Source organism: Hemibagrus wyckioides, linkage group LG09, assembly GCF_019097595.1.
Source record: "Hemibagrus wyckioides isolate EC202008001 linkage group LG09, SWU_Hwy_1.0, whole genome shotgun sequence".
In the NCBI taxonomy this organism is placed as follows: Eukaryota; Metazoa; Chordata; class Actinopteri; order Siluriformes; family Bagridae; genus Hemibagrus; species Hemibagrus wyckioides.
The window spans coordinates 25,590,700-25,645,629 of NC_080718.1; the positions used below are offsets into that span (position 1 = coordinate 25,590,700).

The 54,930-nt window shown below is 42.8% G+C and overlaps 2 protein-coding genes across 2 annotated transcripts; one reads left to right on the plus strand and one right to left on the minus strand.

Annotated features, from left to right (window-relative positions):
* Positions 1-2,748: 2,748 nt before the first annotated feature.
* Positions 2,749-27,104, minus strand: pygb (phosphorylase, glycogen; brain). Its single transcript, XM_058399486.1, has 20 exons — positions 26,713-27,104; positions 20,796-20,897; positions 20,058-20,136; positions 19,620-19,723; positions 19,296-19,427; positions 17,323-17,434; positions 12,932-13,014; positions 11,790-11,933; positions 11,312-11,404; positions 11,013-11,159; positions 9,470-9,633; positions 9,254-9,368; positions 6,953-7,054; positions 6,712-6,859; positions 6,136-6,194; positions 5,797-5,938; positions 4,521-4,728; positions 3,856-3,990; positions 3,589-3,655; positions 2,749-3,190 (listed from the first exon to the last, which is right to left on the minus strand). Exons 1-20 carry the CDS (start codon positions 26,953-26,955, stop codon positions 3,038-3,040), a joined length of 2,532 nt encoding a protein of 843 aa, XP_058255469.1. The 5' UTR covers positions 26,956-27,104; the 3' UTR covers positions 2,749-3,037.
* Positions 27,105-29,058: 1,954 nt separating this feature from the next.
* LOC131359683 (barrier-to-autointegration factor-like protein) lies at positions 29,059-31,952 on the plus strand. Its single transcript, XM_058399720.1, has 3 exons — positions 29,059-29,170; positions 30,823-31,051; positions 31,724-31,952. The coding sequence occupies exons 2-3, from the start codon at positions 30,926-30,928 to the stop codon at positions 31,868-31,870; spliced, it is 273 nt and encodes a 90-aa protein (XP_058255703.1). The 5' UTR covers positions 29,059-29,170; positions 30,823-30,925; the 3' UTR covers positions 31,871-31,952.
* Positions 31,953-54,930: the final 22,978 nt, after the last annotated feature.

Below are 54,930 nucleotides of genomic sequence, written 5' to 3' on the forward strand. Positions count from 1 at the left end.
CAGTTATTACTCCATCCCTCATCTGATTCTGACATAATGGCATGGGTTTGGGTTATGAATCAAAGCTTTAAATATCACAGACACACACAATCCAGTCAGCTTTACTAATACTAATAATAAATAATAAATATTTCATGCTTAAATGATTTAAAAACATACAGATTCTTTAAGATTATGTATCTGGTTTATTACTTAAAATCATCAAAATAATTTCAATCAGTCAAATATTTTTTACAGTGTTTAACTAGATTACAAAATAAACAGATTGTCTATGTGTAGAAATACCCTGTGTATAAAAAGGATAAATCATTTTAAAAAATCATAAATTACAAAAATCAATAAAAAAGAAAACATTCAGGTCATATAGTATTTAAAGCTGATTGTGGAATTATGAAGCTCATCGATTTTGAAGAAAATATGGCCTTTGTAGGACTGTTACATGATGCAGTTCATTTTAGAGAACTCTAAAGAAACTTTAGACAGTCAAGTCATTCCCCAAAAAAGTCAAGACATTCCCAAAAAAGTAGTCATTCCATTGAAGGGTTATCTCAGGCCATACACATTGCCCTGATTGTAAACAAGACAATTTTTCATTCTAAACAAAATGAACTCGAACAGAACGTTCTGGATTAATTAAATAATATTAATTATTATGAACATGTTGTGCCTTGTGATGGACTGGCGACCTGTCCAGGGTGACCCCTGCCTTTCGCCCAATGTGTGCTGGGATAGACTCCAGTACACCTCCGTGACCCTAATTAGGAATAAAGCATGTAAAGACAATGGATGGATGAATGGATGAAAATGTTGCCTCTCCTCTTTCAGGCTGAAAGAGGAGAGGCAATATAAAACTGGACAAAAATGATGGTACCCCTAGAAAAGAGTGAAAATAATTTGCCCATAGGGGCATGTTAAACAAAAGTGTGTTCTGTAATTAGCATCAAAGGTGTCTTCAAACTTGTAATCCGTCAGTTTTGCTTATTTAAAAAGGGTGAAAAGTCGTCACTGTTTGGTTATCATGGTGTGCACCACACTAAGCATGGAGCACAGAAAGCTAAGGAGAGAGCTGTCTCAGGAAATTAGACGGAAAATTATAGACAGGTTAAAGGTAAGGGCTTCCTGTGACTAAAGTTGCTCAGAAGTTTATGGTCCATGAGACTGTAGCCAACCCCCATGGACATGGCCGCAAGAGGAAAATTGATAACAAATTGAAGAGACAGAAATATGAAAGGTAACCAACAAACTCTAAGGTCAAGCTACATCAGTGTCAGATCGCACCATCCGTCACTGTTTGAGCCAAAGTGGACTTGATGGAAGACGATTGAGGAAGACTCCAACGTTGAAAAGCAAATGATAAAAAAACAGACTGAAATTTACCAGAATGCATATTGACAAGCCACAAAGCTTCTGGGGGAATGTCCTTTGGACAGATGAGACAAAACTGAAGATTTATCTTCAAAAATGGCTAAGAACAAAACATTAGACTACTCTGAAGTGGCCTTCTATGAGCGCTGATCTAGATCCTACTGAACGTCTGTGGAAAGAGCGGAAACCTGCAGTGTGGAGAAGACACCCTTCAAACCTGAGACATGGAGTGGGCCAAAATACCTGCGGACAGGAGCAGAAGTCTCATCGAGAGACTCTAGTTTGCAGTGATTGCCTCAAAAGGTTGTGCAACAAAATATTAAGTTGAGGGTACCATAAATTTTTGTCCAGACCAGTTTCATTAGTTTCGTTTTTTTGCTTTTGCTACAATTTAAAAGCAATGTCTGATTTTTATTAGGTCAGTTTTAAAGTACTGGTTAATTTATTATTACTTTTGTCAGTTTCAAGTTATTTCAGTGACCACTGTGGGTGCCAACACATTCACGTGTGTATGAAACAGATTTCTTAACCTTCCTGTTATCACGGACACACCCCTTCCTTCATCATCCTGTGTGCTTATCTAAATCTAAAATCCAAAAAAGCAGCCATGTCAATCTACAGTATTTAATTTTGAATTTAATAATAATAATAAATAACAATAAAAAAAAAGTTATATAATTTGAGGATTTGTGTAGAAAGTTTGTGTAACATTAAAAAGAGGAACCGTGTTGAGAGAAGCCAGGATGAATCATGTGACATTAAATCATTTGCAGAAGGTTTATAGATGGTTTATGTATATTTCGTATAACAGCTTTATATGCTCTACACATAAAAGAGCATGAAAGGGTTCATATTAATATAAAGCTAGAATTATAATCTTTAAAATGTCTGGTCTGTCTTCATGAACCGGCAAAGAATTCACGACATACCTTTGTCCTTTAAACAGCTTTATTCTTTTAACACAAGTGTCGCACTTCATACAGAACTCATGGAAAGAAAAGACGCGTACACACATTATAGAACAGATATGATGATTACAACAGGCTTGTGTACACAGACATTTTAGCTAGCGTCTCCGTTTGCTAAGTGCAGTGCTAATTAAACAGCGCTCTATATTTAACAAAGAAAATCCAACAAGGAGAGATGCTGTATATGATGACAGCGTCCATGCTAATCACAAGATTTAAGCTAGCATCTCCTAAATGCTAACTGCGCTGAATGATCTCCAAAATGTAAGCGCCAAGATATGCTAACCACTACAACAAGGGTTATTGCTAAATTGCTAACTGTACCGAGTTGGATAATTGCTAGCAGAGCTAAATATGATCTAGTTGCAGTTGCTGGGTCAGAATTTAATGCATTTGTTCCATTGTTGTTTTGTAAAATTGCATAATTAGGCACCAGAAAGGACAGTTTTCTGTCAGAGAAATTTCTAGTCTTAACTTTTGTCTTAATTTTGCGTTTAATGTCCTTTCTAGCTTCCAGGCACAAAAGGTTTTGAAATGTTACACACAGACAGTATTAAAGAGGAGGAAGGCGGACATCAGTGTAGCCACAGATACACACTGGATAATCTATCAGCTATGGGAAACAAGGAGATCCTCAAATCTGTTAATCTTAACCATCAAACAGAACCAATCACATTGCAGCATTAAAGAATGAAGCCCCCATTTCAGTCTCGAGGCTCATTGGGCGGTGGGATCTTCAGATCTGTAGGCTCCACCCCCCAGATCTCACGGGCATACTCTGAGATGGTGCGATCGCTGGAGAATTTTCCAGAGCAGGCGATGTTTCTGATCACCTTCTTGGTCCACTCTTTAGGATTCTGAATAGGGAAAGATGAGAAGGAGGTGATTATTTGTAACTGTTCAAAAATGCAGGATGTAGTGTAGGTTCTTAAGGGTTCCTTAAGAGGTTCTACTTGGAACCCAGCATATAGAGGCACTCTATTGTTAGGTTCTATGTAGAGACTGTAAGGGTTCTTGCTGATGCTTCCAAGCTTATCTAATTTTTATATTTGAGTTTGAGTAGAAGGTAGTTTGCATTTTTCAACACGATTAAGACCCGCCTCCTTTCACAGGAAATGACCAATCACAGACCATTTTTCAGGTCAGTACCCAATCAAAACCTAGATTAAAGCAGACTTAAAACACTTCTGTGGAGAGAGAGAGAGAGAGAGAGAGAGAGAGAGTGTGTGTGTGGGTGTGGCTCTTCTTCACTCACCCTGTAGAGATCGTTGACTTTCTCCTGACAGCTAATATAAGCCTCATAATCTGCAAACACCTTGAACCTGAGACAAAAAAAAAAAAAGCATTAAACCAATGTATTTTTCTTATTTTTTCTCATTTTTATACAACACAAGGCTCCTCAGGATATCTACAGAAGCTTTCTGAGCAGTTCTACTTTAACCTTTGATGTAGGAGCTTCAGCAATAAGAAACACACACACACACACACACACACACACACACACACACACAGAGAGATGTACCTGTCATGATTCATCAACATGTTGACCACGTCCTTGAACAGCTCTGGCTCTTTGGGGCTGAAGAAGCCTGTGCTGATCTGATCTATCACCTGTCTGAGCTCCGGCAAGCGGTTATAGTACTCATGAGCGCTATAGCTATATACACAGACAGACCGGCACACATACACACACAGACAGAAATACACACACACATTCACAGGGAAAGATAGACACAGAAAGGGAGAGAGACAGGGATACAGGGAGATGCATACACAGACATGCAGAAAGACAGAAAAAGGGAGGGAGACAGACAGACAAGACAGACACACAAAGAGAGACAGAGAAAATCAAAAGCCAAGTATTAATACACACCTGAAATTAACTAAAATTCTAAGTTAAAATATTTTTGTATCAAATCATTGTTCAGAATATTTATTATTATTTTTATATAGTTTAAATTTTACACTTAAATTCAGACATTATTATTTACTTAAGCTTATTCTACACACAGAAACATTTTCTGGACACCCAAAGTCAGCCTCAGGTACAGGGTGAGGGTCATGCTGAAGTTTTTGTTCAACATTAGATGACCGATCTGAACGTTGCACCCTTTGCAGGTATACATGCTTATAAACTCTCACACTCCTTCCTGATTAAAACTAGATCCTTTATCTCTCCCCTCTTACCCTTTGCGGTCCAGGGCCTCCACGTCTGCCACCCTCATGCCGAAGATGAAGAGGTTCTCCTCTCCTGCCTCCTCGGCCATCTCCACGTTAGCGCCATCCATGGTGCCGATGGTGAGGGCTCCGTTCAGCATGAACTTCATGTTGCCTGTTCCGGAAGCTTCCGTGCCGGCGGTGGAGATCTGCTCAGACAGGTCTGCTGCTGGGATCACTGAACCACAAACATAATCATGCTCTCAGTGATGAATGTTAATGTAGAAATGAGGTTAATGCAATATTCAGGGTCATATTGAGAGGATAGCACCAAACAAAATGGTGGTTTAGACATCCAATTACATTTAGTTTTGATTGATCCTGTAACTAATAGAAACTGGAATTGGGTTTAAAAAAAAAAAAAAAATATATATATATATATATATATATATATATATATATATATATATATATATATATATAGATATATATATATATATATATATATATATATATATATATATATACACACACACACACACACACACACATATACATACCAACACACACTATTTTATTTATCATCGTCATTTATTATTTAGAGAGAAATATGTATGATATCTGTGGATATATCCACAGACATCAGACATATTTTTGTATGTATTCCTGCCATGAGCTTAAAAACTCAAAACACAGATCCTCCACTCCAAAACATCTACAGCTGTTTAATTGATCTGTTAATTAATCTGTTAAATCAGCTTTTTGTTGGTTGTTTTAAAGAAGAGAGGAGCAGTTACACAGCAGAAGGACACGGTTGAGGTTCACACACACACACCTCTTGCCCTTGTCACAGTCACTCAGAAGCTTTGCCCATTTTTCCTGCTACCAACATATCAACTTCATGACTGTTCTACGTTTATACTGAACAGTATAGTATAGAATTATAAATAAAAAGGAGAAGTAGTTTTTGCATGAAAGCTGTAATTTTGTTGACATGTTTTTTGCTTATTGTCTTAAAAGTTGATGACAAAGACTCTTTCCAGCTCTTTCCATCACATAAATGATACATAACTATATATGTAATGTATATTCCATTGCATTAAACATGACTAGGAAGAAGTTTAAAGATAGATAGATAGATAGATAGATAGATAGATAGATAGATAGATAGATAGATAGATAGATAGATAGATAATTAAATATTGATGCATTATTAAATAAATAAAACTCATTAAATAAATAAAACACTTAATTCAGGATGTGATGTTACAGTATAATAAGCATCTTCTACAGGACTACAGCTCACCTTTCTCAGCCAGAGAGACTCTGTAGTTCTCCAGGAAGATCACCTTCAGCCGGTCTCCCACCACCGGGTCGTTATTGACCACATCAGCCACCGAGGTGATCAGCTTAATGATCATTTTAGCCATGTGGTACCCAGGCGCTGCCTGCAGGGGGCAGAGCAGAGGGGAAGAGAGAGTTTAAAAACCACAACAGCTCTGATTTAATCACCTTGTGATTTCCGATACTGAATGTCACACACTTTTCGACTTCCCCTCGATGCTTTAAGGAAATATGAGCAGTCCTGTTTAAGGTTTAGCTCATTATATAAGCTGAATTTCTTTCAAAAGCTCTGAGGACTCACCTTGCCTCCGATCATGATGGTTCTGGGTACAAACCTCTTGCTTGGGTCTTTTCTGATACCTGTAAAAGATGGAATATTATATATTATATATATATATATATATATATATATATATATATATATATATATATATATATATATATATATATATATATATATATATATATATATATATATATACACACACACACACATTTATTATTGAAGAATTTTTATGACATGTTTGGAGAAATTTCTACTTTCAGCAGCTAATGTTACTGTATAAAACATGAGGAATATAACATTTTAAATGCCTTTTAAAGCAGACAGAGAAGTTGAAGAAATCTGTAGAAGCTGGCATTTTAAATTTCAGAAAGTAAAAAAACTTAAAAAAAAAATATTTATTTAAAATATTTATAAAAAAAATAAAAATTTAATATTTTATGTTACTGAATGTCTACTTATTATTCTTCAAACATTGAACACAATTTTTTAATGCACTCACTGTTGAAGCTTGTTAAACACTTCCACCTACTGGATATACACAGAGTTACATGGTGTGTGTGTGTGTGTGTGTGTGTGTGTGTGTGTGTTTACGGTTATAGTAGGTGATGATGTGCAGGCAGTTGAGCAGTTGCCGCTTGTACTCGTGGATCCTCTTCACCTGAATGTCAAAGATGGACTCTGAATTGATCTGAACCTTGTACGTCTTCTCCAGATACGCCGCTAACTTCTGCTTGTTCTCCTACACACACACACACACACACACACACAGGATCAAGATGCATCCCCCATTCCTCACCCGTTAGTTAAACACACTGTATATAGATCCACTGACCTGTTTGACTTTAGCCACGTCTCGGATGAACACGTCATTATCAATGAAGTCCAGCAGCTTCTTCAGCTGGTACAGGTCCTTCAGGAAATCCTCGCCGATTTTCTGCACACAGACACACGAGAACGGTTTTATCTTACACTGTTTCACATCATAAAAACACAAGTCACAAAGGGAGAAAGCAACAATCCGGAAGATACAAAAGGATATTTTTTTTGGCTGGCGACTTTAGCAGAATTGTAGATTATTTAAAAGTTCAAAAGTCCGATGGAGAAATAAAAATATATAAAAATGAATAAATATAAAATAATAAAGTTATTTAATTAATAAAAAATAAAGAATAAAAATAAATAATAAAAATATACTTTTTAAAAAAAATACAACAGAGCTAGCTTTGAGACATTCGGGGAAAAGAAAATTTAGAAAGTACAAAGTGGAAAAAGTAGTAAAAAGTAACTAAAGAAGGATTTCTGTCAGTTTAGTCTAAAACAGAGCACAGTTTGGTTTTACACGATCAACTGGTGATGTGAAAGTGGTCATGTGGTCCAGGAAGCACAGTGTGGTACCTGTTAAACCAGAAGCTACCTGTCGGAGGTGGTGTCAGTTCGTTTGCAGTGAAACTGCGATTCCAGTGAACGTGAATGCCACTCGAACTCGGGTCCGCACTTATTCAGGAAATAAAGTAACCCGTGTGTGTGTGTGTGCCTTACTGTGTATAACAGCAAAGTGTTGCAGTGTGTTCTATATGCATGGTGTAAGATGAATACTCATGGACCAGGGTTCGATACCAAGAAGTGATTCTGAAACCTGACCAAAGATGCAGGAAGCTCAGAGAACACACACACACTCTGATTCGGACCTCAGCAAACGTTCCCGGTGTGAAAAGCACCTAAAATGTCTCCCCCAAAGCTCTAAGGTGAAAACTCAACATCTTTAAAATCTTGAAAGCTAAGAACATTTAGGATACTATAAACAGTGGCGGGCCGTGCATTTCACACCTAGGCCTTCACTGGTGTCCTTCCTGAATTAACCCACCTCTATACCATCATTATGATGCGTCGCTAGGCCATTTTCTACTCAGCCCTCCTAAAATTCTGCGATTCTCCATAAACTGTACACAAATTCCTGATCTCCTCAGTCCCCTTTAAATTTCATATGAAAACGGCGGCAGATTTCGGCTCCTCCCCGTGTTTCAGCACGTTCTTCAATCCGCAGACTGCGGCGTTGCAGAGCGAGGATCAGAGGACAAGTGTGTGTGTGTGTGTGTGTGTGTGTGTGAGATCAGGAAGACTTGTATCTGGCTTGTTGTACTCAAATGTTATACACATCTATGCAATACAGTGGAATGCTGCAATAAGTTTACCATCCTACCCTGTTAGTCAAACCTTTATTTTATTTTATTTTATTTATTTATTACTATTATACCCTCATTGGGGGCTGAGCCCCCCTTAAATGAAAATTCTAGGACCGCCCCTGGATGCCACGGCAATAGATACTAATCAACCGTTAAATTACAAAGTAAAAAAGAAATTAGTCTACAGTATTTCACACCTCACAAGGAACAGTCTATTTTATTACAGTTACTTTTCTCAAAAAGAGATTCTTGATGCCGTATGCAGCAAACTGCAATCTCCGGAGGACGCAGCATCCGAAAAGAGACGCAGTGAATATAGAAACACTGTAGGGCGAGGGCGGGTCGCTGCCTCTGACTACTCCAATTATCCAATCAAAGGATGGGAAATTGCTGACGTAATCGTATGCCTGCTAGATGGGCCCAGTGACGCCAACTTGAAATCTGATTGGTTAAGGTAACAATTTCATTGCCACTTATTTTAAGCTATGGGCGCCTGCACTTTTAATTCTGAAGGCCTTGAGGCAGGTTTTCACTCTGGGAACACATGATGTCAGCCACTAGCTGAAATATGATTGGATAAATACTCTTATCATAAATATACACTACTGGAAGCAGCGCAACCGAGAGAAAAGCTATGAAATGTAGAGAATAGACTATTAGAATGCAAGTCAGTAATTCAGATCACTGCTGTTTAGGCCAGCAGAGAAGGCCTTGCTGGCCCTGACGGTCCGCCACTGACTATAAATATTACCAATTTTAATATAATTACCTCTGGTCAGCTTTACACTGGTTAAAGTTCTGACATTAAGTGCGATCACATGATGACATAAATCTAAAAAGCAGGTAAAAGGAGTCAATTCAAGCTTTAGAAGAGAATTGTTAATATAATTAATTCCTAAATGCAAATAAAAGTCTTCAGCTCAGTTCACGTAGCCCTGTGTGAGCTTTACCTCAGCGATGACCTCAGCCAGCCCGGGGTTACAGAGCAGGAGCCAGCGGCGAGGGGTGATGCCGTTCGTCTTGTTCTGAAACTTCTCCGGCTCGATGTCGCAGAAGTCTTTAAAACTGCAGAGAAAAAGGAAAATGTGCAATTTTTCACCTCAGCCATGTTCCTACTTCAGCACCGGAGTAAAGATGAAGGAACATGGCTGACCATGCACACTCACACTGTGGTTTTGACGATGTCTGAGTGGATGCGAGCGACTCCGTTGACGGCGTGTGAGCCGACCACACACAGGTGAGCCATGTTTATCCTCTTGGGATCACCTTCTTCGATTAGAGACATCCTGCGAAGACGATCCGAGTCCCCTGGATAGAGTGATGCTACTCTCTGTCAAAGACATTTTAAACACAGTGACTTCACTGAATTCATTCCACAACATGGGCAGACAGGTGGGCAGACAGGTAGGCAGAGAGATTCACAAAGCATTAGAAGGGAAAATAGCAACATACAGAGACAGACAGACAAACAGACAGAAGAATGGACAGGAGGACAGGAAGACAGACAGACAAAAGAATGGACAGAGACAGGCAGACGGTCAGATTTAAGGTAGGGGCACACTAAGGAAGAAACAGACAGACAGACAGACAAACAGATCGAAGAATGGACACACAGACAGAGACAAACAGACAGAGGGAAGGGGCAGACTAAAGTAGTAACAGTCAGACAGACTGGGAGAAGGTTGGACAGACAAGGAAGAGAGACAGACAAATAGACAGACCGAAAGACAGATAAGGTGATGGACAGACATACAGAAAGAGGTAGAAGTGGACTGACATACAGAATAATAGGGAAACAAGTAGGTGGCTTGACTGGCAGACAGACATGGAGACAGATCTATCTATCTGTCCATCTTTTAATTCATCTATTTGTCCATCTATTTTTCCATCTATTAATATGTCTATTTGTCCATCTGTCCGTCTATTTGTCCATCTATTAATTCATCTATTTTTCTGTCTATGGCCAGATATGCTGAAAGATAAGGACAAACAAATAGACAAAAACAAATGGATGGACAAAACAGGTGGACAGATAGCATGATGGATGGACAGAGGTAGAGGTACACAGACACACAAGCTGTGATGGGGACAGACAGGTAGATGGACAGACAGATGGGAAGAGAGGTTGGCAGACATACAGGCAGTCAGACAGAGAGATGGTTGGACAGACAGCAGGATGGGAAGATGAACGGATGGACAGAAAGAGACACAGGAAAAGAGGGATTGATGGATAGACAGTCAGCTGAGATACAGACTGATGAATTGACAGACAGATGAACAGAAAGACAGACAGACAAGGAGACATATGGATGGGTAGAGAGACAGGCAGACAGGGTGGTTTGACTGGCAGATAGACAGGCAAAGAGGCAGATAAACAGACAAATAGATTAAAAAAAAAAAAGACAGATGTATAAATGGACAGACAGATGGACAGCGAGTTCAGTAGGCAGTCAGACAGAAAATTCAAACCAAGAGATGGACGGAAAGAGAGACTGGGCAAGAAAGACAGACTGATGAAAAGAGACAGACCAATAGATGGAGGTATGGAGAGAGGATGAAACAATAATGTCACAACGCAGTCTGTTGAGAAACAGTTTATTTCACATTTTTCTCCAGGAACTGAAGAAACTTCCTCTTTCTTAACACTACATTACATTTCTAACCTAATGAGTGTCACTGCAGTGTGTGTGTGTGTGTGTGTGTCCTCACATTCAGGTGACGCTGGTTGATCTCATAGATGATCTGCAGGTGTCTTGGAAGAAGTTTCTCAAACATGTAGACAGGCCAGCGCTCCAGAGCTTCCGGGAGCACCGTATGGTTCGTGTATGCACATGTCTTGGTGGCGATAGCCCATGCCTACACACACACACACACACACACACACACACACACACACACACACACACACACACACACACACACACACACGTCAGAGCAGCTATTCATACCAGCGTACGATTCGCTCAATCGTCAAATAAATTTCCCAAGCACTCTGCTCTCTACTTCACCTTATCCCAGGATAGTTTCTCTACATCCAGGAGGATCCTCATGAGCTCAGGAATGGCCAGTGCAGGGTGCGTGTCATTCAGCTGGATCGCTACCTTAAAGAGAAAGAGAGACATAGATAAAAAATAAAAATAAAAAGTTTAATTTGATTGTAAAAAAAACCCCGAAATCCTATGATGAAAGGCATGGCTTTGAGCTCAAATATGCAAATGTAAGCATGACATTAAGCCCAAGAAGCAGCTCTGAGTGGGCGTGGCCACAGGATGTGGGTGTGGCTCTAAGTCAATATGTCGAGGGGAGAGCTGTGAGGTTGTTCTGGTTGGAGACGGACCTTACAGAAGCATTAAGTAAAGAAAATACCAGGATCTTTCACATAGCCATGGTGCAAGTTAAGACTTCTCGAAGATGTATATGAAATGGTTAAATTATTCCAAGTCTTTATAGACATTAAAAAAATACAGCTTGGAAAGATTGCTTTACCTTTTCCGGAAAATTCTCCATGGAAGTGCGCACTTGGTCTCTGCTGCCGAACTTGGAGGATTTAAAGCGTCGGATGATGTCCTGTAGAGTGGCTGCCACCACAAAATACTCCTGCTTAAGACGGAGCTCCTTACCCTCAAAAAACTAACACACACACACACTTTAAAAAAATGTACTATAATATGCTAGTGCTTTCTGAAACATCTTACTTTTAAAAAGGATTTATCCACAAGCCCATGAACCTAAACACTCAAAAAAAGAAAAAAGAAAAAAAAAACCAGACAAGCAGTCAGACAGACAGACAGGTGCACACACAGACAGACAGGTGCACACACAGGCAGGCACGTACACACAGACAGACAGACACACAGACAGGCAGACAGGACAGACAGGTGCGCACACAGACAGACAGAAGGGTGCACAGACAGGTAGGTCCACAGACAGACAGGTGCACACACAGGCAGGCACGTACACAGACAGACAGACGCACAGACAGGTGCGCACACAGACAGGACAGACAGACAGACACAGGTGCACAGACAAAAAATACAACACAAAATTAAATATTTAAAACAGATATAAAGAAAAAAAGAAAAAATATTAACTCTTATAACAAACAGTGCATAAACACAAACACTAAACAGAAAAAACCCAAGAAAAAACAAAACTAAAACAAGAAAAGTGCATGAATGTGAACAGAGTAATGCTGAGTGGAAGATAAACAGAAGTCTCTACTGTGGTTAAAAGCGAGTTACCACACTGTAACCTCATGTCCTTATTAGGACATTTCTACACAACCTGCTAGTGAGGACATGCAAACTTTCTACACTCATGCTCACACACACACACACACACACGCGCTCGAACACTCTTGCACACGTGCATGCTCACGCACACCCCCTCCTGCTCACGCACACCCCCCCCTGCTCACGCACACCCCCCCCTGCTCACGCACACCCCCTCCTGCTCACGCACACCCCCTCCTGCTCACGCACACCCCCTCCTGCTCACGCACACCCCCTCCTGCTCACGCACACCCCCTCCTGCTCACGCACGTTTTCCTTGGTTCTTAGTTGTTTTTGACTTTGATATTGGACTCGCTCACTCTCCCCCACAGTGCGTATTCTCTCCGGAGAACTTACATTGTCATTGGGATAAAGAACTCGGGAGATGTTCTCCGCCAGGTTCCGGTCCAACACAGCCTGGATGTAGTCTCCAACGTTAACTACAGCAAATTAAGTGATAAAAAAAAAAAAACCACACATTACACGAGATTTAGACGATTCTTATAAGCAGCAACAGGGAAGTGTGTTCTGTGATTAGTTATCAGCTGCAGCAATAATAACCAGCTCTATAAACCATGACCTTTAATCACTAGTTAGCATGCAGCTTCTTATTTTCTGATCCGGTCTTTCTGCACTAGTTTGCAGTTTGAAGTCACCGGATTTCAATACATTTTCACTTTCACTTTCACTTCATTTACACTTTTATGCATCATGGTGTTTAGTTTGACTGAGATTATGCTAGCAAAGTGCCAACAGAAGAGCTGCACCATTTAAAAAATGCAATATTTATCTTATTATTATAATTCACATCATTCATTCATTCATTCATCTTCAGCAGGTGCTCTATCCTGAGGATGGACACAGAGCTGATCCTGGGAACACTGGGTGAATGACCAGAGAACTCAGATGAGACTTTATATACTGTATACACTCACCCACACTCACCGTGACCCACACTCGCCCATCTCGTAGCCACGCTCACCGTGACCCACACTCGCCCATCTCGTAGCCACGCTCACCGTGACCCACACTCGCCCATCTCATACCGACGCTCACCGTGACCCACACTCGCCCATCTCATACCGACGCTCACCGTGACCCACACTCGCCCATCTCATACCGACGCTCACCGTGACCCACACTCGCCCATCTCATACCGACGCTCACCGTGACCCACACTCGCCCATCTCATACCGACACTCACCGTGACCCACACTCGCCCATCTCATACCCACACTCACCGTGACCCACACTCGCCCATCTCATACCGACACTCACCGTGACCCACACTCACCCATCTCATACCGACACTCACCGTGACCCACACTCACCCATCTCATACCCACACTCACCGTGACCCACACTCACCCATCTCATACCGACACTCACCGTGACCCACACTCACCCATCTCATACCCACACTCACCGTGACCCACACTCACCCATCTCATACCGACACTCACCGTGACCCACACTCACCCATCTCATACCGACACTCACAGTGACCCACACTCACCCATCTCATACCGACACTCACAGTGACCCACACTCACCCATCTCATACCGACACTCACAGTGACCCACACTCACCCATCTCATACCCACACTCACACAATAACCCCCCCCCCTCACCCACACTCACCCACTCATACCCACAATCACAGTGACCCACACTCACCCATCTCATACCCACACTCACACAATAACCCCCCCCTCACCCACACTCACCCACTCATACCCACAATCACAGTGACCCACACTCACCCATCTCATACCCACACTCACACAATAACCCCCCCCTCACCCACACTCACCCACTCATACCCACAATCACAGTGACCCACACTCACCCATCTCATACCCACACTGACTCACCCACAGTGACCCATATCCACACTCACCCACACCCTCACTTACACCCACAGTGACCCATACTCACTCACAGTGACGCACCCATACCAAAACAGACCCACACCCATATTCACTCAGTGTCCCACACTCAGTGACACCCACATTCACCCACAATGACCCATATCCACCCACTCTCACTCACTCACCCCCACCCATTCTCATTCACTCACCCCCACCCACTTTCACTCACTCACCCCCACCTATTCTCACTCACCCACACCCTCTCACTCACCCATCCCCACACACACTCTCTCACCCCCACCCACTCATTAATCCCCACCCACTCTCACCCCCTCCTAATCCCGCTCACACACCTCCACCCACACCCTCTAACAGAGATCCAATCTTTCTACCTGCAGGTTTTGGGCGATGAGAGGAAACTAGAGAACCCAGAGGAAACCCCAACCCTCACACACACACTGGCAACTCTCAGCTCCCAGGTTAGATCTAGAGCATGGGTGCATCTAATTACACAACCACCCAATTTTAACATATACTGATAGATTTTATTGTATCTTTCACCAGTCCACTCAGGGTTTTGTGGAGTTTTTTTTTTTTTTTTTTTTTTATTATTATGATTGTTGCATCCAAATAGCGCTTGATTTTGCCAAAACCTTTAAAATTTGTGATGCAACAGGTGGAGTTTTGGGTTTTCTTTTGTGTGCAAAACTGCATACATTGGCAAAATTGCGAGCACAGGATTCATCTTTTAAACTCCAATGAGAGCTGCACACAGTCTTGACTGAAAGAGACCATTGGCTGAATGTGCGTTTGAGGTCACAGGATGCGCCTCAACCCAAATCTTCATACACAGAGATTTAAGCACTGGGGATACAGAGAAACATCAAAATTCTTATCAAGAATCATTACCCGTAACTACAGATAAGAACATCTGCACAGCCCACAGACTTCCTTTAATACGAAGTGCTGGTTCGAGAGGAACGGAACAGTTGATTTAAGACGAAAAAATATAAATCTTTCACAATAATTTAGGTTAACTTTAACAAATAAAAAGAACTCTTCACATTAAACAGAAAGCTCTCTTGTTAAGTCTGGAGTTAATCCTCAGCTTTATAGTCTATAATATGAACTCATGATTACAGGGAAAAATTACAGGCCTGTATTTGTAGCAGCGATTTTTATTTCGTTACCTTGTTTGGTGTTGAAATCCTCCGCAACATTCTTTGCGCAAACAAACATTAGAAATTTGGGGGATTGTTCACTACTTCGGCTCACTCTGGTCGATCCTGATGTTTACTATGTATGGCTGGTTCTCTTTTGTCTCTGCTTAATCAAATAGGCAAACAGCACTGTTCATGACAGCATTCATACTTTAAGTCAGCTTTTTCAACGCGTTATATTACATTTACATGTTACGACTTACATTTAAACAATTGAGAAGTTGAGGTCTTTGTTCAAGGGTCCAGTAGTGGCAGCTTTTAGATATGCTGGAGTTTAAACTCACGATCTTCCAATCACTGACCTACCATCATGCACTGGTTAAACTAATGGGTTACACTAATCAGTCTCTCCCAGATTTCCGGGAGACGGCTCACGGATTTTCCACAGATTTGAGCCGAGACATGTCAGGTCACGTCATCAAAACACACGTTCAGCCAAACCCCCCTTCAACTCATGCGTGTTGAACATGAGTACAGCTCTCATAAAAGTCATTATATACGGGTCATCACTTGGAGGAGACTAAAAGAAGAATCCCGTGCTTGTGATTTCTCCAATTTAACCACTTTTCCACAAAAATAAACCAAGCATTTCACAAAAACACAATCCTGGATGGATGGTTCAATGAGTTACACCAATGGCCGGTTGCCAGATCCTCCTATGACTTTAGAGTAGCAGTTAGTATTCTACAGAGATCTCAGTCTCTCAGTGTAAACTGAGAAACATCACCTTTCTTCCGGTCTAAACTGCGACCACATTAACACATTTCATCTGCTGCATCTTCAAAACGGTTTTGGCGCTAAACTTTAACCTAGAATGTTTATTATGGATGTCCAGTCCGAGCTCGGATCCTAGCAGCAGGAGAGGAAAAAGCTGAATACGATAAATAACCATAACAAGAAGCAGCAGGAACGTGTTCACGTGTTAATGAAAAAAGGGGTGAATGACATATTTTATTTATCTGTAATAAATGATGATGAAAGAGCAGGACAGAACATGTGGAAAATAAAATAAAATAAATACATCAGAACAGCTCTGACTTTTTGTTAATCTGGACAAATTTTGCCTTTTTTTTTTTTTTTTTACTGACCATCATTTCACATTTTATTTCTTCAAAAAAAAATTCAAGTTAGTTAAATAAGTTTTTTAACTTAATTTTATTTGTATCAACTTATTTAATTATTCAATGTCATGTATTTCCTCTTCTTTTAATGTCTTCAAAATAAATAAAAATGATTTTAAATGTTTATGCTTTTCATATTACAGGACATAAACATGACTTCTATGTGATAACTTTAGGTTTTATTTAAGCATAAAACAATTATGAAAATTATTTTAATTCATACTGAAATCATGTCTAGGAATCTCTTGTTTATGAACAAACAAAAAAAACTTTATTCTGTCAAATCAACAAAATAAGACTGATTCATAGTTATATTAATCCAGTGTTTTTTAAAATGCTAAGTATAATAATGCCACCTATATATTTAACCAAATGTTCGTTTTAATTGATTTAGACATTCAGCCATTTCCAGACTAAAGTCTATTAAAAATGATAAAAATTAAGCTTAGCAATTATTAGCAGTTTAATTAAAAATAAATGTGCTTGTATGACTGACTATGTGAATGAATGTGTGTGTGTGTGTGTGTTACCGTACATTCTTGCAGGTTGAAGTCATTAGGTGCTTTAGCAGACCAAAGTCTCATGGTGTTAACAGTGTTGTTCTTGTAGCCGGGGACGGGCGTGTCGTACGGCATCGCAAGGATCACCTGCAACACGAGCCGGGGATTAAAGCCACAAACAAGATACAAGAACTTTCATCAAGATGGACCAACAAGATACAATTTTATTTGTATAGCACTTTTAAAAATGGACATTGTCTCAAAGCAGCTTTACAGAACATAAGAAACAAAAGTCCAAGATTAATGTTAGACAAAATCGTCCCTAATGAACAAGCCTCAGGTCACTGTGGCAAGGAAAAACTCTTAGGTGGTAAGAGGAAGAAACCTCACAACGAACCAGACTCAAAAGAGAACCTCATCCTCATCTGGGTAAGAGTGTGATTATAAATGATTATAAACACCAGTGTGTGATTATAAATGATTATAAAGACTGGAGAGTGTGATTATAAATGATTATAAAGACTGGAGAGTGTGATTATAAATGATTATAAACCCACGAGAGTGTGATTATAAATGATTATAAAGACTGGAGAGTGTGATTATAAATGATTATAAACCCATGAGAGTGTGATTATAAATGATTATAAACCCACGAGAGTGTGATTATAAATGATTATAAACCCACGAGAGTGTGATTATAAATGATTATAAACCCACGAGAGTGTGATTATAAATGATTATAAACCCACGAGAGTGTGATTATAAATGATTATAAAGACTGGAGAGTGTGATTATAAATGATTATAAACCCACGAGAGTGTGATTATAAATGATTATAAAGACTGGAGAGTGTGATTATAAATGATTATAAACCCACGAGAGTGTGATTATAAATGATTATAAAGACTGGAGAGTGTGATTATAAATGATTATAAACCCACGAGAGTGTGATTATAAAATGATTATAAACCCACGAGAGTGTGATTATAAATGATTATAAAGACTGGAGAGTGTGATTATAAATGATTATAAACCCACGAGAGTGTGATTATAAATGATTATAAAGACTGGAGAGTGTGATTATAAATGATTATAAACCCACGAGAGTGTGATTATAAATAAGTACAAACACCAGAGAGTGTGATTATAAATGATTATAAACACCAGAGATTGTGATTATAAATCATTATAAAGTGTGATTATAAATGATTATAAACGCCAGAGTGTGATTATGAATATCCCGAAATCGTGAAACATTTCAAATAATAGGTTTCCTCTATCTGAAGTAAATTTTAAGTGAAATTGAGGTAGTGTACACAGACTCTATAGCTGTGTCTAATACTGTACTGTGACAGTAGCTACAGCACTATATTCACTTCCTCTTCACCTACTGTTCTGGTCAGCAGTGCACTAGGGATAATCGGACACAGCTTACTGTTTTTGATGTTCCCTTAGTGACTTCCCCTCACCATTTCCTATTTTCCCTTTGGGGAATCACTTGAGGGAACTGAGGGGTTTTTCTGATGCTATGCAATTTATTAATTCACTCATTTATCTTCAGCGGCCGCTTTGTCGTCCTTAGGGCCTCTGGAATGCTGAAGCCTGTTTTGTGTGTGTGTGTGTGTGTGTGTGTGTGTGTGTGTGTGTGATCTATTCGGAATACATCTTGGCACGCTCTCTGCTCTGGGCTGAATGTCTGATTCTATTTGTTTATGACCGTGATCCACCATGTCTGTTTTGGCGGACATCTGTTTGTTTAAATAGATAGCACTGAATATGACACCTTTTTTTCTGTATAAATACTCTCTGTTTATCTTTCGAATTCTGAAGAGTTTTGCTATTCAGTCACGGTCTCTGTGTGATTCTTTGGCAAAAAGTTTTCCTGATTTCAGTAGAGATCGCTGATTTCAGCAGCTTGGCTCAGGCTTCCTCTCCGAGTGAACCCGGACATCAATCGACAAAAAAATTAAAAAATCTAAAGCAAAGTACAAGATGAAAATTCGCTCACCTGAGTGTCCACCCACTTAGGCCCCTCCCCTGTATGCTCCACCCGGCCGTAGAAATGCACCGGGAGCATGTACTCTGGGCGGGCTTTCTCCCAGGGGTTACCATAGCGCAGCCAATCATCAGCTTCCTCCACCTGAGAAGTAAACAGAGCACAGGAAGTCACAGGAAAGTCGCTGGCTCGAGAGGACAAGCAGACTTGGAGAATTAGCTAGTCGCTGCCCAGTTTCCAAGCGAATGTTACTCATGGGTAAAATATGGTGTGGTCACACGCTACAGCTTTTTAGCAAATCGAGGATTAGTGGTGAGGAAAGTGCTTCTGTCATACCTGCCAACCGCTAGAGATTTTCTGGTTGAAGATTCCAAACTCGTAGCGAATGCCGTAACCATACGCTGCCAGACCGAGAGTCGCCAAGGAGTCCAGAAAACAGGCTGCGAGAGAGAGAGAGAGAGAGAGAGAGAGAGAGAGAGAGAGAGAGAGATGGAAAGAAAGATGGAAAAAGACACAGACAGAGAGAGCGAGAAATACAGAGAAATACACAGAGAGAAGAAGATTCAGATAGACAGAAATGAAAAACAGAGACAGGAAAAAAAAAAAGAGAGAGAAAGACAGAAAACAGAGAGAGAGACAATTGCATTATAAAGCTCACTCTTGCAGAAAGGGAAATTACAGAACTCATTTCAAAACAGAAAATGATCTGTGTGTGTGTGTGTGTGTGTGTGTGTGTGTGGGGAAGCGAGGAAGAAAGAAAGAGTGATCCGATACCTGCAAGCCGGCCCAGTCCACCATTCCCCAGTCCAGCGTCTTCCTCGATCTCCTCCAGCTCTTCCAGATCCAGTCCAAGCTGAAACACACCAACACCACCAGCACATACACACACACTACTGTAAATAACAGTGCAGAAATCCTCTCTCTACTGTTCACAGTACATCACACACACAAGCACTCTCTCACACACACATCCTCACACACACACACACACACACACACACAAGCACTCTCTCTCTCTCTCACTCACACACACACACACACACCCTCTCTCTCACACACACACCCTTCATTTATTAGAAGTCTACAGCTGACATTCCAGATGAAAGCAGGACACACGGCAGCCATCTTGCCTACACAGGTAAAAGCAGGCGTTCCAATCAGGAAGAAGTTACCTGATAAGGACATGTCCCAAATGCCATAAACGTGAATGTTTAAACTATGGTACGTCTAAAACCGCACGAAAAGAGCCGCTAGGCTGAAGGCTGTCGACTTTTAACTGTTTACAAAAATTCAACAGATAGTAACTTGTAACACAAGTCAAGTGTGAGGAGCTCGTTATTAGTGTCCACCTGCTTCACCAAAAGCTCCGCCCACAAGCTGCTGCTCAAAACATAAGGGCAGTGTCCAGTACATCAAACAACAATGTACAAGTCAGAATTTTTCCTAATTTTCATCTGGCAGGCTGTTACACCAATCGCCCACGTGCATTTGACGTGTGTGTGACGGATTCACCTGGTAAATGGCTTCATCACAGGCGTTCTGAAGTCCGAGGTTTATCATCGTGTTCTGAAGGGTTCTGCCCATGTAGAACTCCAGAGAGAGGTAGTGGATCCTCTGAGTGAGAGAGACAGAGATAACAGAAGCATTAAACCGTGTGTGTGTGTGTGTGTGTGTGGTTCAAGTAATAGAAAAGTGTAACCTGAAACAGCAACAAATCCTTAGCGGAGAATTCATGCACACACACACACACACACTTCACATCTACAGCCGCCAGTGTTCGTTAGCTCCTGTTAGCACTTACACTACAGCAGCTGTAACTGAAATAGCAGCCTCTTTCTTTCTTTTTATTCCTCTTTCACAAAAAAAAAAAAAAATCCACCTCACAGCTTGTCCTGTTACGCGAGAAACCGCGACTTTGCCGAAATGAAGACTTTCCCTCGATTACCTTTGACCGTTCCTAATAGCTGACACTGGAGACTCCTTCCATAAACACTGCTAAACATCTTCTAATGGTTTTTAATTAAACGCTTTTTAAAATCAGTTTCCGTGGAGCATCCAGCATACACGTTAAGGCTGGGAAAAACGGAAGATACGATCCTATAATACTGATATCATAATTCAATAAATTCAGCATACACTTTCTGAAAATATTGAAGATACGTTCATATATTGTTCATGATTAAAAAAAAAAAAATTAGAATTACAGACTCTGAAAGCAGATTTGCTCAAATTTTCTACAATCTAACATTTGTGTTTAGACATACACATCTAGAACTTCAGAAGATCTGGACTCCATAGCAGCTTTTATTGGCTAAGGACCACCCAAGAGGGTGTCTGACATCTAAAGCAGCCAATCACAGTCCGTTTTGTTCAGAGTCATGTTTAGGGGCGTGAAGATGTAAAGTCTCTACAAAAACAGACCCACATGCAACGTTCATGAAACGATCTAAGCTGCTGTAACAAGAATTTCCCTCATGGGATCAATAAAGTATCTATCTATTAATAGAAAAACATGATTTGAGCTGCAGCTGAAAACGCCATCTCCAGCTTCTAAACCAATCATAAGTGAGAATTCAACAGCATAATGTTTATTTTTTATTGCCAAATCCATCAGAGCACAAAGCATTTCTGTTCAGCTACTATGAGAAACCACTCATGAACAAAGCTCTGCACCCTGGCTGTGGTCCAGGAAACAGTTTACTTTCTGACTTCCTCGACATAGTTCTCTTGAGCTGCTCGTTCCTGCACATGACCCAGGCCTCACAGTGACTCTGCACTTTGACTTCCAGGTTAAATTCCTTCGAAAAGGGGCGTGAAAATGAGCCTAATATAATTCAATCAGTTTTCTCGAAAAAAAGAAAACCAACACACACCACGAGACTGATCAAACATTTAACACACCATCAGGAGACCTAAATGCAAATTATCGAGTTGTTGAACATATTTTCCTTCTGGGTTTCGGACAAAGACCGAATTATCCATAGCAACGGTGAGAAACGTCCATTTCCAAGAATCTGGAAGCAACCGCTGCATGTCACACCGCTCTATAAATAGCCCTAAGGGGGGGGGTTCAGGATACACTATAACCCACCCGAGGGCCAGTGGTTTCACATGATCCTATAGGGTAACGCTGCATGCTTTCCTGCCCATCCCATCCCATCCCACCCCACAGCACACCGCTGATATCAGAAGAACCAACATCAAGCTCTTTCTGCTGCACTACAAAGTCTGGACACATGTCAGAACTTCTCTAGAATCCAGAGCATTAATCAAAAACAAACACTGCTCTGGGGTCAGTGTACACTGCTCCTTTCAGAAGAATTCCAAAGCAAGAACTGACCCTAGATCAGCGTGGTAAAGTAGCTCAGAGGGGAAAAAAAAACAGAAGCATGTATTTGCATATGACTGATATGTAAATACTAAAGCAGCAGGAGTGTGACGGAGTAAATATACACTGATCAGACATAACATTATGACCACCTGCCTAATATTGTGCTGGTCCCCCTTTTGCTGCCAAAACAGTCCTGACCCGTTGAGGCATGGACTCCACTAGATCCCTGAAGGTGTTGCGGTGGTATCTGTCACCAAGATGTTAGCAGCAGATCCTTTAAGTCCTGTAAGTTGCGAGGTGGGGCCTCCATGGATCGGACCTGTTCGTCCAACACATCCCACAGATGCTCGATTACACTGAGTCAACCCCTCAAACTCGTTGTGCTCATCAAAAATGGCTCCTGAACCATTTTTGCTTTGTGGAACGGCTATGCAGCCCCATACGCAACAAACTGTGTATTCTGACGCCTTTCTATCAGAACCAGCATTAACTTCTTCAGCAGTTTGAGCAACAGTAGCTCGTCTGTTGGATCGGATCACACGGGCCAGCCTTCGCTCCCCACGTGCATCAATGAGCCTTGACCCTGTCACCAGTTCACCACTGTTCCTTCCTTGGACCGTTTTTGATAGATACTGACCACTGCAGACCGGGAACACCCCACAAGAGCTGCAGTTTTGGAGATGCTCTGATCCAGTGGTCTAGCCATCACGATTTGGCCCTTCTGTCTTAAACTAGCCAACAATCTTGCCATTCATTACTACACTGTGTTAGCTACAATGATTTGGCTTGCTAGCTTTATTAAAGGTAGACACGAAACAAAGCAAACAAATCCGTGTTCTAGCATCTTGACGTACTAACGGTTGCCATGTTTTCCACCGCTAGCTTACGAAGATGCACAAAATGATGCACAAAAACCATCAACCATCTTGACCACAAATGACGTGCATTAGAAAAATACTGCTACCCGCTATTCACAAACATTTCCAAGCAAAATAACCAGCGCTGTTTTCTATGTGTTTGCCAAAAAAACAAAACATCTGGAACCAAAAAAAAGCAGCTCTGAAATATTTCACAACAATTATACAACCAGCCCTCATTCTCACCAGACGTTGCATAAACATCTTCCTGTTACTTGCCCCGCCCACTTTTTTGCTGTAAACACCAACCACGGCTGTTATTTTCCTTTTTTTGTCCCGTCACCATGAGCTAAGCGCTGGGTGTAGTGGAATTTTGAGCACAAAGCAAAAATTGTTGTCTTCTCAGTTCATGTGTTTATTCTTTCCTGGCTCGGCTGAGCAGTTTAGCCGTCTGGCTTCAGTCCAGCCTGAGTGGCGCTAGCCTTTCAGAGCTGAGTCACTGTACGGCTGAGGCGAGACCGAGGATATCTGATGGCTCAGTCCTGGAGTCAGACTGCACAAATCAAGGTGAAATCATTAGGAGTGGCAGTGTGTCAAAATGAATCCATATCTAATGAGAACATGGTGAGACATTTGATGAGGAAACACTTGCAGGTTGTGAAGGTGCTGAAATTTCTGCTGTGTTGATTTACAAGTATGAACAGGTCTGGGTTTTTTTCCCAGCTGACTCAACTTCCTTTACTTGTAAATAAAAAACATTAATTAATGGGTTCTGACAAAGACTGGAGTACAGTGAGGTCATAAAAAGGTTTTACTATATTAAACAAAACATTACCAGTTAGCACTGTGTCCTAATATCAGCCACTGCTTTCACTTCGGTTACTGGTAACTGACATCCTGAGCAAGCTCGTGCAACAACGTTGGCCCATGTTGATGGTAAATCTATTTAGAAACGGTTCATTTCCTCTTTTAAACATCAGCTTTTATGTTGTTGTGGCAAAGGATGAAATATCTTTTATTTATGCAAGATCCTTTCCTCTGCTTCCTTTTTCCATCAGTGATAGCAGACATGCAGTTAGTGATGGAGCAGGACCAGATGAGGATATCATATTGATATTGTGCTAAGTCATGGTTCAGTAACTCAGAACACTGATGGACAGCAACTCCTCCTCCTCATCAGACTCATCCTCCTTCCTCTACTTCCCCTCTTCCTCTTCCACACATACTCTTCTTCCTCCGACACCTACTCCTTTTTCTCCTCCCACTCCTTCCTCCCCTTCCTCCAACACCTACTCCTACTCCTCCCACACCTACTACTCCTACATCTACTCTTTTTCATCCTCCTGCTCTTTCTCCCACACCTACTCCCCCTACATGTACTCCTCTTCCTCGTCCTACATCTACTCCTCTTCCTCATCCTACTCCTCCTCCTACACCTACTCCTCTTCCTCCTCCCACACCTACTAATTTCCTCCTCCTCTTCTTCCTACACCTCCTCCTCCTCCATCTACTCCTCTTCCTCCTCCTACTCTTCCTCCTACACCTACTTCTTTCTCCTCCTCCACCTTCTCATCTTCCTCCTCCTACTCTTCCTCCTCCTCCACCTTCTCATCTTCCTCCTCCTACTCTTCCTCCTCACAGATACTTTCTTAAAGAAAATGCATGTGTATCAACTATATTTGGGGAAATAATTACAACACAAACACAAACAAGCCCTCTGGACCAGATAGGTTTTCCAAAAAGGTTTTCTCGGCAACTTTACAAACACAATATTGGCTTAATCTGCTGCTGTGTTTTTTTGCAATACCGTAAATAAGAAAGAATTAAATATGTATACATACATGTATATTACTCTCCAAGTGAGATTTCTGTACAGATTAACTGTTAAAGGTTGTGGAGTTTGCTATTTTGTGGTAGTGTGTGTATAAAATAAATGTACACTAGTCATAATTAAAGTGCAGTGTGACTATGTAAATACGTGTTGAGTAATATTCAATGCAAAATCAGTAGGCATGTCCATCCCCAGCATACACACAGTTCCCCAACCTCGCTGTAGGGAACCACTTATAGTCAAGACGTCTATCTATACGCTCTCGGAAAAAAATCTTTTATTTAGATAGAAGCAAATTAACAGAAAAATGCTTTACATTAAAACATAATGAGCCTATATCATGCACCTTTCAAAGGTCTACTATATCTAGGTGAAGGTGTACCACTATTGAGGGAACCATCCCAACAACAAGGACCAGTACGGAGTACAGCTTAGTACTGTTTAATCATGAGAATATACACTGATCAGCCATAACATTATGACCACTGAGAGGTGAACTAAATAAGACTGATTATCTCCTCATCCTGGCAGCTGTTAGTGGGTGGGATATATTAAGCAGCAAGTGAACATTTTGTCCTCAAAGTTGATGTGTTAGAAGCAGGACAAATGGACAAGCGTAAGGATTTGAGTGAGTTTGACGAAGGGCCAAATTTTGATGGCTAGACCACTGGATCAGAGCATCTCCAAAACTGCAGCTCTTGTGGGGTGTTCCCAGATTGCAGTGGTCAGTATCTATCAATAGTGCTTCAAGGAAGGAACAGTGGTGAACCAGAGACAGGGTCATGGGCGGTCAAGGCTCAGTGATGCACGCTGGCCCGTGTGATCCGATCCAACAGATGAGCTACTGTTGCTCAGATTGCTGAAGAAGTTAATGCTGGTTCTGATAGAAAGGTGTCGGAATACACAGTGCAGGACGGGTCAGGGCTGTTTTATCAGGAAAAGGGGGACCAACACAATATTAGGTAGGTGGTCATAAAGTTATGCCTGATCAGTGTACACTAATGTGCAAACTTCTTAGGAACCCGCATAGAGAAAAGCTGGAAAGCTGGAAAGCTAACACGCCTTCAAAAAGAAAACAAAAGCCACAAACAAACCCTAAACAAACAAAAAGTTAGTATCCTTCATCATTAGAACCCTGTGCTTTTTGATGAAAAGTGATAAAATACACACCTAGGACTTAATTAGTGCACGAATACGGTGCCTAAGGTAAACTTTTAAACATCTGCTCATATATATGAGCATTTTGAGATATTTTGTATATATTTTAGACACGTTGTCAGTAACAGACATGTCCATAGAGGGATCAAATGGCTGGTTGCGCATTAATGTGCACTTCATAAGGTGCACTGAGGAAAGAAGTTTGGACTTCCTGCATGCCTGCAATGGAGGAAAGAGAAAACTTTGTCGCACCTTCGGGTCTTTCTCGTAGTAGTGCTGCTGTGTGCGGATCCAGCGGCCCACCAGGTGATCCCGCACCGTGTGCGCCAGGGCGAAGTAGTAATCCCGCGGCGTGGCCACGTTCCGGTCCTTCACCAGCGTGAAGTGCAGGTGCCGGTTGAAGCTCTTCATGATCTCGGCCACGTCTCCGAGCCCGGCGATACCGCGCACGCTGATCTGCTTGCGCTTCTCGTGGTCGCTTAACGGCTTCGCCATGTCGGGAGAGGAGAGGAGAGGAGAGGAGAGCAGAGCAGAGGAGAGGAGAGGAGAGGAGAGGAGAGCAGAGCAGAGCAGAGCAGAGCAGAGACACCGGGGAGATGGAAGGAAACCGAGGCAGAAGAAATCCAGCTGAGAGTAAACTTCCACTCTGGTCTGCAGAGACGAGACACGCCCCTAATGTCAACTAGGGGCGAGGGATGGGAGGTGCTTAGCGCCTGGGCGGCGCTCTGATTTGATAGGCGAGCTGTTTTCTGATAGGCTGATCGACACGTCAATCACACTCCATTAGACAAAATACGGAAATTAATGGCGAGAAAAAACACCACCACCAACATAATAATAATAATAATAATAATAACATATTTTATTAACATATAACTTTTCATTTTGAATGCTTTCTGAATTATTAAAAAAAATAAGCTGTAAACAAAGGAAAAAATAATAAAACAATATGTACACAGATTTAATTTGAAAATTAAATATTATTATATTATATTATAGGAAAAACATTGTGCAAAAAGCATATTTAATTCTCAGAAATCATGGTTTAGCCTCATTTATGTCTTGTGAAAAAAATAAAATAAATAAAAATAATTAATAAATAAATAATAAATAAATAAAGTGCAAAAAATCTAATTGCAACACAATGGCCAACAATTATTCATGATTTTGCCTTAATTAATATATATATATATATATATATATATATATATATATATATATATATATATATATATATATATATTATATAAAATATACAAATAATATATATTTATATATAAAATATATAATAAAATATATAAATAATATATATAAGGCATATATATATTTATAAACCATGATTTCTGAGAATTAAATATGCTTTTTGCACAATGTTTTTCCTGGTAGTTTTTTAGCATCCCTTCTTTGCCATGTTAGCAACATTAGCCTTGTCACTCCAGTGGAAAAACTAAAAGCAAACATACCCCATGTCTTGGCTGATGGATTACATTTGGGGTAAAAGAGTAATGCCATGTAAACACCAGGAACTTCAAACCACAAGCAAATTGTGAAGATGTGCTTGGATTATGGAGATCAGGCTGCACTGAGAGAACTGAGGGAATATTCTCGGTAATGAGCTCACTGTCTTAATAAGTTCATTTTAATCAGATACTAACATCAAATATCTGTCTTGGGACATTTAGAGTTACTTTCTATTATCCACACATAAAGAATTTGCACCTTCTACACTACTTTATTACTTCTAATGATTGCTAATGAGCATTACACTTTATTAAAAAAACAAACAAAAAAACAAATGGTCCCAGAAAGATCTAGGGTATCTTCAGACTGTTTTACTATCAAAACATTAAATTGAACAAAAACATTAATCAAATTTAATCTCCTGACATCTTCATTTAATTAGTGCAACTTATACCCTTTCATGTTCAGTGTCCACACTCACAGGCCACTCATTTAAGGCTGTTTATAAAAATATATATGATATAAATCACCTCCAAACAACTAATTACACCATTTAACCATTTAGTGTAGTCTTCTCAATTCGGTCAGGACATCTCAGGCATTTCTATACAAACCATACACAAAAAGCCTTCTCAAGTTAAATAAATAAAAAAATAAATGAACAAAATAAATAAATGAGTGAATAAATAGATAAATAAATGAATGAATGAATGAATGAATACATGAATACATAAATAAATACATAAATAAATGAATGAAAGAATGAATAAACGAACAAACGAATGAATGAATAAATGAATGAATGGATAAATGAATGAATGAATGAACAAACGAATGAATGAATGAAGGTTAGACATTATATAACTTCAAACTAACTAATTTTTTAAATCCCATTTTAACAATCTGATATCCTTTAATGCTAGCTGACTTCAGCTACAATTAATTTAAGCCTTTTATGCAATTATTGGGTAGTAAAACCCTCTAAAAATCATTTATTCATGAAAGGGTTAAAACATGAAACATTGTGAAGCATTGAAACAGATTCACTTTCACAAGGTGAGAATTGAGTCACGTGACCTCATAAGTCGGGTTCTTTCTCCTGATTGGTTAGGTTTTTTTTTGTTTTTTTTAAACCGATTCACCTGTGCAGGTGAGAGTGAGGTATGTCATTAGAAGGTAAACTGGTGAAGAGTGATTGAAACACTGAGGCAAAGGGGAAATTAAGTCTCATATACAGTTTTCTACAAACGTAAGTTTATAAAAATGACTTTTAAGCTGAAGATTTGGACTTTTTTTTGGTGTGTATGTAACACTGATGATTAATTCATTGCTGTTAAATAATTTAGTTTACACTTGAGTTTAACGTGTGTCTGGGTGAGAGTGTCTGTCCTGGGAGGTTGTGCTCATGTTGCTTGGTTTGTATTCAGTAAAATGTGATGAGCAAGAACTGAAAAGATCCATAATTTTTGTTTGGATGTTTTAATACTGAAGAGATCTTTTTGGATTGTCTTTCTAGCAAAATGGCTGCAAAGAGTCTTGATACATCAATTTTGCTTTCAGTATAAACACTTAGGTCTCCAACACAACCCTTAACAAACAGCGGCTTAGATTTCATGGCCATGTTTACGTTGCTGTTTCTTAGTTTCCTGTTGTCATATTAACATAGTTTGCCATGTTGTTGCAGTTAGATGCAAGTACACTATTGCCAAAAGTTTTGGGACACCCCTCCAAATCATTGAATTTAGGTGGTGTTTTTCAGGGCTTGGGCTCGGCCCCTTAGTTTCAGTGAAAGGAACTCTTAATGCTTCAACATGCCAAGACAATTTCATGCTCCCAACTTTGTGGGAACAGTTTGGGGATGACCCCTTCCTTTTCCAACATGACTGCACACCAGTGCACAAAGCAAGGTCTATAAAGACATGGATGAGTGAGGTTGGTGTGGAGGAACTTGACTGGCCTGACTTCAACTTGATAGAACACTTTTGGGATGAATTAGAGCGGATTGCAAGCCAGACCTTCTCGTCCAGCATCAATGCCTGACCTCACAAATGTCAAAAATTCCCATAAACACACTCCTAAACCTTGTGGAAAGTCTTCCCAGAAGAGTTGAAGCTGTTATAGCTGCAAAGGGTGGGCCAACTCCATATTACATTCATGTGCATGTAAAGGCAGACATCCCAGTTTTGGCCTGGCTCACAGTCTCTGCTCTAATTCATCCCAAAGGTTTTCTATCAGGTTGAGGTCAGGACTCAAGTTTCCTCCACACCAAACTCACGCATTCTTGTCCTTATGGACCTTGCTTTGTGCACTGGTGTGCAGTCATGTTGGAACAGGAAACACAAAGAAACTGTCCAAAATGTCTTGGTATGCTGAAGCATTAAGAGTTTCTTTCACTTGGACTAAGGGGCCGAGCCCAACACCTAAAATCAATGATTTGGAGGGGTGTCCCAAAACTTCTGCCAATATAGTTTATATTCACCATGGTATTGTAAGAAATGTAATTCCCACCACTGAATGCATTCTGTGCTATATGGTTTGGTTGTGTGATGAAAATCTGCTGCCATTTTCTGGTATTGTTTTCTGACACTTGGGCTCTGATTGTACAGAAAAATGATCGCTTCAAACTGTAACATCAAAATTCGCACCACTCTTGTGCAATCTGGTCAGCTAAAGTGAGTAGCATCACATCTGGGGTCTACCACATTTTTAATCACACAGCTAATTTGTCACTTGGGTTAAACACTGAGTGATCAAAGCTGCAATATTCACAGTGCAAAATATTACAGTAAAGATGACAAAACCCCAAAGGGCCATAAAATACCTTCTAAACAAGCCAAACTTGTCTAAAGTGACCAAATCTCTAATGATTATTTGTTTCTTTATGTTGTCTTGTTCTTCCAGATGTGCCCTTGATGCTTTCAGTATAGATCTTTTTAATTTCGCTTCATCTTCCGAGAGCAGACAAAGCAGTCAGAGCAGCACTTGTACAGCGAACGGTCCAGGGATGTCCACCACCTCTCAGAAGCACAGAGACTTCGTGGCTGAGCCCATGGGGGATAAACCGGTCACTGCTCTGTCGGGCATCGGGGACGTTCTGGGGAAGAAGCTGACAGAGCAGGGCTTTGACAAAGTGAGCTTCATGACTGGCTACGCAATGATGTTGGGTAAAGACGTTGTGGGCTTGTTAGAGTTCTCCTGTCTTGTTCCTCACTCTGTGGCTTCCTCAAAGAGTGTTTAAGCATTCTTTCTAACTTCCTAAAAAGTGTCTACTCACTCTTTTCAGAAAGCAAAGCCTTTTAATTATTCTATTCACCACGTCCCTCGTAGATGTACTGGTTATCTCTGATTAAATTTCTGTCTCTGTTGGGAAGCCAGGTGATGTTTGGACAGAAATAAATGAAATGTACATAGAAGCTGCAAAAATCTTTAAATCGGCCCAATCCGATAGATTTGCCTTGCTCATGAGCTTAAGCTAAATACGATTTGCAAATGTATTCATATTTAAAAGCAGAGCTGTTAGCAAAACAGAACACGAAACATGTTCAATGCAAGCTAGGAAACGAAATCCAACTCCAGTGCCAGTGAGCTGTGGTCAGTGATGACGGCTCAGATAACAGTAACAATAATAGTGCTGGGATAAAGCGTCTGAAAGCTTAGATCTTATTATTTGGGTTTTTTTAAGTTGCATTAAGGAGAGATGACCTCCTGAAGGTCCTGTTGAATAATAAGCTCTTCACCTGTAAATGACAGACATGCTATAGACCTCGGATACTTGATACTAATCGGTGGCTCTATGTTTCAGGCATTTGTAGTGTTGGGTCAGTTCCTTTTGCTGAGGAAGGACTGTGAACTCTTCTCTGAGTGGCTGAAGGACACCAGCGGGGCAAATTCGAGGCAAGCGGCCTCCTGTTCACAGTGTCTGGCTGAATGGTGTGACGCTTTTCTCTGAATCCGGTGGCATTGTCCTTCCTTTCAGTAATTTAATTTCTTGTGTCATCAAGGAACAGGTTAAACCTTTGAACAAACATCATCTATATATTTGTCATTCATTAGTACTGATGTATTTGATGTTATGTAAATGCATGGATTATTCTTAATAAAATATGAAAATACTTTGAAAAGAATAAAGTTTGGAGAAGATTTTTAGCAGGTTTCAGTGACTTAACCCCATGATGATTTGCCACACGGTTTGGAAAAACCTACAAATGACCAATAAAGTAAATTGGAATCTGTGTGTCAAGGAAACCAGCTGCCATACTGTTCTGTGTTCAACATCTTACATTTTAAAGATGAGCTTGATTTTATCCTTACGAATGAAACCTGGGCAAGTTGGAACAGGCAAAATACCGAAATGAGGAAATGCACAGGATTCAGAAATGCTGCTGCTGCATGTCCTTAAACGTTGCAACAGTTCAGTCTGAAAGTATCGGCAGTTGTATAGCAAAAAGCTTGCTGTCTCAATACTTTTGGACTGTATGTGTCAAATTAATGCGGTCACAAGATCACTTCTTTACTCACACACCTTGGATACTAGGGATTGTATGTCTTTTATATTGCTTTTATGTTAAGCTCGTATTTAGTTATCAGAATAGCAAATGATATACACAATAGTATATGCATACACTACTCACAAAAAGTTAAGGATATTTGGCTTTTGGGTGAAATTTATGGAAAATGTTAAAAGTTCACACTACAGTGATATATCATGAAAGTAGGGCATTTAAGTAGAAGCATGCAATGGTGATTTTACTCATCTCAAACAATTTATTGAAATAAAAGCCAACAACAGTGGTGGGTATACCACAACAAGAAATGTCAATGTCTCAATAATTTGTCATGTGCCCTTGACCACCAATTACAGCTTGACAACGACGTCTCATGCTGTTCACGAGTCGACTTATTGTCTGCTGAGGCATGGCATTCCACTCTTCTTGAAGGGCGGCCCTCAGGTCATTGAGGTTCTGGGGTGCAGGGTTACGAGCCTCTACACGGCGTCTCAGCTGATCCCATAGGTTTTCTATATGATTCAGGTCTGGAGAAAGTGCAGGCCACTCCATTTGAGGTACCCCAGCCTCCAGCAGCCGTTCCCTAATGATGCGACCTCGATGAGCTGGAGCATTGTCGTCCATGAAGATGAAATTAGGCCTGTGTTGTTCAAGCAGGGGCACAATGACTGGATTAATGATGTTATTCAGGTAGTATTGGCTTGTCACTGTACCATTCACAAGATGGAGGGCAGTTCTGTATTGTGTAGACACACCTGCCCAGACTGTAACACCACCACAACAGTGGCTGATGCATAGTGCTCTCCTTGACGTCTCTAACATAGTTGGTGGCCATCATTTCTGCTCAACCTGAATTGACTTTCATCAGAAAACAGCACTGAGGCCCACTGGTCCCTCGTCCAGCGTAAATGCTCCCTGGCCTGACGCCTGTGCCTGGTGGTGTGGTCAGGTACCCTTGCAGGTCATCTAGCACACAGACCACGCTGATGTAAACGGTTTCGAATGGTCTGACGTGACACTTGGGTGCCTCTCACCTCCCTTAAATGTGCCTGGAGTTGAGTGGCATTCATCATCCGGTTCCGCAGGGCACTGTTCACAATGAAGTGGTCATTAACGTGGGATGTGGCCAAAGGACATGTGCATTCAAAAGTGTAGAGAAGGTCAAATTAAGTTCACCTGGAAAGGTTATAGTGCATTTTAAGTGCATCCTGAAATTTCACCTGAAAGCCAAATATCCTTAACTTTTTGTGAGTAGTGTGTATATTCTTTATTGGCTAGTACAATTAACAGGTCATCCTGATGGACTTTTTAGTAGTACACTAAGGAAATATGGACCATTAGTGTGTCTCTCTTATCTGGGAACCTTTGTAAATGCCTTTTTTTTTTATTAAAAGGGAGTTTTAAAGGTAATTGGTGGCCCTTTAGATCCCAAACGTTCACTTTAAATAAGCATAACATTATGACCACTGAGAGGTGACGTGAATAAGACTGATGATCTCCTCATCATGGCACCTGTTAGTGGGGGGGGTATATTAGGCAGCAAGTCAACATTTTGTCCTCAAAGTTGATGTTAGAAGCAGGAAAAATGGACAAGCGTAAGGATTTGAGCGAGTTTGACCAAGGGCCAAATTGTGATGGCTAGACCACTGGATCAGAGCATCTCCAAAACTGCAGCTCTTGTGGGGTGTTCCCGGTCTGCAGTGGTCAGGATCTATCAAAAGTGGTCCAGGAAGGAACAGTGGTGAACCGGAGACAGGGTCATGGGCGGTCAAGGCTCACTGATGCACGCGGGGAGTGAACGCTGGTTTGTGCCATCCGATCCAACAGACGAGCTACTGTTGCTCAGACTGCTGAAGAAGTTAAAGCTGGTTCTGATAGAAAGGTGTCAGAATACACAGTGCATTGCAGTTTGTTGTGTTTTGGCAGCAAAAGGGGGACCAACATGTAATGAGGTGGTCATAGTTGAGGTGGGCATAATGTTATGCCTGATCGGGGTCTAGTCACTGTTGAATAGCACTTCATTTAAAAGTTCTGTTAAACACTGCCCTCTGGTGTCCAGAGGTGCACAGTACACCAGCCATGGCACCCGCTAGTGGGCTAAAAATGCTGCTTCGCCATCCAAGTCACGTCTGAGTGCTTTCACATGGCAGTATTCACATTTCACATTCACATTTCAAGTCTTTTAAGTCACATTTTTATTTTAAAACGTTTACGTCGAAGAAAACATTAGCTAAAGCGGCTTTTGTGGTGACTAGGGGGAAAAAACGGCCACGCGACATGTTCTCTGTTACCATAACCCTATATATATTTGTTTGTGTGTGTATATACACTGAACAAAATTATGCCCCCATTTTTCATGAGCTGAACTCAAAGATCTAAGACTTTTTCTATGTACACAAAAGGCCTATTTCTCTCAAATATTGTTCACAAATCTGTCTAAATCTGTGTTAGTGAGCACTTCTCCTTTGCCGAGATAATTCATCCACCTCACAGGCGTGGCATATCAAGATGCTGATTAGACAGCATGATTATTGCCCAGGTGTGCCTTAGGCTGGCCACAATAAAAGGCCACTCTAAAATGTGCAGTTTTATCACAGCACAATGCCACAGATGTCGCAAGTTTTGAGGGAGCGTGCAATTGACATAATGACTGCAGGAATGTTCACCAGAGCTGTTGCCCGTGAATTTAATGTTCATTTCTCTACCATAAGCCCTCTCCAAAGGCGTTTCAGAGAATTTGGTAGTACATCCAACCCGCCTCACTACCGCAGACCACGTGTAACCACACCAGCCCAGGACCTCCAAGATCGTCTGAGACCAGCCACCAGGACAGCTGCTGCAACAATCGGTTTGCATAACCAAAGAATTTCTGCACAAATTGTCAGAAACCGTCTCAGGGAGCTCATCTGCATGCTCGTCGTCCTCATCGGGGTCTCGACCTGACTGCAGTTTGTCATCGTAACCGATTTGTGTGGGCAAATGCTCACATTCGATGGCACCTGGCACTTTGGAGAGGTGTTCTCTTCACGTATGAATCCCGGTTTTCACTGTACAGGGCAGATGGCAGACAGCGTGTATGCCATCGTGTGATGAGCGGTTTGCTGATGTCAATGTTGTGGATCGAGTGGCCCGTGGTGGCGGTGGGGTTATGGTATGGGCAGGCGTATGTTTTATGGACAACGATGTTGGACAACGGCGTATGTTTTATGTTTTATGGCCAGCCTAAGGCACACCTGTGCAATAATCATGCTGTCTAATCAGCATCTTGATATGCCACACCTGTGAGGTGGATGAATTATCTCGGCAAAGGAGAAGTGCTCACTAACACAGATTTAGACAGATTTGTGAAAAATATTTGAGAGAAATAGGCCTTTTGTGTACATAGAAAAAGTCTTAGATCTTTGAGTTCAGCTCATGAAAAATGGGAGCAAAAACAAAAGTGTTGCGTTTATAATTTTGTTCAGTGTATATATACAGTGGCGGACCATCAGGGCCAGCAAGGCCTTCTCTGCTGGCCTAAACAGCAGTGATATGAATCACTGACTTGCATTTTAATATATTTAGTACTGTATATTTTTCCATGAATGTGTATTAAACTATTCCCAGTAGTCTATTCTCTACATTTCATAGCTTTTCTCTCGGTTGCGCTGCTTCCAGTAGTGTATATTTATGAGAAGAGTATTTATCCAATCATATTTCAGCTAGTGGCTGACATCATGAGTTCCCAGAGTGAAAATATCCCTCAAGGCCTTCAGAATTAAAAGTGCAGGTGCCCATAGCTTAAAATAAGTGGCAATCAAATTGTTACCTTAACCAATCAGATTTCGAGTTGGTGTCACTGGGCCCATCTAGCAGGCATACGATTACATCAGCAATTTCCCATCCTTTGATTGGATAATTGGAGTAGTCAGAGGCAGCGACCCGCCCATATACATTGTTTCTATATTTGCTGCGTCTCATTTCGGATGCTGCGTCCTCCGGAGATTGCAGTTTGCTGCATACGGCATCAAGAATCTCTTTTTTCAGAAAAGTAACCCTAATAAAATGGACTGTTCCTTGTGAAATACTGTAGACTAATTTCTTTTTTTACTTTTAATTTAATGGTTGATTAGTATCTATTGCTGTGGCGTCCAGGGGCAATTCTAGAATTTTCATTTAAGGGAGGCTCAGCCCCCAATGAGGGTATAATAGTAAAAATAAATAAATAAAATAAAGGTTTGACTAACAGGGAAGGACGGTAAACTTATTGCAGCATTCCACTGTATTGCATAGATGTGTATAACATTTGAGTACTGAACAAGCCAGATACAAGTCTTCCTGATCTCACACACACACACACTTGTCCTCTGATCTTTGCGCTCGGACGCCGCAGTCTGTGGATTGAAGAACGCGCTGAAAGACGGGGAGGAGCCGAAATCTGCGGCCGTTTTCATTTGAAATTTAAAGGGGACTGAGGAGATCACCAGTTTCTGTACAGTTTATGGAGAATCGCAGAATTTTAGGAGGGCTGAGTAGAAAATGGCTTGGCGACGCCCATGGTGGCGTCATAATGCTGGTATAGAGGTGGATTAATTCAGGAAGGATACCAGTGAAGGCCTAGGTGTGAAATGCACGGCCCGCCACTGATATCTGATATATATATGTATGTGTATATGAAATGTTTACAATTAAATACAATTAAAATGACTTACAATTATTATGATTTTTTCTTAAACTACAACGGTATGGTCACGTGACTTTAACATCGCCAAACAGAGTCATGTGACTTTAACGCAACAGGTATGGTCACGTGTCTTTAACATCACCAGACAGAGTCATGTGACTTTAACTCAACAGGTACGATCACGTGACTTTAACATCACCAGACAGAGTCATGTGACTTTAACTCAACAGGTACGGTCACGTGACTTTAACATCACCAGACAGAGTCATGTGACTTTAACTCAACAGGTACGGTCACGTGACTTTAACATCACCAGACAGAGTCATGTGACTTTAACTCAACAGGTACGGTCACGTGACTTTAACATCACCAGGCAAAGTTACATGACTAACATCACCCGGCACAGTCACATGACTTCACCATCACCAGGCACAGTCACATGACTTCACCATCACCAGGCACAGTCACATGACGTCACCATCACCACGCAGCAGTGCTGTCGTAGTAGAACATGAGATTCCTGATTAAGTTCCAGTACGTCACGTCACGTCACGTCACGTCACGCTTCCTTTAAACAACAAAATTTGCTGACTTCAGGGCAATGGATCAGGAGAAACGCTAACTCACTTCTGGGCTCCTGCATCACAAGAAACCACAAAGAAGCGTCAACTCTTCTGTCCTGAAGATGAAGGACAACTTGAAGTCACAGCCAGGGCGGACTGGCCATCGGGAGCACCGGACATTTCCCGGTGGCCTGACGGTTGTTCTGACCTGCCGCCGCTAGGAATGAATCTTCGGACCGCTCAATTTACGGATCAAGAAATCGCGGGGTGAAAATGACATCGCCACATGACCCATCTTCAGCGAGGTACTGCCCGATCGGCTGTTTCCAGAGACAGGTAAGAGGTATAGTTGTGTTTGACTTGAAGAGGACGCTTTCATCATAAGCAACTTACAACAGATCAAATCAAACCAACAAACCAGCAAACATGTAAGTGCTGTGATGTGACAAGTCTCGTTTACTCTAACGCAGCACATATAGTAGGGTTTTTTAAACTAATAAATAAAAAGTAGATAGAATAGAGAGGTGGGTGAAGATTTTTGATAACAAATAAAAGAAATCATAGAAGTAGAATAGTGTTAGTGTTAGGGTTAGATGGGGATAGGAGTATTTTCTGGTGCCACATTTGACCAGAAATAATTTCTTCTTCTTCTTCTTCTTCTTCTTCTTCTTCTAAGTGTAAGGTAAGTAAAACTCTTAGAACAATATGTGCTTTTATGATTTATGAGATCAGTAGTAGGAGTGTAATACACAATTAATATAAGGATATATTATTGAGTGTGTGTGTGTGTGAGAGAGAGAGAGAGAGAGAGAGAGAGAGAGAGATTGATTCAGCGAAAGATGAAAGAGACAGTAAAAAAGCCTTGATTATCCATTTAATTTATTTTGCCTGTCCTCAGTCCAAGGATTTTGATTTATTCACTAGTGCTAATCACATACTGTTTACTCTTACTGCTCTGTTCGTGTGCTACTGAGTGAACATTTCTTAGCTTTTATTACATTTGTGTTTCTGATACTTGTGATATTCTGTACTTGATCATTGGAAATACGTCAAATATATATTTTATATTTGTCTGTGGTGTGGTAGTAAAGCTGTGACTCCACCCCTGGAGTTTATGCAGGCTGTGACTCCACCCCTGGAGTTCATGCAGGTTGTAACTCCACCCCTGGAGTTCATGCAGGTTGTAACTCCACCCCTGGAGTTTGTGCAGGTTGTGACTCCACCCTTGGAGTTTATGCAGGTTGTAACTCCACCCTTGGAGTTTATGCAGGTTGTAACTCCACCCCTGAAGTTTGTGCAGGTTCTGACTCCACCCCTGGAGTTCATGCAGGTTGTAACTCTACCGCTAAGTGTATGTAGGCTCTGACTCCAACAGCAGATTTTTTAGCAGGCTCTGACTCCAGCACTGGAGTTTTAGCAGCCTCTGACTCCAACACCAGATTTTTAGCTGGTTGTAACTTTACTCCAATGGATTTTGTGCAGGCTGTGACTCCACCCCTGGAGGTCATGCAGGTTGTGACTCCACCCCGGATTTTTATGAGGTTATAACTCCATTCCTGGAGTAACTCCATTCCACATCTTTTTTTGCAAGTTGTGATTTCACCCCTGGAGTTTACGTAGGCTGTGACTCCATCGCTGGAGTTTATTCAGGCTCTGACTCCACTGGATTTTTAACAGACTCTGACTCTAGCACCGGATTTTTAGCAGGTTGTAACTCTACTTCAATGCATTTAATGCAGGCAGTGACTCCACCCCTGCAGTTTACGCAGGTTGTAACTCCACCATTTGTTTTGTTGGAGGTTGTGACTCCGCCCCTGGAGTTTATGCAGGCTGTGATTCCATCGCTGAGTGTATGTAGACTGATTCCAGCACCGGATTTTTAGCAGGCTCTGACTCCACCACCAGATTTTTAGCAGGCTCTGACTCCAACGCTGGATTTTTTGCACCCCTGGAGTTTATGTAGGTTGGAACTCCATTTCAGGTGTTTTGACTTCATTCCTGGAGTCCATACGTAGGCTGTGACTCCATTGCTGGAGTTTATTCAGGCTCTAGATTTAAAGTTAGACAGAGAGTCAAGGTTACGGATGTCTGGAGGTAAAGAATTCCAGAGCCGGGGAGCAGAGCAACAGAAAGCCCTCTGCCCCATGGTGGCGAGACGAGCAGAAGGCACAGAAAGATGAAGAGAAGAGGCAGATGTAAGAGAATGAGACGGAACATGAATATGGAGAAGATCAGACAAGTAAGAAGGGGCAAGATTGTGAATAGCTTTAAAAGTGAGAAGAAGAATCTTAAAGTGCGAAGCTTGACCAGAAGCCAGTGAAGCTGCTGTAAAACCGGAGTGATGTGGTGAAATGAAGGAGTTTTAGTGATGATACGAGCTGCTGAGTTTTGAACCAGTTGAAGTTTAAGAAGAGATTTATGAGAGAGACCAAAAATAAGGGAGTTACAATAGTCAATACAGGAGGTAACAAGATTGTGAACAAGAATAGCAGTAGCATTCTGTGTAAGGGAAGGACGAAGACGGTTGATATTACGTAGATGGAAATACGCAGACCGGGTAATGTTATTAATATGTGATTGAAATGAGAGTGTACTGTCCAGGAGGACACCCAAACTCTTAACCTGAGTAGAAGGGGAAACAATAGAATTGTCAATAGAGAGGGAGAAGCTATTTATTTTAGATAAAGTTGATTTAGTACCAATTAAAAGAAATTCAGTTTTCTCACTATTTAATTTGAGGAAGTTGGAAGAGAACCAGGATTTGAGTTCATTAAAGCAGTCAAGAAGAGAGGAAGGAGGAAGGGTAGCATCAGGGTTGCTGGAGTAATAGAGTTGGGTGTCATCCCCATAACAGTGGAATAGAATACTGTATTTTCGAAAGATATTGCCAAGAGGAAGAAGGTAGATGATGAAAAGAAGAGGTCCAAGGACAGAACCTTGTGGGACTCCAGTGTTAACAGGGGAAGATTTGGAACTAAAAGAGTGTAATTTGATGAACTGTGTGCGCTCTGATAAATATGATTTAAACCAGTCCAGAGAGGTGTTAGTAATGCCAATTGAGAAGTCGATTAAGAAGGATGGTATGAGAAATGGTATCAAGGGCCGCACTTAGATCAAGAAGGATAAGAATGGTGACTGAGCCAGAATCAGCTGCCATGAGAAGGTCATTAGTAATTTTTAAAAGGGCAGTTTCAGTGCTATGAAAAGGGCGAAAACCAGACTGGAAGTGTTCATACAAGTTATTACAAGTTAAATGAGAATGAAGTTGAGAAGCAACTATTTTTTCAAGGATTTTTGAAAGAAAAGGTAAGTTGGAGATTATTGAAATTACTAGAATCGGCACCAGACTTTTTCAGAATTGGAGTAATAGCGGCAGTTTTAAGTGGGATAGGAACAATTCCAGTAGTAAGAGAGGAGCAAATGATAGCAGAAATAAGAGGAATCAGAGAGGGAAGACAGGCCTTGACCAGAACAGTGGGAAGCGGATCTAGCGAACAAGTAGAAGACTTAGACTTATGTATAAGATCTGAAATATCTGAATTGGTAGAAAACTGGAAAGCGGAGAAAGGATAAGGAATAGGGTAAGATTCAGAAGAAGTAGTAAGGGAGGATGGTGAGCCTAAGTGCAGATGAATTTTGTATATTTTATCATTGAAAAAGGACATCAGAAAGTTGCAAAAGGCAGATGAATATAGATGAGAAGGCAAAGAACATTGGGGACTAAAAACAGTATTGAAAAGTGAAAACAGCATCTTAATTTTGCCTACATAGGAACATATTAAACCAGAATAATACCTGGATTTAGTATTAACAATACAGTTCTTATATTGCAGAGTATGACTTATTTACAAATCTTTGTGGGCAGTAAGACCAGTTTTCCTATAAAGCCGTTCAAGCTGACAACATTTGGCTTTCATTAGCCGGAGCTCAGAAGTAAACCAATGTGCAGAGTGAGAAAAGGTGACTGTCCTTGTTTTCAGAGGAGCAAAAGAGTTTAGAATACTATTAAGACCATCATTATAATGAAGAACCAGATCATCAGGGTTGGATAAGTTGTTAATGTTCATAAGATTATCAATACCACAGGAAAGAGTATCAGAACTGATGTCCTTAATATTGTGAAATGAGATGATACGAGGTTGCTTCATTACAGAAAGAGAGAGTTGAACATTGAATGAGAGAAGTAAGTGATCAGTTATAGGAAGATCATCAGCTGTACAAACCGAAGGAATAAGACCAGAACAGCAAATTAAGTCCAAAATGTGTCCCTTTGAGTGAGTAGGAAAGTCAATATGCTGCTGGAAACCAAAACTCTCAAGACAGGCAACAAAGTCTCTAGTAAGAGGGTGGTTAATATTGTCAGTGTGTATATTAAAGTCACCCAACAATATTATATTTGAGGAAAGAGTGATTAAGTGGGTGAGAAAAGCAGCAAAATCATTTTTTTCATCAAATCATCAAATTTTTTTGCAGGTTGTGACTCCACCACTGGAGTTTGTACAGGTTGTGATCACACCACTGAGTGTATGTAGGCTCTGAGGCCAGCACCAGATATTTAGCAGGCTCTGACTCCAACTCCAACACTGGGTTTTTTTCAGGTTGTAATCCTACTGCAATGGATTTTATGCAGGCTGTGACTCCACCCCTAGAGTTTACGTAGGCTATGACTCCATCGCTGGAGTTTATGCAGGCTGTGACTCCACCCCTGGAGTTTACGTAGGCTATGACTCCATCGCTGGAGTTTATGCAGGCTCTGACTCCACCGGATTTTTAGCAGGCTCTGACTGTAGCACCGGATTTTTTGACAGAATCTGACTCCACCACCGGATTTTTAGCAGGCTCTGACTTCAATGCATTTAATGCAGGCAGTGACTCCACCCCTGCAGTTTATGCAGGTTGTAACTCCATTCCACTTCTTCTTTTTTTTTGCAAGTTGTGATTTCACCCCTGGAGTTTACGTAGGCTGTGACTCCATGACTGGAGTTTATTCAGGCTCTGACTCCATCAGATTTTTAGCAGGCTCTGACTCCACCACCGGATTTTTAGCAGGCTCTGACTCCACCACTGGATTTTTAGCAGGCTCTCACTCCAGCACCGGATTTTTAGCAGGCTCTCACTCCAGCACCGGATTTTTAGCAGGCTCTGACTCCACCACTGGATTTTTAGCAGGCTCTGACTCCACCACTGGATTTTTAGCAGGCTCTCACTCCAGCACCGGATTTTTAGCAGGCTCTGACTCCACCACCGGATTTTTAGCAGGCTCTGACTCCACCACCGGATTTTTAGCAGGCTCTGACTCCACCACTGGATTTTTAGCAGGCTCTGACTCCACCACCGGATTTTAGCAGGCTCTGACTCCACCACTGGATTTTTAGCAGGCTCTGACTCCACCACTGGATTTTTAGCAGGCTCTCACTCCAGCACCGGATTTTTAGCAGGCTCTGACTCCACCACCGGATTTTTAGCAGGCTCTGACTCCACCACCGGATTTTTAGCAGGCTCTGACTCCACCACTGGATTTTTAGCAGGCTCTGACTCCACCACCGGATTTTAGCAGGCTCTGACTCCACCACTGGATTTTTAGCAGGCTCTGACTCCACCACCGGATTTTTAGCAGGCTCTGACTCCACCACTGGATTTTTAGCAGGCTCTGACTCCACCACCGGATTTTAGCAGGCTCTGACTCCACCACTGGATTTTTAGCAGGCTCTGACTCCACCACTGGATTTTTAGCAGGCTCTCACTCCAGCACCGGATTTTTAGCAGGCTCTGACTCCACCACCGGATTTTTAGCAGGCTCTGACTCCACCACCGGATTTTTAGCAGGCTCTGACTCCACCACTGGATTTTTAGCAGGCTCTGACTCCACCACCGGATTTTAGCAGGCTCTGACTCCACCACTGGATTTTTGGCAGGCTCTGACTCCACCACCGGATTTTAGCAGGCTCTGACTCCACCACTGGATTTTTAGCAGGCTCTGACTCCACCACTGGATTTTTAGCAGGCTCTGACTCCACCACCGGATTTTTAGCAGGCTCTGACTCCACCACTGGATTTTTAGCAGGCTCTGACTCCACCACCGGATTTTAGCAGGCTCTGACTCCACCACTGGATTTTTAGCAGGCTCTGACTCCACCACCGGATTTTTAGCAGGCTCTGATTCCACCACCGGCTTTTTAGCAGGCTCTGACTCCACCGCCAGATTTTTAGCAGGTTGTAGCTCTACTCCAATGGATTTTTTGCAGTTTGTGACAGTTTTTGCAAGCGGTGACTCCATCCCTGGAGGTCATACAGGTTGTGACTTCACCCCAGATTTTTAGCAGGCTCTGACTCCACCACTGGATTTTTAGCAGGCTCTGACTCCACCACTGGATTTTTAGCAGGCTCTGACTCCACCACTGGATTTTTAGCAGGCTCTGACTCCACCACTGGATTTTTAGCAGGCTCTGACTCCACCACTGGATTTTTAGCAGGCTCTCACTCCAGCACCGGATTTTTAGCAGGCTCTGACTCCACCACCGGATTTTTAGCAGGCTCTGACTCCACCACTGGATTTTTAGCAGGCTCTCACTCCAGCACCGGATTTTTAGCAGGCTCTGACTCCACCGCCGGATTTTTAGCAGGCTCTGACTCCAGCACCGGATTTTTTGCAGGCTCTCACTCCACCGCCGGATTTTTAGCAGGCTCTGACTCCACCGCCGGATTTTTAGCAGGCTCTGACTCCAGCTCCGGATTTTTTGCAGGCTCTCACTCCACCGCCGGATTTTTAGCAGGCTCTGACTCCACCGCCGGATTTTTAGCAGGCTCTGACTCCACTGCCGGATTTTTAGCAGGCTCTGACTCCACCGCCGGATTTTTTGCAGGCTCTGACTCCAGCACGGGATTTTTAGCAGGCTCTGACTCCACCACCGGATTTTTAGCAGGCTCTGACTCCACCACTGGATTTTTAGCAGGCTCTGACTCCACCACTGGATTTTTAGCAGGCTCTGACTCCACCACCGGATTTTAGCAGGCTCTGACTCCACCACTGGATTTTTAGCAGGCTCTGACTCCACCACCGGATTTTTAGCAGGCTCTGATTCCACCACCGGCTTTTTAGCAGGCTCTGACTCCACCGCCAGATTTTTAGCAGGTTGTAGCTCTACTCCAATGGATTTTTTGCAGTTTGTGACAGTTTTTGCAAGCGGTGACTCCATCCCTGGAGGTCATACAGGTTGTGACTTCACCCCAGATTTTTAGCAGGCTCTGACTCCACCACTGGATTTTTAGCAGGCTCTCACTCCAGCACCAGATTTTTAGCAGGCTCTGACTCCACCACTGGATTTTTAGCAGGCTCTCACTCCACCACCGGATTTTTAGCAGGCTCTCACTCCAGCACCGGATTTTTAGCAGGCTCTGACTCCAGCACCGGATTTTTAGCAGGCTCTCACTCCAGCACCGGATTTTTAGCAGGCTCTGACTCCACCACCGGATTTTTAGCAGGCTCTGACTCCACCACCGGATTTTTAGCAGGCTTTGACTCCACCACCGGATTTTTAGCAGGCTCTGACTCCACCACCGGATTTTTAGCAGGCTCTGACTCCACCACTGGATTTTTAGCAGGCTCTCACTCCAGCACCAGATTTTTAGCAGGCTCTGACTCCACCACTGGATTTTTAGCAGGCTCTGACTCCACCACTGGATTTTTAGCAGGCTCTGACTCCACCACCGGATTTTTAGCAGGCTCTCACTCCAGCACCGGATTTTTAGCAGGCTCTCACTCCAGCACCGGATTTTTAGCAGGCTCTGACTCCACCACTTGATTTTTAGCAGGCTCTGACTCCACCGCCGGATTTTTAGCAGGCTCTGACTCCAGCACGGGATTTTTAGCAGGCTCTGACTCCACCACCGGATTTTTTGCAGGCTCTGACTCCACCACCGGATTTTTAGCAGGCTCTGACTCCACCACCGGATTGTTAGCAGGCTCTGACTCCACCACCGGATTTTTTGCAGGCTCTGACTCCACCACCGGATTTTTAGCAGGCTCTGACTCCACCACTTGATTTTTAGCAGGCTCTGACTCCAGCACGGGATTTTTAGCAGGCTCTCACTCCAGCACCGGATTTTTAGCAGGCTCTGACTCCACCACCGGATTTTTAGCAGGCTCTGACTCCACCACTTGATTTTTAGCAGGCTCTCACTCCAGCACTGGATTTTTAGCAGGCTCTGACTCCACCGCCGGATTTTTAGCAGGCTCTGACTCCAGCACGGGATTTTTAGCAGGCTCTGACTCCACCACCGGATTTTTTGCAGGCTCTGACTCCACCACCGGATTTTTAGCAGGCTCTGACTCCACCGCCGGATTTTTAGCAGGCTCTGACTCCAGCACGGGATTTTTAGCAGGCTCTCACTCCAGCACCGGATTTTTAGCAGGCTCTGACTCCACCACCGGATTTTTAGCAGGCTCTGACTCCACCACTTGATTTTTAGCAGGCTCTCACTCCAGCACCGGATTTTTAGCAGGCTCTGACTCCACCACCGGATTTTTAGCAGACTGTGACTCCACCGCCGGATTTTTAGCAGGCTCTGACTCCACCGCCGGATTTTTAGGAGGCTCTGACTCCAGCACCGGATTTTTTGCAGGCTCTCACTCCACCGCCGGATTTTTAGCAGGCTCTGACTCCACCGCCGGATTTTTAGCAGGCTCTGACTCCACCGCCGGATTTTTAGCAGGCTCTGACTCCACCACTGGATTTTTAGCAGGCTCTGACTCCACCACTGGATTTTTAGCAGGGTCTCACTCCAGCACCGGATTTTTAGCAGGCTCTCACTCCAGCACCGGATTTTTAGCAGACTGTGACTCCACCACCGGATTTTTAGCAGGCTCTGACTCCACCGCCGGATTTTTAGCAGGCTCTCACTCCAGCACCGGATTTTTTGCAGGCTCTGACTCCACCGCCGGATTTTTAGCAGGCTCTCACTCCAGCACGGGATTTTTAGCAGGCTCTGACTCCACCGCCGGATTTTTAGCAGGCTCTCACTCCAGCACCGGATTTTTAGCAGGCTCTCACTCCAGCACGGGATTTTTAGCAGGCTCTGACTCCAGCACCGGATTTTTAGCAGGCTCTGACTCCACCACTGGATTTTTAGCAGGCTCTGACTCCACCACTGGATTTTTAGCAGGGTCTCACTCCAGCACCGGATTTTTAGCAGGCTCTCACTCCAGCACCGGATTTTTAGCAGGCTCTCACTCCAGCACCGGATTTTTATCAGGCTCTGACTCCACCACTGGATTTTTAGCAGGGTCTCACTCCAGCACCGGATTTTTAGCAGGCTCTCACTCCAGCACCGGATTTTTAGCAGGCTCTCACTCCAGCACCGGATTTTTATCAGGCTCTGACTCCACCACCGGATTTTTAGCAGGCTCTGACTCCACCACTTGATTTTCAGCAGGCTCTCACTCCAGCACCGGATTTTTTGCAGGCTCTGACTCCAGCACCGGATTTTTAGCAGGCTCTGACTCCCGCACCGGATTTTTTGCAGGCTCTGACTCCCGCACCGGATTTTTTGCAGGCTCTGACTCCCGCACCGGATTTTTAGCAGGCTCTGACTCCCGCACCAGATTTTTAGCAGGCTCTGACTCCACCGCCGGATTTTTAGCAGGCTCTGACTCCACCCTAGGATTTTTAGCAGGCTCTCACTCCAGCAGGAGATTTTTAGCAGGCTCTGACTCCACCACCGGATTTTTAGCAGGCTCTGACTCCACCACCGGATTTTTAGCAGGCTCTGACTCCACCACCGGATTTTTAGCAGGCTCTGACTCCACCACCGGATATTTAGCAGGCTCTGACTCCACCACTTGATGTTTAGCAGGCTCTCACTCCAGCACCGGATTTTTAGCAGGCTCTCACTCCAGCACCGGATTTTTAGCAGGCTCTGACTCCACCGCCGGATTTTTAGCAGGCTCTGACTCCACCGCCGGATTTTTAGCAGGGTCTCACTCCAGCACCGGATTTTTAGCAGGCTCTCACTCCAGCACCGGATTTTTAGCAGGCTCTCACTCCAGCACCGGATTTTTATCAGGCTCTGACTCCACCACCGGATTTTTATCAGGCTCTGACTCCACCACCGGATTTTTAGCAGACTGTGACTCCACCACCGGATTTTTAGCAGGCTCTGACTCCACCACTTGATTTTCAGCAGGCTCTCACTCCAGCACCGGATTTTTTGCAGGCTCTTACTCCCGCACCGGATTTTTTGCAGGCTCTGACTCCCGCACCGGATTTTTTGCAGGCTCTGACTCCCGCACCGGATTTTTAGCAGGCTCTGACTCCCGCACCGGATTTTTAGCAGGCTCTGACTCCCGCACCGGATTTTTAGCAGGCTCTGACTCCACCGCCGGATTTTTAGCAGGCTCTGACTCCACCCTAGGATTTTTAGCAGGCTCTCACTCCAGCAGGAGATTTTTAGCAGGCTCTGACTCCACCACCGGATTTTTAGCAGGCTCTGACTCCACCACCGGATTTTTAGCAGGCTCTGACTCCACCACCGGATATTTAGCAGGCTCTGACTCCACCACTTGATGTTTAGCAGGCTCTCACTCCAGCACCGGATTTTTAGCAGGCTCTCACTCCAGCACCGGATTTTTAGCAGGCTCTGACTCCACCGCCGGATTTTTAGCAGGCTCTGACTCCACCGCCGGATTTTTAGCAGGCTCTGACTCCAGCACCGGATTTTTAGCAGGCTCTGACTCCACCGCCGGATTTTTAGCAGGCTCTGACTCCACCCTAGGATTTTTAGCAGGCTCTCACTCCAGCAGGAGATTTTTAGCAGGCTCTGACTCCACCGCCGGATTTTTAGCAGGCTCTGACTCCCGCACCGGATTTTTTGCAGGCTCTGACTCCCGCACCGGATTTTTTGCAGGCTCTGACTCCCGCACCGGATTTTTAGCAGGCTCTGACTCCCGCACCGGATTTTTAGCAGGCTCTGACTCCACCGCCGGATTTTTAGCAGGCTCTGACTCCACCCTAGGATTTTTAGCAGGCTCTCACTCCAGCAGGAGATTTTTAGCAGGCTCTGACTCCACCACCGGATTTTTAGCAGGCTCTGACTCCACCACCGGATTTTTAGCAGGCTCTGACTCCACCACCGGATATTTAGCAGGCTCTGACTCCACCACTTGATGTTTAGCAGGCTCTCACTCCACCACCGGATTTTTAGCAGGCTCTGACTCCACCACCGGATTTTTAGCAGGCTCTGACTCCCGCACCGGATTTTTAGCAGGCTCTGACTCCACCGCCGGATTTTTAGCAGGCTCTGACTCCAGCGCCGGATTTTTAGCAGGCTCTGACTCCAGCGCCAGATTTTTAGCAGGCTCTGATTCCACCGCCGGATTTTTAGCAGGCTCTCACTCCACCGCCGGATTTTTAGCAGGCTCTGACTCCACCACCGGATTTTTAGCAGGCTCTGACTCCACCCTAGGATTTTTAGCAGGCTCTGACTCCACCACCGGATTTTTAGCAGGCTCTGACTCCAGCACCGGATTTTTAGCAGGCTCTGACTCCACCACCGGATTTTTAGCAGGCTCTGACTCCACCACCGGATTTTTAGCAGGCTCTGACTCCACCACCGGATTTTTAGCAGGCTCTGACTCCACCACTGGATTTTTAGCAGGCTCTGACTCCAGCACCGGATTTTTAGCAGGCTCTGACTCCAGCACCGGATTTTTAGCAGGCTCTGATTCCACCGCCGGGTTTTTAGCAGGCTCTCACTCCACCGCCGGATTTTTAGCAGGCTCTGACTCCACCACCGGATTTTTAGCAGGCTCTGACTCCACCCTAGGATTTTTAGCAGGCTCTGACTCCACCCTAGGATTTTTAGCAGGCTCTGACTCCACCACTGGATTTTTAGCAGGCTCTGACTCCACCACCGGATTTTTAGCAGGCTCTGACTCCAGCACCGGATTTTTAGCAGGCTCTGACTCCACCACTGGATTTTTAGCAGGCTCTGACTCCAGCACCGGATTTTTAGCAGGCTCTGACTCCAGCACCGGATTTTTGGCAGGCTCTGACTCCACCGCCGGCTTTTTAGCAGGCTCTGACTCCACCGCCGGATTTTTAGCAGGTTGTAGCTCTATTCCAATGGATTTTTTGCAGTTTGTGACAGTTTTTGCAAGCGGTGATTCCATCCCTGGAGTTTATGCAGGCTGTGACTCTTCCCTGGAGGTCATACAGGTTGTGACTTCACCCCAGATTTTTAGCAGGTCATCACTCCACCCTTGCAGTTTATCCAGTTTGGAACTCCACTCCACCATTTTTTTTGTAAGTTGTGACTCCACTCCTGTAGTTTATGCAGGCTGTGACTCCACCGCTGCAGTGTATGCAGGTTCTCACTCCAGCACCGGATTTTTAGCAGGCTCTGACTCCAGCACCGGATTTTTAACAGGCTCTGACTCCACCACTGGATTTTTAGCAGGCTCTGACTCCACCGCCGGATTTTTAGCAGGCTCTGACTCCACCGCCGGATTTTTAGCAGGCTCTGACTCCACCGCCGGATTTTTAGCAGGCTCTGACTCCACCGCCGGATTTTTAGCAGGCTCTGACTCCACCGCCGGATTTTTAGCAGGCTCTGACTCCACCGCCGGATTTTTAGCAGGCTCTGACTCCACCGCCGGATTTTTAGCAGGCTCTGACTCCACCGCCGGATTTTTAGCAGGCTCTGACTCCACCGCCGGATTTTTAGCAGGCTCTGACTCCACCGCCGGATTTTTAGCAGGCTCTGACTCCACCGCCGGATTTTTAGCAGGCTCTGACTCCACCGCCGGATTTTTAGCAGGCTCTGACTCCACCGCCGGATTTTTAGCAGGCTCTGACTCCACCGCCGGATTTTTAGCAGGCTCTGACTCCACCGCCGGATTTTTAGCAGGCTCTGACTCCACCGCCGGATTTTTAGCAGGCTCTGACTCCACCGCCGGATTTTTAGCAGGCTCTGACTCCACCGCCGGATTTTTAGCAGGCTCTGACTCCACCGCCGGATTTTTAGCAGGCTCTGACTCCACCGCCGGATTTTTAGCAGGCTCTGACTCCACCAACAGATTTTTAGCAGGCTCTGACTCCACCACCAGATTTTTAGCAGGTTGTAAGTCTGCTCCAATGGATTTTTTGCAGACAGTGACTCGACCCCTGGAGTTTATGCAGGTCGTATCTCCACTTCATTATTTTTTTTGCAGATTGTGACTCCACCCCTTGAGTTCATGCCAGCTTTGACTCCACCCCTGGAGTTTATGCAGGTTATGACTCCACCCCTAAAGCTTATGCTAGCTGTTACTCCACCCCAGAGTTTGTGCAGGTTGTGAGTCCACCCCCAGATTTTTTGCAAGTTGTGACTCCACCCATGGAATTTACGCAGATTTTGATTCTACCCCTGGAGTTCATGCAGGTTGTGACTCCACCCCTGGAGTTTATGCAGGCTGTGACTCCACCCCTGGAATTTATGCAGGTTATGACTCCACGCCTGAGACCAGCACCGGATTTTTTGCACGCTCTGACTCCAACACTGGGTTTTTTTCAGGTTGTAATCCTACTCCAATGGATTTCATGCAGGCTGTGACTCCACCCCTGGAGTTTATGCAGGCTGTTATTCCACTGCTGAGTGTATGTAGACTCTGACTCCACCACTGGATTTTTAGCAGGCTCTGACTCCACCACTGGATTTTTAGCAGGCTCTGACTCCACCACCGGATTTTTAGCAGGCTCTGACTCCAATGCAGGATTTTTTGCAGGTTTTAACCCTGCTCTAATGGATTTCATGCAAGCTATGACTCCACCCCTGGAGGTCATGCAGGTTGTGACTCTGCCCCAGTTTTTAGCAGGTTATAACTCCACCCCTGGAGTTTATGTAGGTTGGAACTCTATTTCCCCCTTCTTTTTTTTTGCAAGTTTTGACTTCATTCCTAGAGTTTACGTAGGCTGTGACTCCATCGCTGGAGTTTATGCAGGCTCTGACTCCACCCTAGGATTTTTAGCAGGCTCTGACTCCACCACCGGATTTTTAGCAGTCTCTGACTCCACCACCGGATTTTTAGCAGGCTCTCACTCCAGCACTGGATTTTTAACAGGCTCTGACTCCACCACCGGATTTTTAGCAGGCTCTGACTCCAGCACTGGATTTTTAGCAGATTGTAACTTTACTCCGATGGATTTTATGAGTTTGTGCAGGTTGTAACTCTACTCCACGAGATTGTTTGCAGGTTGTGACTCCACCCCTAGAGTTTATGCAGTTTGCAACTCCACCCCCGGAGTTTGTACAGGTTGTGATTCCACCGCTGCGTGTATGTAGGCTCTCATTCCAACACAGGATTTTATGCAGGCTGTGACTCCACCACAGGATTTTATGCAGGCTGTGACTCCACCACAGGATTTTATGCAGGCTGTGACTCCACCACAGGATTTCATGCAGGTTGTGACTCCAACCTTGTAGTTTACGCAGGTTTTTTCTGCAGGTTGTGACTTCACTCCTAGAGTTTATGCAGGCTTTGACTCCAGCCCTGGAGTTTGTGCAGGTTGTGACTCCACCCCTGAAGTTTATGCCAGCTTTGACTCCACCCCTGGAGTTTGTGCAATCTGTAACTCCACTCCCGGATTCTTTGTAGTTTGTGACTCCACCCTTGGAGTTCATGCAAGCCAAGAAATGCCGGGTAGATCCCTTATTATTACTATTATTATTATTATTATTATTATTATTATTATTTTACAATAACTTATACTTGCACCTCTTATTCCATTTCTCATATAGACTGCCCTACTGTATGTATTATTCTTTTTTGCAGCCTCTTTTCTCTTCTCTTGTTCTCTCATCTGTCTTGCTGCTTGTATCTTGTCTACTTCATGCTCTTGGTGACTTTTCGATCCTATTTCTTTGAGGGTGGAATCATCAGAGAGTATCTCCGAGACTTGACTTGAGCAAAACGGTCAATCACCATACTAGTATTTATAGTGCTGAGAATTATTTTTCCAATTGACAGAACAGCCGAATGATTGAGTCACTGTTCACCTTAGTCACATATGTATTTTATCTTAAATACTGCATTAATTGTATAATAGAAAGTCATGACATTCAGACATAACAGTTTATATTTTATTTAGATCTATCTTTAGGCTTATTTTATTTCAAGGCTTTTGTACATCTTGGGTATGGAATAATATTTCAGGCAATATTCACAAGGGTCCTATATGACAGGGGGTTTTCATAATTTAACACAGTGGGCCTCCTTTTTGACACAACATACATTTGTTAGCCTACTTTTATCAACTGTGACTTTATCCCTGGAGTTTATGCAGGCTGTGACTCCACCCCTGAAGGTCATGCAGGCTGTGACTCCACCTCCGGATTTTTAGCAGGTTATGACTCCACCCCTGGAGTTTATGCAGGAAAGTGACTCCACCCCTGGAGTTTATGCAAGTTGTAACTCCACCCCGGAGTTTGTACAGGTTGTGAATCCACCCCTGGATTTTTTGCAGACTCTGACTCCACCCCTGGAGTTTATGCAGGAAAGTGACTCCACCCCTGGAGTTTATGCAAGTTGTAACTCCACCCCGGAGTTTGTACAGGTTGTGAATCCACCCCTGGATTTTTTGCAGACTCTGACTCCACCAACTCCAATGGACTTTTTGCAGTCTGGGACTCCACTCCTGGAGTTTATGCAGATTATGACTCCACTTCTGGAGTTTATGCAGGTTGTAACTCCACTCCACCGTTTTCTTTGCAGGTTTTGATTCCATCCTGGAGTTTGTGCAGGTTGTGACTCCACCCTCAGATTTTCAGCAGGTTGTGACTCCAGCACTGGAGTTTACACTGGCTGTCACTCCCCCCACGGAGTTTGAACAGGTTGTAACTCCACCCAACAGGATTGTTTGCAAGTTGTGACTCCACCCCTAGAGTTTTTGCAGGTTGTAACTCCACTCCACCAGATTGTGACTCCACCCCTGGAGTTTATGCAGGTTTTCCGAGACTTCATTTCAGCAAAATGGTCAATTACCATACTAGTATTTATAGTGCTGAGAATTCCTTTTTCCAACTGACAGAACAGCCTAATGATTGGGTCTGTTCTGGCGCACTTTTCACCTAAGCCATGTATGTAATTAGTGTGATTGCGTAAGAAATCACACTCTTGTTATCGTCACTCTTTATTATTATTATTCCGGTTCCTCCGCACGCTACTAGTCCTAAACGGTAATAGCTAGAATCATGGTTCCAACTCTTAAATGTTCCTGATGTTGTGCTTAAGTGTGCTCTTACTTTTCATGCTGATAAGTATTATAGTTTATTTTATATGATTTTTAAATGCAATACGGACTTCAGACCGCTACTGTGTGTGTGTGTGTGTGTGTGTTTTTTAAGGACGAATTGTCTTTAAACTGTTCCTAGAGCACACACTAGTTCGCTATTACTTTTCATGCTGATAAGTATTATAGGTTATTTTATAGGAGGTTTTATTTTTAAAGACACATCGTCTTTAAACTGTTCCTACAGCTTGAGTTCTTACTCTACAGACACATAAACTACCTTAAACTTTTTGAACTGTGACTTTAGCTTGTATATATTATTTGACAATGTATTGCAATAGTTTTAAGCAAGTATTATAGTTTATTTTATATGGATTTTTAAATGTATTTTTCAAGGACTTCAGACTTTTTCTTCTGGAAATGCAACATTCTAGTTTAACTTAAATACTGTATTAGTTGTAATCATGATGTTCAGACATAACAGTTTATATTTTATTTAGATCTATCTTTAGGCTTATTTCATTTTAAGGCTTTTGTACGTCTTGGGTATGGAATAATATTTTGGGCAATATTCAAAAGGGTCCATTATGTCAGGGGGTTTTCAGAATCTAAGACAGTGGGCCTCTTTTTTGACACAGCATACATTTGTTAGCCTACTTTTATCAACTGTGTTAAAATTAAAAATGAAAAGATTGTTGTGTTTTCTGACCGTTTATTTTAAATTGCTGTAGCGCTCAAGAGCTGTAAGTATTTTAGTCCCGTGGTGTGTGTGTGTGTGTGTGTGTGTATAGGTGTGTTCGACTTAAAGAGTTGATGGGTGTATTACTACATCAAAGTATCGCTAGAGTGGTTCTAGAGCGTATTCGAGCGCTCACTCTGGCGCTCTTACGTGTGTTTAAATGGGTGTGTGTGTGTACGGAGAGAGATGTCAGTCAAAATCGCGTGCAGTAAACGGCAACAGTGCTCGAATAAAACGATCAACATTTACTTAATTCCTCTACACTCTAGTGGCAAAA

What these genes read in the sequence shown, in the direction of transcription:
- LOC131359683 (XM_058399720.1), top strand. Translation starts at nt 30,926, where the DNA reads ATGTCCACCACCTCTCAGAAGCACAGAGACTTCGTGGCTGAGCCCATG. An exon ending in CAGAGCAGGGCTTTGACAAA is followed by an intron (nt 31,052 to 31,723) that starts GTGAGCTTCATG and finishes TCTATGTTTCAG; the next exon opens with GCATTTGTAGTGTTGGGTCA.
- pygb (XM_058399486.1), bottom strand. Translation starts at nt 26,955, where the DNA reads ATGGCGAAGCCGTTAAGCGACCACGAGAAGCGCAAGCAGATCAGCGTG. An exon ending in TTCTTTATCCCAATGACAAT is followed by an intron (nt 11,934 to 12,931) that starts GTAAGTTCTCCG and finishes TGTGTGTGTTAG; the next exon opens with TTTTTTGAGGGTAAGGAGCT. An exon ending in TCAACCAGCGTCACCTGAAT is followed by an intron (nt 9,634 to 11,012) that starts GTGAGGACACAC and finishes TGTCTTTGACAG; the next exon opens with AGAGTAGCATCACTCTATCC.